General features: G+C 43.8%; 2 protein-coding genes across 2 annotated transcripts; both read left to right on the top strand.

The window, feature by feature from the left end:
* The first annotated feature begins 40471 nt into the window (after positions 1-40471).
* LOC125509889 (ribulose-phosphate 3-epimerase, cytoplasmic isoform) lies at positions 40472-44281 on the top strand. Its single transcript, XM_048674913.1, has 8 exons — positions 40472-40693; positions 41516-41520; positions 42597-42659; positions 42755-42861; positions 42937-43034; positions 43587-43679; positions 43780-43821; positions 43937-44281. Exons 1-8 carry the CDS (start codon positions 40577-40579, stop codon positions 44090-44092), a joined length of 681 nt encoding a protein of 226 aa, XP_048530870.1. The 5' UTR covers positions 40472-40576; the 3' UTR covers positions 44093-44281.
* Positions 44282-45453: 1172 nt separating this feature from the next.
* LOC125509888 (uridine/cytidine kinase UKL1, chloroplastic-like) lies at positions 45454-51234 on the top strand. The gene is made up of 14 exons (XM_048674912.1): positions 45454-45816; positions 45918-46009; positions 46348-46417; positions 46505-46623; positions 47365-47461; positions 47574-47653; positions 47784-47978; positions 48061-48144; positions 48263-48323; positions 49150-49210; positions 49674-49767; positions 49874-49946; positions 50528-50610; positions 50690-51234. The coding sequence occupies exons 1-14, from the start codon at positions 45600-45602 to the stop codon at positions 50834-50836; spliced, it is 1473 nt and encodes a 490-aa protein (XP_048530869.1). The 5' UTR covers positions 45454-45599; the 3' UTR covers positions 50837-51234.
* The last annotated feature ends 20855 nt before the right edge of the window (positions 51235-72089 follow it).

The raw sequence follows: 72089 nt of genomic DNA, 5'->3' as shown, positions 1-72089 counted from the left end.
CTATTTCTCCGTTCCGACCCAGCCATGTACACGAGCCCTAGCCGTACGTATGCGCGAGTAGGCGTTCGAGACCCCGCCCGTATGTACACATACGTGGCCGTATTTTCTTTCTTGCACCCTGGCCACTGTACGTACGTGTACATGCTACGTGCGTGCCTCTACTACGACACGTACGCGCCTCTACATCCACCAGTATATATGTACGTACACGTTCGCGACCAGAATGGCAACGCTACGTACGTTTCGACCAGGTGGGTCCTGACTGTCAGGCACTTCCTTGCCTGCGAAGATGTAGCTGGTGGGTCCCAGCAGTCAGGGGGTGAATTGTTTTTTTACCCGGACACACTTCCTTGCGTGCGAAGATGTAGATGGTGGGTCCCAGCAGTCAGGGGAAAACGTTTTTTCGCGAAATACGGTGGCCCGTCCGGTGGGTCCCCGCTGTCAGGTGGAGGAATAATTATTTTGCACGTAATAAGGAGGCACTTCCTTGCTGCGGCCGTGGACCCAGCTGTCAGCCTCTCCACGTATAGTCCACGTCCGATGGAAGCCGTTCCTTGACCACGTTGACCACGCCACGCTGAGAGCACCAGGGCGGTGGATGACGGCGAGGCCTAGGAAGGGGACGACGCGGAGCCGGGGAAGACGCGGCAGTGGATGCCCACGCATAGAGGAGTACCAGGGTTCACTGGTTCGCTGCGGTGTGAGGCTGCCGTCGCCGCAGAATAACAGGGGGTGTGGGTGAGTAGAGGGATGGCCTGGCCAGTGATGGGAGTAGGAGGAGGCTGTGAGGCCTCCGCCGCATCGCAGCCGGCCACGGGAGGCAGGAGCACGAGGCACGACCGGCGTTGGTTTGGGTGGCTAGAGCAAGAAGACCAGGGGTTGAAGAAGCACTACGGCCGTTGGATGGACATCGTACGGTCACTGGAGCTAGAATCGTGCATATATTGACTAAGTTGACAAAGCCCTCCGTCCCCGTCAACTTAGTAGGCCCACAAGTTAGCCTGCCACTATACTGGGTCCCAACTAACAGGGGGAGTATTCATTTTTTTGTGCGTAATAAGGAGGCACTTCCTTGCGTGCGAAGATATAGCTGGTGGGTCCGAGCTGTCAGCAGTGGTAACGTTTTTTTCACGAAATACAGAGGCCCTTTCGGTGGGTCCCTGATGTCAGGTGGAGGAATCATTATTTTGCGCGTAATAAGGAGGCATTTCCTTGCGTGCGGCCATGGACCCAGTTGTCGGCCTCTCCACGTACAGTCCACTTCAGATGCATGTCGGTCGTTGACCACGTTGACCAGGCCACGCCGAGAGCACCAGGGCGGTGGACGACGGCGAGGCCTAGGAAGGGAACGACACAGAGGCAGGGAAGACTCATCAGTTGTTTCCCACGCGGAGGGGAGTACGACTGTACGAGGGTTTACTGGTTCGTCTGCCATCGCCGGAGAATAACAGCAGGTGCAGGTGAGTAGAGGGATGGCTAGGCCAGCGATGGGAGTACGATGGGGCGGTGAAGCCTGCGCGGTAGCAGAGCTGGCCGCAGGGAGGAGGGAGCAGGCAGTCCCACCGGCGCTCGTTTGAGCGGCTGGAGCAGGAAGAGCAGAGATTGAAGAAGCACGACGGCCGTTGGATGGCCATCCAATAGTCACTGCTTGTGCGACAACCTTTTTTTTAGGAAAGCCTCAAATATATGGAAAATAGCATACAGCCCATCTGCCATTATTTCTAATAATTTACAGCCCATTTGCTAATTCTTAAGGTTTTTTTGGAGCCCATATTCTTTTTGTTAGCATTACAGCTCATATTGTGGCCACGGTTAAAAAATTATACGAAATTTTGCATATTTCGGTGCGGTCCGAACTGTTTTTAATCCCGAAATTTTGGCTCACGTTCAAACTGATTTTAGAAATAAATGTATATCAATGTAAAATCCAACAAATTCTCCATGCATAAAAATTAATGTAATTTAAAATCTCAAAATGAAAAAAAAGATATTTGAAACTAATTGCCGGTTTGATGTGTTTTAAAAATGTACAACCCATTTCTCATTACTGATGGGCCATTTTCTCGGCCAGCCGAATGAAAGCTCTCCTCATCTTGAAAGATTTGCAGCCCAACAGGCCTGACAAAGCGACTTACTTGGCAAATCACAAAAAAACTGGGCTGTGGCCGTGGACCCAGCTATCAGCCTCTCCACGTACAATACTCTTTCGATGGAATGTCATTGACAAAGTTGACCACGCCGCGCCGAGAGCACCTAGGCGGTGGACGACGGCGAGGCCTAGGAAGGGGACGACGCGGAGCCGGGGAAGACGCGGTAGTGGATGCCCACGCGGAGAGGAGTACGAGGGTTCACTGGTTCGGTTGCGGTGTGAGGCTGCCGTCGCCGCAGGGCCTGGCTAGCGGTGGGAGTAGTAGGGGGTGATGAGGCCTCAATGGCAGCACAGCCGGCCACTGGAGGTAGGAGCAGGCGGTCTCCCCGGCGCTGGTTTGGGCGGCTGGTGCAAGAAGAGCAGCGATTGAAGAAGCAGCAGGACCGTTCGATTCAAATCCAACGGTTACTGCTGCTAGAATCGTTTGTTGACTAAGTTGACAAGCCCTGCGTACGCGTCAACTTAGTAGGCCCACAGGTCAGCCTCCCAACCGGTGCGGCCCAGATGTCAGTGGGAGGAATCACTTTTTTCGCGTAATAAGGAGGTAGTTGATTGCGTGCGGCCAGGCCAGCAGAGGGAGTATGGTGGGCCGGGGAAGCCTGCGCCGCATCACAGCGGGCCACAAGAGAAGGGAGCAGGCAGTCCCGCCGGTGCTAGTTTAGGCAGTTGGAGTAGGAAGATCAGAGATTGAAGAAGCACGCTGGCCGTTGGATGGACATCCAACAGTCACTGTTGCTAGAATCGTGTGTTCACTGACAAAGCCTTACGTAAACAAGTCAGCCTCGAAATCTGTGGCGTGTACAACCCATGTGCTATTATTTTTATATTTTTTACTCATTTTCTAATTCATATGGAATTTATTGTAGGCCGTTTTCCATTTTTAGAATTGGCGGCCATTTTCTGGTCAGTACCGGAGTCAAAAATTAACTAAATATGTGAGAAATTTTGAAAATTCACAAATTTTTGCTAGGGGACGAAATATTCTTAATCCAAAAATTAATAGCCATACTAAAACAAATTTTAAAATAAATTAGTACTATGTCATGTTAAATCCAATGAAATACGTATAAGATATCAGTGAAGAACAAAAACAAAAAAAGAAACTTATATCCCATTTGCTATAATTTTTTTGGAATTTTCAACCCCTTTTGATATTATTTTTAACAGACATTGACCATACTCTTAAGCCAGGCCGGAATGCATCCCTCCTCGTCTTGAAAGATTTGCAGCCCAGTAATTCGGAGAAAACAAATAGGCCTAGCTTGGGTATTCTTCAAAAAGAAATATTGTGATACCTATTTTCCCAAAGAACTGGTGCATGAGCATTTAGCTTTATTTATTTATTTACTTATTTATGTTTAGGGGACCATGAGCATGTACATGAGCCGGATTCATGTGAGAGCCTCCCTTTCAGTTAATTATGGGCTTCTCTATTGGGCCTTCATCAGTGGGCTGCATGTTATCAACAAGTGGAAAATGTGTTCCGTACGGAAAATAGTATGCGCTACGTATGGTACGGGGCACTAAAGGATCGAACCGTGCAATGACTTCCAAAACATTGTGTTTGTCGTTCTAACAACACATTTATTCAACCAACAGACGAAATATACTACTGACTGTACATTGAAAACAACAGCAACAATCAGGGCTGGGGATGCAACAAAAGCAGTAAGCAGGCCAGAAGAGTGAAGATGCGGCTCTCTCTTCCAAACCAAACATCAGCCATCATTACAAAAGGGCTACCAAAAAAGAAAAAGTGTATGCATCAAACTAAATAAAGATCCTACTACACCAAGTGTATGCATCTAACTAACTGGCTCAGTTAGACGTTACTATTTATTAAGCTATGGAGATTGGCTGACGGCTTGAACCAGATGGGTGCCTGACGGGGGAAACTCCAGACAGCAGGTCGAAGTCTGATACTTGCGACCCTCTCTCCTACTTTGGGTTGCGGAGCGTGGCGGCACCTATCAGGGTATGATGCATGCAGAAACACATGGTACGCTGTGTACACACAGTTTTGCCTGATGAACGAAACCGCGCTGCCATCATGATCCTTGCATGGTACTGAGATTGTCCACACGTGAAACAATGAGCTTGATTCCCTCTGTGGGGAGCAAATTCCAGCCACTCTTTCGGCGGACGCAGCTCGGTTCTGCCATTGTTAGTGCTTGGGTTTCGGACGAGGGGGGGAGGCGCCTTAGCGGGGATGGAAGATTGGACGAGATTATGTGCGGACAAAGATGGAGAAGCGAATATGTGCTGCGGAAAGTGGACATGTGATGATGACTACAACACGCCGCTTGACTTACGAGACACATACCAGCAGCGTAGGGTCATGTCGATGCCAGACAACTTGCTTGAGTGATCACAGTACTGGTACTCCCTAGTCCCTACAGTGCTATGCCCTAACTTGCTTGAGTAGAGTAGTAGAGTAGGACTCTACTCTACTACTAGCACCGGAGGAGTAGTATATTCTAATCTAAAATAGTTACAAACTTCAATGCCCGAGCGTGGAACGACTACGAACCGTGCTCAAAGACTGTGGCCCTGTTTGGATATGGGTTAGAGTTAGTTTGGGTTAGTTTGGACTCAACTAACCCAAAAATATCCAAACAGGAGGGTTAGTTTGGGTTCGATCCATCTAACCCACCCCAAAAAACTAACCCACCCAAGAGGTGCTTATTTGAGTTAGTTCTTCTCGGGACCACTAAAAAAACACATTTTTCTCTCGCTCTTCCCATGGCAGATCCCACCCCACTTCCTCGAAGCTTCTCGTCCTCTTCCTCCCTCCCTCTCGCACCGCCCATGAAGGCGCCTCGCCGTATCTGCGCTCCATCTAACCCTGCCATCCAAACATCTTTTTGGTTAGAGTTAGTTCAGAGCTAGTTCAAGGTTAGAATCTAACTCTAACCTCTAACTGAGTTAGAGTATCCAAACAGGGCCCGTGTCTACGTGTTGTTTGGACATGGGCGACAACCTCAACGCCAACGGTGCTGCTCCCGTTGCAGCGTATGTGTTTCTGTTCTTCCTGTTCGAAATCGTGGTAGAATTCATGTTTCTACTCTGTATCCTACTACTATGCTAGTCCACATGATTAGTTTCATCTCTGTTATAGCCGTCATGATTTATTTTGTGCTTATTCAGATTAAATCTTGTAGTAACTTGCTCATATATTCAACTGGAGCAACGTCCCCTACAGCCACTCCTGTTTCATGGACGGCCTGGTCGATGCCTCCAAGGAGCCCTTCGTCCACTGCTATGAGTGCCTGATGCCGTTTTGTGGCTCCCCGGTGGACATGGTGCATCACCTCACGGATGCGTGCAACGGTCACTGCTGGCCCTTGGCGGAGAACATCAAGTACGAGACGTGCTACCCGTTCACCATGCTGGAGTCGCTGGAGGATCACCGCCGCCTGCTAGTCTCGGAGGAGGACGGCAGCGTCTTCCTCTTGATCGTGGGCACCGGCGAGGCCCACGCAGGCCACCGCCCCGTCTCTGTAATGTGCGTCAGGGGTGACGCCGCTGACGCTGACAATGACACGAGGCCGATGTACGGGTGCGTGGTCAGTGTTACTACCCCTCCGGGTCACGTGGGCGGCGACACTGGCCTCATCGAACGGACTTGGACTCTGGGGAGCTAGGACTATCCCGCCAATGTGGACTTGGAAAACCCATGGCATCCTTTCCCCGCCGATGCGGTGCACGGGGACTCCAAGGAGGTTCACCTGGACATACGCATTATCAAGTTAAATGTTGATCATTAGTCTTCGCCCAATGTAATCCGCTGTCTAAGCATGTGGAGACTTCCATGCAGGATCTTTCTCTATTGGAGTATCGCTCATGAATAAAAGTGTGTCCGTTTATGGTTTAGTCTAGAATCTTCCATGTATGAATTTTTACTACAGTACTAGTGAAAGATTTATGATGAACCATTTCTTACATCTCCTCTGCCCGCTTGCAAGTCATCCTGATTTAATCCCTCCGTCTAGGTGTATAAGGGCATGGTTAATATTACATAATAGTATAGCCAACTGTTGACTATAAGAAAGTGCCATCTGTAGCCAACATGTATAACAATCGATACTCAAAAACTAATTCTTACTAGTGTGTATGCACGTGCAATGCACGTCTTAATAGTATGGTGTGATTCCACCAAAAAATACTTTGAAAAATGAATTCCGAGCAAAAAAATATTGTTGATGCACACGAAATAGAGTTTAGAAATTTACTAATTGGTAGTACAAAATGCAACTACTGCCTGCGGTCATCCAGAAATTTTTGAAGAATATAAAAAAAGTACGTGGTGGAACCCACAAATTGTTTACTTCAACTTTAGTTTCTCCTCCAGACCATCTCACATCGGCTCACAACCAACTCTTTTTTTTACTCAGCACAACCTGACAATTGCAGCATAGTAGAGGAGGCATAGGTCTTCTTTTCAGGAAGGTATGACACGGTGCAGCGATGGTTCCAGAACCAAGTAGATTCAGCTACAGGCACTATTCACTGCGAATCCCTCCAATATCAGCCGTTAGATTTAGGAGATGAGTGGCTAGGATTGATGCTCTAGGTGCAATCTAGGACTCGTATATATACTATATAGTAGTATAGATAGTATAGAAAAGATCATTTCTTGCAAAGCACAATAAGTGTTATTTCTTCACAAGTTTTGGATGCAGGTTGAACAGTTGAACACTTTTGTTTGCAAAAGATACCTTTTTATCTATTTCACCCGGATGTTTGTGAGCTCTAGAGATGAAATAATATCCGAAGAAACCTATCGATACCCGTTACACATGAGATGACCCCCACATCCTTTGTCAAAATAAACAACTCCCCGATCAATGCATTTCACTCTTTGGTGCAACGCATGGGCACCTTACTACTATAGATTAGTACAACCAAAAATTGAACTAACATTATATATAGTATGATAAATGCTGATGCATGTCACCTAAAATTATATCATTCAAAACTATGTTCAAATACGAATCCAACGATATAGTTTTTGTTGACATGCACTAACATTTTGTCAGTTAAATCTTCAGTCAAATTCAATGGGGGACTAATAAACCACGACCGATGTAGTACAAGTGTAGAGGGCGGCGCTGCACGGGAGTCTCACCTCTCACCCTGCTCGTGGCGCGTCAGTAAAGTCGTCATATCACAAAACCCAACCACTCCCAGTAATAAGTGGCCTGGTAAAATAAACGGACAAGCAACCATCACATCCCTCCGTCTTTTTTGCATTTCATCTCTCTGTATTTACTTTCTCCGGTTCATCTCGCACACTCGATCCCTAGCTACTACTCCTAGGCCAGTTCTTTTGGCGGCTTCCCCAGCTTTTCCCACAAGACTAGTCACAGTGGAGAGTAACAATAAGGTGCCTCACTCATTTATTTGGGCTTCTAAACTACTACTCCGTCCTGCTTTATTCCTCACCATTGTAATTTGTGCTAAATTTTGACCAGAGATTTAACTGGTTTATTCCTCACCATTGTAATCCCTCCGTCTAGGTGTGTAAGTCATCTTACGAAAACCAAATAATCCCAAAACACTTATGCACAGTGCATTAACTTCTACCTCTTTTCTTGTTTCTTAACATATCAACCAATAAGAGATAAAGAGTGTGCATACTTTTAATGAATTGAGATATCAAACACGACATGCAGTGGTTAGTTCATTGCATGCAATACTATTAATTAGCAAATAAACATTAACGTTTCTCGTTTTCTCCTCCTCCTTGGTCATGGTGCACAGCCTAAGAGCAAGTACAATAGAGAATAGTCAGCAGGCTATAGCATCTTCCACATCAGCAAAATCATAGCTGGAGGAGAGAGAAGTGAGAAGAAAGGACCAAGCGGGCGCTTCGCGAGTCGCCGGGCAATAGCCCAGGCAACGAGGAAAAGGAGCCTGCATGCAGCCCATACGAGCGCTACGGCCAGCGTTCAGCTCCCCCCAGCCAATCCTGTCACTTTCCTTTGCCTAGCACAGCATGCATGCATTAAATGTATAGCCAACTCTACAGCCATTCTACTGTATGAACTTTTTCAAATACAAGCTACATGTGACATGGCTCTACTGTAGAGCCGGCAGCAGGCTTTACTATTAACCTTGCTCTAAGATGACTTACTCACCTAGACGGATGGAGTAGTGCATGTGACATGCACTAACATTTCATTAGTTAAATTTATGATCAAAATTTGACACAGATTACAATGGGGACCAATAAACCAGGACGGAGGTAGTAGTTATGGGATTACTAATCTAGAAGCCTAAAAGAACTAGCCCCTGGTACTCCTACTTGTAGTAGTACTCAAGTTGGAATTCCAATTGCACAGCACAACTTGTTAGGCAAAAAATTCAATACAGGGTGTAGGAAGCGGTTTGGGAATTTGCATGCCTTTCCAACCAGTGAGATACTCCGTACAAAGTACGACAGAGAAATAACCACAGAGAAGGAAGCTAAAAGTAAACAATCAAATGAGCATTTTTGCATTTGTTTTGCATTGAATCATTTCACAAGCTTGACTAGTGTTGTTTTTCTACTTTTACAAAAACCGCATCGTAATGTTAAAACGTGCATTTGCACATACATAAGTAATAGTAGTACTCCCTCCGTCTAGGTGTATAAGTCTTCCCTCTTTCTTGGTCACGGTGCACAACCAAAGATGACTTATTGACCTGGACAGAGGGAGTAGCACAGTCTGCAAGCATATATCGAGAGAGACGTGTAGTGCGATAGTATATAGTAAAGTTTGTGCTATATGAACGTACTTGCAAAATGCGTACGAATACACAAGGTTTCCAAACTTTCCCTTTTACATACTTAATTAAGGACGCTAAAAATTCCTGAATGTTCGGGATTTATCATTTGCGTCCCAAAACTAATGAGATCACCTTATGAAACAAAAATTATACTCCTCCTAAAAGCCACGGCGCTCACAGGAGCGCTTGCGGCGCGCCATGAGTGCCCTGGTGCGCGGCCGTTTCCCAGCACGCCGACACAACGCCTCTTCCTCAGCCTCGCAACTCACGAGGTGCTGATTGGCGGCTTGAAGGCGGGCGAGCGCGATCTCACCGGTGTGGTGATCCGACGCCAACAGGTACTCCTCCTCGCTAGAAGCGTGCACCCGGTCCATGTACCGCCAATCGTCACTACAAAAAAAGACACATACGTGACATTTTGGGCCGAATGAATTTTTTTTCTGTCATACATATGACACTTCTATGACGATAATTGTGACAAAACCCGGTATCATCATAGATGTGGTGGGCTCCTACTTCTATGACAAAAAATCATGACAGAAAATGGGCTTTTCATCCTGGTCGGGCCGGAGACGCAGCTGCATGACATTCTTTGGGCTGTCCATGACGGAAAAAACCGTGGTAGAAGCGAGGGGGAGGAAAATTTCGAGGAGTTCCCGGTTACGGTGGGAGGTCGGGGGGCCGAGCGATGCGCGCTTCTCTCGTACACGTACGCGCGTGTGTGCGAGGCGTTGGCTCTAACTGAACCCGAGCGAGGCGTTGGGCTCTAAGTGAACCCGAGTGATTGCACTGCAGGCTACGCATTACTGAACCTGAGCGATCGATCGATGGCTGTTAACTGAACCCGATCGAGCGATTCCTTCGCTACTGCTGCTAACTGAAGCCGATCGATGCTGCCTCTGGATGAACAGTGAGCATTGCAGGGGGGTTGGATGAACAGTTCCCGGTGGTGGTGGATGAACAGGCCCCCGCGGTGTTGCCTCTGGATGAACAGGACCCTGATCGATCGAGCCGGTTGGGGCTGGATGAACAGGACCCCGTGGAGGGCTGGATGAACAGGACCACCCCATGGAGGGCAGGATGAACAGTAGATGGTGGAGGGCAGGATGAACAGTAGCCCGTGGAGGGGTGGTTGAACAGGATCCCATGGAGAGGGCTGGTTGAACAGTAGCCGGTGGAGTAGCGCGCGGTGGAGGCTGGATGAACAGGAGCCCGTGGATGAACAGTCGCAGGTGGATGCTGGAGGAGGTCGACGGTGGATGAACAGTAGCTCGTGGAGGCTGGAGGGGTTCGACGGTGGAGATGAACAGTATCTCGTGGAGTCCCGTTTTGCGGTACGCCACACCCCTCCCGATGAACAGGACCACCTGTTTCGACCTTAGCGTTCCAGCACAAGTCTGTTTCGTCCGTTTTGCGGTACGCCACACCCATCTCGATCAATAGGACCCCCATTTCGATAGTAGGAGGTCCGTTTCCTCCGTTTTGCGGTACGCCAGACCCCTCCCGATGAACAGGATCCCGTTTCGAACGTGGCCGGTCGAACACAAGGCCGTTTCCTCCGTTTTGCGGTACGCCAGGCCTCGTTTCCATCGCCTGTTCTGTCCAAGCCCTCCCGATGAACACGACCATGCATTCCGTTGCCTCCCCATGAACACGACGCATTCCGTTGCCTCCCCATGAACACGACGGATTTCGTTGCCTCCCCATGAACACGACGACAACGTTGTTTCTCCGTTCTGACCCAGCCATGTACACGAGCCCTGGCCGTACGTATGCGCGAGTAGGCGTTCGAGACCCCGCCCGTATGTACACATACGTGGCCGTATTTTCTTTCTTGCCCCCTGGCCGCCTCTACTACGACACGTGCGCGCCTCTACATCCACCAGTATATATGTACGTACACGTTCGCGACCAGAATGACAACGCTACGTACGCTTCGACCAGGTGGGTCCCGACTGTCAGGCACTTCCTTGTGTGCGAAGATGTAGCTGGTGGGTCCCAGCAGTCAGGGGGGTGAAATACGGTGGCCCGTTCGGTGGGTCCCCACTGTCAGGTGGAGGAATAATTATTTTGCACGTAATAAGGAGGCACTTCCTTTCTACGGCCATGGACCCAGCTGTCAGCCTCTCCACGTACAGACCATGTCCGATGGAAGCCGTTCCTTGACCACGTTGACCACGCCGCGCAGAGAGCACCAGGGCGGTGGATGACTGCGAGGCCTAGGAAGGGGACGACGCGAAGCAGGGGAAGACGCGGCAGTGGATGCCCACGCGTAGAGGAGTACGACGGTTCACCGGTTCGCTGCGGTGTGAGGCTGTCATCGCCGCAGAATAGCAGGCGTGTGGGTGAGTAGAGGGATGGCCTGGCCAGCTTCGGGAGTAGTAGGGGGCGATGAGGCCTCCGCCGCATCGCAGCCGGCCACGGGAGGCAGGAGCACGAGGCACGACCGGCGCTGGTTTGGGCGGCTGGAGCAAGAAGACCAGAGGTTGAAGAAGCACTACGGCCGTTGGATGGACATCGTACAGTCATTGGAGCTAGAATCGTGCATATTGACTAAGTTGACAAAGCCCTCCACCCCCGTCAACTTAGTAGGCCCACAAGTCAGCCTGCCACTATACTGGGTCCCAGCTAACAGGGAGAGTATTCATTTTTTTGTGCGTAATAAGGAGACACTTCCTTGCGTGCGAAGATATAGCTGGTGGGTCTGAGCTGTCAGCGGCGGTAATGTTTTTTTTCGCGAAATACAGAGGCCCTTTCGGTGGGTCCCTGATGTCAGGTGGAGGAATCATTATTTTGCGCGTAATAAGGAGGCATTTCCTTGTGTGCGGCCATGGACCCAGCTGTCAGCCTCTCCATGTAAAGTCCACTTCAGATGCATGTCGGTCGTTGACCACGTTGACTAGGCCGCGCCGAGAGCGCCAGGGCGGTGGACGACGGCGAGGCCTAGGAAGGGAACGACACAGAGGCAGGGAAGACTCGACAGTTGTTTCCCACGCGGAGGGGAGTATGACTGTACGAGGGTTTACTGGTTCGTCTGCCGTCGCCGGAGAATAACAGCAGGTGTGGGTGAGTAGAGGGATGGCTAGACCAGCGATGCGAGTACGGTGGGGCGGTGAGGCCTGCGCGGCAGCAGAGCCGGCCGCGGGGAGGAGGGAGCAGGCAGTCCCGCTGGCGCCTGTTTGAGCGGTTGGAGCAGGAAGAGCAGAGATTGAAGAAGCACGACGGCCGTTGGATGGCCATCCAATAGTCACTGCTTGTGCGTCAACCTTTTTTTTAGGAAAGCCTCAAATCTATGGAAAACAACATACAGCCCATCTGCCATTATTTCTAATAATTTACAGCCCATTTGCTAATTATTAAGGTTTTTTTTGGAGCCCATATTATTTTTACAGCACATATTGTGGCCACGGTTAAAAAATTATACGAAATTTTGCATATTTCGGTGCGGTCCAAACTGTTTTTAATCCCGAAATTTCGACTCACATTCAAACCGATTTTAAAAATAAATGTATATCAATATAAAATCCAACAAATTCTCCACACATAAAAATTAATGTAATTTCAAATCTCGAAATGGAAAAAAGATATTTGAAACTAATTGCCGGTTTGATGTGTTTTAAAAATGTACAGCCCATTTCTCATTACTGATGGGCCATTTTCTCGGCCAGCCAAATGAAAGCTCTCCTTGTGTTGAAAGATTTGCAGCCCAACAGGCCTGACAAAGCGACTTACTTGGCAAATCACAAAAAACTGGGTTGTGGCCGTGGACCCAGCTGTCAGTCTCTCCACGTACAGTACTCTTCCGATGGAATGTCATTGACCACGTTGACCACGCCGTGCCGAGAGCACCAAGGCGGTGGATGATGGCGAGGCCTAGGAAGGGGATGATGCGGAGCCGGGGAAGACGCGGCAGTGGATGCCCACACGAAGAGGAGTACGAGGGTTCACTGGTTCGGCTGCGGTGTGAGGCTACCGTCACCGCAGGGCCTGGCTAGCGGTGAGAGTAGTAGGGGGCGATGAGGCCTCATCGGCAGCACAGCCGACCACTGGAGACAAGAGCGGTCGATCTCCCCGGCGCTGGTTTGGGTGACTGGTGCAAGAAGAGCAGCGATTGAAGAAGCAGCATGACCGTTCGATTCAAATCCAACGGTTACTGCTGCTAGAATCATTTGTTGACTAAGTTGACAAGCCCTGCGTACGCGTCAACTTAGTAGGCCCACAGGTCAGCCTCCCAACCGGTGCGCCTCAGATGTCAGTGGGAGGAATCATTTTTTTACGTAATAAGGAGGCAGTTGATTGCGTGCGGCCAGGCCAGCGGAGGGAGTAGGGTGGGCCGGGGAAGCCTGCGCGGCATCACAGCGGGCCACAAGAGGAGGGAGCAGGGAGTCCCGCCGGCGCTAGTTTAGGTGGATGGAGCAGGAAGATCAGAGATTGAAGAAGCACGTCGGCCGTTGGATGGACATCCAACACTAACTGCTGCTAGAATCGTGTGTTCACTGACAAACCCTTGCGTAAACAAGTCAGCCTCGAAATCTGTGACGTGTACACCCCATTTTCTATTATTTTTATAATTTTTACTCATTTTCTAATTCATATGGAATTTATTGCAGCCCGTTTTCCATTTTTAGAATTGCTGGCCATTTTCTGGTAAGTACCAGTGTAAAAAATTTAACTAGATATGTTGGAAATTTTGAAAATTCGCAAATTTTTGCTGGAGAACGAAATATTCTTAATCCAAAAATTAATAGCCATACTAAAACAAATTTACAAATAAATTAGTACTATGTCATGTTAAATCCAATAAATACGTATAGGATATCAGTGAAGAACAAAAACAAAAAAAGAAACTTATATCCCATTTGCTATAATTTTTTTGGAATTTTCAATCCCTTTTGATATTACTTTTAACAGACATTAACCATACTCTTAAGCCAGGCCGGAATGCATCTCTCCTCGTCTTGAAAGATTTGCAGCCTAGTAATTCGGAGAAAACAAATAGGCCTAGCTTGGGTATTCTTCAAAAAGAAATACTGGGCTACCTATTTTCCCAAAGAACTGGTGCATGAGCATTTAGCTTTATTTATTTATTTACTTATTTATGTTTAGGGGACCATGAGCATGTACCTGGGCCGGATTCATGTGAGAGCCTCCCTTCCAGTTAATTATTGGCTTCTCTATTGGGCCTTCATCAGTGGGCTGCATGTTATCAACAAGTGGAAAATGTGTTCCGAGTTTCAAAAAAATGTGTTCCGTACGATAAATAGTATGTGCTACGTACGGTACGGGGCACTAAAGGATCGAACCGTGCAACGACTTCCAAAACATTGTGTTTGTCGTTCTAACAACACATTTATTCAACCAACAGACGAAATATACTACTGATTGTACATTGAAAACAGCAGCAGCAGCAACCAGGGCTGGGGGTGCAACAGAAGTAGTAAGCAGGCCAGAAGAGTGAAGATGCAACTCTCTCTTCGAAACCAACCATCAGCCATCATTACAAAAGGGCTACCAAAAAGAACAAGTGTATGCATCAAACTAAATAAAGATCCTACTACACCAAGTGTACGCATCTAACTAACTGGCTCAGTTAGATGTTACTATTTTTTCGAAATGGAGGCAAAAGAATTATCTCGTCAATTAATTAAGAAGAAGAGAATTGCCCGGTTAATCTATGGAAAACTGGGCTAAAACCGAAGACGTTACTATTTATTAAGCTGCAGTGGAGTCGCAGATGGAGAGGAGTGGGAAACTTCACTGGTTCGGGTGCGCGGCAGCACAGCCACGGTGCCGCCCACGGGAGACAGGAGCAAGAATAGAGGTTGAAGAAGGAGCATGACTGTTGGATTAACATCCAATGGTCCAGCTGCTAGAATCACTTGTTGATTAAGTTGACAAAGCCATGCGTACATGTCCGCTTAGTAGGCCCACAAGTCAGTCACCAAATCTGATGGGTCCCAGCTGTCAACGGGATGAATAATTTTTTTCACAAAACAAGGAGGCACTTCCTTCCGTGCGAAGATACAACCGGTGGGTCCCAGCTGTCAGGTGGAGGAAACATTTTTTTCAGCTTAATAAGGAGGAACTTTCCTTGCGTGCGACCATGGACCTCGTGGGTCCCAGCCATCAGGCTCTCCACGTAAAGTCCTCTTCCGATGACTCTCGTTTGTTGACCACGCCGCACCGAACGCAGCAAGGCGGTGGACGACGGCGAGGCCCCGGACGGGAACGACTCGGAGATGGGAAAACACGGCAGTGGAGTCGTGAATTGAGAGGAGGAGAAGGATTATAACTGGTTCTGTTGTGGCATGGGGCTGTAGTCTGTGGAGAATAACAAGAGGTGTCGAGGGGTGGAGGGATAGCCTGGCCGGTGGTGGGGTAGCGCTTCGCAGCGATGCGTGCTAAGCAGAGCTGCTAGCCGCCGGAGGCCAGACCAGGAGGTCCCGGCGACGCTGGAGGAAGAAGACGAGAGATTGAAGGTGCATGCCGGCCATTGGATATAAATCCAATGGCTGTGGATGACACAATCATTTGTTGACCAAGTTGACAACGCCCTGCGTAGGCTTCGACCTATTGGCCCACATGTCAGCCTACAAAAATGTGGCATATATTTAACCCATGTTTTCTAGAATGTACAGTCCATTTGCTGGGCTGGGTGAACAAATAATTTCGCGTCAATCAAGCCCATTTATATTTTCTAAGAAATCCCAGCCCATTTGCACTTCCTTGAAATACATGTATTAGGTGGGCTCGTTATATATACTCCCTCCGTCTGGAAATACTTGTCATCAAAATGGATAAAAGGGATGTATCTAGATGTATTTTAGTTTTAGATACATCCCTTTTTGTCCATTTTGATGACAAGTATTTTCGGACGGAGGGAGTATAATGTTATGTTAGAAGGAGCAATTAATATCAAAGAATAAACCGGAGAGGCACATTTTTTATATATATAATTAAGAAATTAGCAAGTTATTGCTCAAAATAAAAATGAGTGCGTTATTATTAAATTGGTCCTTAAAATCTTCGCAAGCTTTTGTACGCAATCACCAGGATTTTCCTTGCCTGTGAGTAAAAAACAACCAGGATTTTCCTTGCCAACTTCCGTTAAACATTTACTTTTATAAGTTGGGATGTTTTTATAATGTATATATAAGTCTCTATAAAATATACAATAATAGTAATAATATAAATATATATAATGTGGTTAGAAGGGAAAATATAAATTGGACACAACATTACTTTTATAAGAGACCTGCGTTTTATACCCCACAGTAGGCATACTAACAAGTTCACACACAAATACAACAGAAAAGGTAAGCATTCATATCAAACTCAGGTTCACATGACACGTTCATATCCATAGCCAACATTCACAATCAACAACTCAAAAGATTCATATATACACAAGCTCAGCATATCTATGCATCCAAATGATTGATAGATCACACGACAATATTCATACATAATTTACAAAAAGATTCAGATATACACATGTTCAGTATGTTTATGCATCCAAATGATTGAGATCACAACCAATATGATCCATGGACGAACTTTAATTACCTAGGGTACAGACTGGTAAATGGTGTTCAATCAGAGGTACTTCTTGCTAAAATTAGTTCTTGTACGAGTAAACTTTCGAGTACATAAGAGGCAGCACAGACAATCTGAACTTTGCTTGTAGGTTTATCCTCAAATAGTGGCCTCGTGCCGAGGGAGGTTTGAGCAACTTGGCCACTACTTTAATCCACCAGTTTACTGGCTCATCTTGGTCCTGTATCTCGCCAAAATTCTACATTGAAGACAAGAAAGGAGGCGGTTGAGAAAATGAACCACCCAAATTTTTTGTGCAGTTCAACTAAAATGGAGCATCCTTGGCGTGCAGACTAATTAAGTGCCAGATGAATATACGCATCAACCAACTTATCTGGAATCTTTAGACTCCATGCCATATAGTTCGCTACCATATGTGCCGATAACCAAAAGGCACAAGTTGGTACCAAAGACTGGACTGCGTTTTTCTGGACTATGCAACAAGCAATATTTTTGGCGTTCACTCTCCTAACACTTGGAGTTTGACAATTGGTTGACGCCGGTTGATACTCGAATGAATATAGGCACTTCTTATCAACATCGATGCTTGTCTGAGTGAACTTTGGAGTACGTAGCAGCAGCATAAGTACCTGTCCATCTGATCATTTTGTGTAGTTCTACTGAAATCACCCGATGTAATGATTTGCCTGCGAGTTCAGGCTCCAAATTACTCCTTTATGAAATCGGCAAATAGTAGCATAATACCAAATTACCAATACATATGCCAGGCACAATAATCAAGATAAAGACTAGTACTAACCTGTGTGAGGTAGCATATCAATTACTATTTCCTTTGACTGGAAGCCGAGATAAGCCAAGCGACTAACAGCAAAGTAAGAAAGCATGCGGAGTTCAGCGACTGACAGGAAAGGACAGAAGCTGTCGAGGCAATGAAGCACCCAAAGTTTTTGTGCAGTTCCACCAAAATCGAGCATCCATGTTGGCACATATATTGAGAGAGTGAGATTACTATAATAGTGGGACTAGTTTATGAAACATACACTAACAAATAGAAGCACCCTCATTATCTTAATGGGTAAAGTTAGCAACATAGTAGTCTTGCTTAAAGAGAGGTATTAGTTTATTTAATCAGTGCCAATTAGCTCAATTCAACACTCAAATCATTGCCATTTATCATAGGTTGCAAAACTTTAACGTGCAAAGATAAAGGAGTTTCTCATGACAGTAGCACGATACAAATAGAGATGACATCAAACTAATATGGATGAAGGCCTTAGGCCCGTACCAACCTGAGAAAAAAAAGATTATTCATGTAGTCCCATAAGAGATGATAAAGCACTCACTGGAATCACACAATAGTATATATTTTTGTGCACTTCAAATGTATGGTTGAAATCACTCTTGTTTACTAGTGCTGAGATTATATCGAAAGATTATCAAGAACTTCCAGCAGAGTTAAAGCACTGGTTGGGATACAGTTCATTGTATTGTCTTGTGTAGTTCCATTTAATGTATGATTGGCACAACATGATCCCTATTTGCACAAGTAGGAACAAGGTGAAACCTTCATTAGCTTAGTGAGAAAGGGCAGGAAGACATTAGCATATTACTCAACCAGTAGCATCAAATTCATGATGGACAATACGCAAAACATTGCCTCATTGAACCAATGGCAATAAATTGACATGCAAAACAATAGCACTATTATGTCATGACACTAATAATATTCCCTCCCTGCTCCACCACATGATTCACCTCCATAGACAAACATACACACGTACATGATTCAGCATAGAGTCCTACTAAAGATTTGTTTAACTCCAACAGGAAAATTAGGCAGTAATAAATTAGTGGTACTTAAGTACTCCTAATTAATTAAGTGAGACGGTAGAAGTGGAAGGGCTCCCTGGAAGGTAGTCATTGCCGGAGCCCTTGAATGGCCTCGACTGAGGCCTCTGGCTTCAGCAAGATCGCCTTGGCACTGTTTATTCTTCTTCTTCTTCCTCTTCATGCTCTGTTTCTCTTTCTCCTCACCAGTTGGTGAAACCAAGTACATGATTGGCCTTCTAATTCAGAATTGGTTTTGTCAGTGAGGGAGTACAAGTGTACTAGTAAAAAACAGCATTATTTTCTCATGGTAGTCGGAAAATAGAGATGAACACATGCATTAAATATCATTCTTACCTAAAGGAAGGTTATGGCACCAATATGGATGATGAGGATTGGAACACAGATCTCCCTTTGTGCAGTTCCACCAAAATGAACCAACTGTTCCATTCTGACATTATAGTTAAACAACACAAAAGTCACTTCTTTTAAGAAGAGTTTTGTGCAGTGCACCAAAAGGTCACAACAACAACCAGGTGAATTGGATATCCCTGTTTGCACAAAAAGGCATAGAGGAAACAGTCAGAGTCTCAAACAATTACAGGCAAAAACATTGGGCTAAACTTGGCATGGCTTATAACAGTGGCATGGCTTCATTTTTACCAGGGACATTAGATTAAGTACAGCTAAGGCTGCGTTCGGTTCACAGGTTTGGTGCAGGATTTTCGTAGGAACACAATTCCTACGGTATTCTTTCCCTTCCAACCGTTCGGAACACGGGAAAGGTGAATAGTGTTTCACAGGAAAGCTGGTCTGGTAGTACTGATTCCATAGGATTAGAAACATCCACGCGCTGCTCATTTTTTGGGCGGAAGCCCGAGGCAGGCGCTCGCTGCCATGCGTTAGACATGTTGTTGTGCTGTGTTGCCGGAACAAAAAAATCAACCTATGTGTGGTACGTGAGGTGAGGACAAGAGTAGTAACTGTGCAGCTGAATAAACAAATAGCATCTCATACTGCCAAGCATGCTACTCTAAAAAAACAAATCTGTACATTTCATAGTCCATCCGAACACATTCTCTTGAGAGTTTCCTCCGGTTCCCTGTTCCATAGATTTATACCTACATTCCTTTCCAATTCCTCTATTTTCATCAAGACCTATGTTTTCTGCCCCTTTATTCCGAACGGAGCCTAAATATTTGGTATAAGGGCATGGGACAGTGGGTGCACCAGCAGTCCAGCACCATGTACGTAAACAGGGGCATAAAGTGGTGATTCATAGTTTGTTGCCCCGAGAAACAAACATCCAAGAAACATATCTGGGTTGGTCCCATTTTTGTTCACTCTAGCCACCTACTCCTATGTGTGGATAGCAAATCTAGTCCTGGTCATACCACTGTGTACAACGTTACCCCTATATTTCCCTTTTTGACCAAGAGACCGGTTGGATGACCAGTCTGTACTACTTTCACCCCCTTTCCTTCCTGTTTGTACCAAGTCCGATGTACATACTAAATTCCCCCACCCCCACTTTATTTCTTGTTTGAACCAAGTACTCCCTCCGTCCGGAATTACTTGTCATCAAAATGGATGTGTCTAGAACTAAAATACATCTAGATACATCCATTTCAATGACAAGTATTTTCGGACAGAGGGAGTACAAGATTCGACTCCATGAAGTAGCTTTACCTCTAACAATAGAAGAAAAAAATATGTGATGTTGGACCATCCGATCGAGAGGGGCTGAGAGGTAGAAAATGATGCACATATAGTGACGTAGCGAGCTGGGGAAGTAGAGCTAAGGCGGTTTCGAACGAAGATATACCTGAAGGTCGTCGGGATGTGGATAGGTGGGCGCCGGGAGGCCGGATCCGCCCACAGGCAATGACGAAGGGATCGAAGGACCTCCTGCGCTGGCGCTCGGCCAGAGATAACGGTGCGGCCGATAGTGGGTCTCCTCCCTCGCTGTCGACGACGGCCTAAACGCTGCCCCTCCTCCCCTTCACCGGCGGAGGGGGATACGTCCGGATATGTAACCAGCGGTGAGGATAGAAAGCCAGCGTTTTTTGAAGGGAGAAAGACAATGTTACTACCCCTATCTTGTTTAAATCTGGAGAGGATGAGAGTGTGTGAATAGAGAAACCCTAGCAAGCAAGCGCGGAGGCTCCGGCCTATATATACGTAGTGAGCAACCCTAGCAAGCAAGCAACCCCTATCTTCGTCAACTCGTACAAGACCGAGAAATTTGATTACTACAACGCCCTCTCCCTCACGGACTGAGCTCCGGTGCCTTAACTGCACTGCCTTTGGCTGCATGACAGGAGGGCCAACCACCTGTTGGGCCCACCTGTCATAGACGCAAAGGCAGGAGCAGTAAGTTGAAGCTTTCGCTATCCCTCCTGCATGAGGTGGACGGACATGCAGCAGTGGATTCGATACTGTAGAAGTAGGAGTAACATCATTATTGTTCGTCTTCTCGAAGAGGCGAAGAGCCAAGCGCAACCCGAACGTGGCAGTTGCGAACGCTCGCGTGGTGCGGTTCCTTGCAGTACTAGCCAGGCTCTTGCATGAGACGAAATTGCTATTTTTTAACAATTAAACTCCATTCCACTTGAGGGAAATTTGCTACTGTCCTACAAACCTCTGCACTTGGAGGCCCAACAACCTCTACAAGAAGAAGGTTGTGTAGTAGACATCAAGCTCTTTTCTGGCGCCGTTGCCGGGGAGGTTAGTGCTTGAAGGTATATCTTTAGATCTTGCAATCGAATCTTTTTGTTTCTTGTTTTATCACTAGTTTATTCTATAAAAGAAAACTACAAAAAAATGGAATTAAGGGTATCTCATATGCTTCATCTTTTTAATATCTTTCAAGAAAATAAGGATTCCGATAATTGTGCCAAAATGCTAGAAGAAGAATGTATTAAAATGTTTGGCACTAAATATTTGAATGATGAGCATGATTGCAATGTTGTTAGTATGAATTCCTTGAATATCCATGATGCTAATGATATGCAAAGCCACAAGCTTGGGGAAGCTGTGTTTGATGAAGATGATATTTTTTGTCCCCCAAGTTTTGATGAGCAAATTTATTATGATGAAAGCATGCCTTCTATTTATGATGATTATATTGATGAAAGTGGATTTGGAGAGGTCATGACTTTATTTAGTGATGAATCCACTATTTCGGAAGAGGTTCCAATTGATTATGAGAACAAAGTTGCTATCTATGATGATTATTGTGATGACTTGTATGCTATAAATAATAATGATATCCATGAAACTTTTCATCACGATTTTAATTTTCAATTGGATTATGCCTCACATGATAGTTATTTCGTTGAATTTGCTCCCACTACTATAGATGAGAATAGATTTGCTTATGTGGAGAGTAATAAAAATTCTATGCTTGTGGCTCATGAAAAGAATGATTTATGTGATAGTTATATTGTGAAATTCATTCATGATTCTACTGAAAATTATTATGAGGGAGGAATATATGCTTGTAGGAATTAGATTAATATCAAGTTTCCTCTCTATGTGCTTAAAGTTTTAAAGTTATGCTTGTTCTGCCTTCCTAAGCTAGTTGATTATTGCTCCCATAAGTTGTTTGCTCACAAAATCCCTATGCATAGGAAGTGGGTTAGACTTAAGTGTGATAGACATATTCTTCATGATTCTCTCTCTATGTTACAATTCTTATCTTTTAGGTAAGCATCATTGAAATCATCATGCCTAGCTAGGGGCGTTAAACGATAGCGCTTGTTGGGAGGCAACCCAATTCTATTTTTGTTCTTTACTTTTTGATCCTGTTTAGTAATAAATAATTTATATAGCCTCTGTTTAGATGTGGTTTTATGCTTTTAATTAGTGTTTGTGCCAAGTAGAACCTTTGGGAAGACTTAGGGAAGTCTTTTTGATCTTGCTGTAAAAACAGAAACTTTAGCGCTCACGAGAATTGCTGCCATTTTTATTTGGAAAGTGATATTTAGTTAATTCTTTTTGAAGATGAATAATAGATAAATTCCTCACGTCCAGCGATTTATTTTAGAATTTTGGGGGTTCCAGAAGTTTGCGTTAGCTACAGATTACTACAGACTGTTCTGTTTTTGACAGATTATGTTTTTCGTGTGCTGTTTGCCTATTTTGATGAATCTATGGCTAGTAAAAGAGTTTATAAACCATAGAGAAGTTGGAATACAGTAGGTTTAACACCAATATAAATCAAGAATTAGTTCATTGCAGTACCTTGAAGTGGTGTTTTGTTTTCTTTCGCTAACGGAACTCACGAGATTTTCTATTTTGAGTTTTGTGTTGTGAAGTTTTCAAGTTTTGGGTAAAGATTTGATGGATTATGAAACAAGGAGTGGCAAGAGCCTAAGATTGGGGATGACCATGGCACCCCAAGGTAAAATTCAAGGACACCAAAAAGCCTAAGCTTGGGGATGTCCCGGAAGGCATCCCCTCTTTCGTCATCGTCTATCGGTAACTTTACTTGGAGCTATATTTTTATTCACCACATGATATGTGTTTTGCTTGGAGCGTCTTGTATGATTTCAGTATTTGCTTTTTATTTTACCACAATCATCCTTGCTGTACATACCTTTTTAGAGAGACTCACATGATTTGAAATTTATTAGAATACTCTATGTGCTTCACTTATATCTTTTGAGCTATATAGTTTTTGCTCTAGTGCTTCACTTATATCTTTTAGAGCACGGTGGTGGTTTTATTTTATAGAAATAGTTGATCTCTCATGATTCACTTATATATTTTGAGAGTCCCTTAGAACAACATGGAAATTTGCTTTTAGGAATAATATAAAAACTTCCATAGAAGTGCATTGAATACTATGAGAGGTTTGATACTTGATAATTGTTTCGAGATATGGAGATGGTGATATTAGAGTCATGCTAGTTGAGTAATTGTGAATTTGAGAAATACTTGTGTTGAAGTTTGTGATTCCCGTAGCATGCACGTATGGTGAACCGTTATGTGATGAAGTCAGAGCATGATTTATTTATTGATTGTCTTCCTTATGAGTGGCGGTCGGGGACGAGCGATGGTCTTTTCCTACCAATCTATCCCCCTAGGAGCATGCGCGTAATACTTTGTTTTGATAACTAATAGATTTTTGCAATAAGTATGTGAGTTCTTTATGACTAATGTTGAGTCCATGGATTATACGCACTCTCACCCTTCCACCATTGCTAGCCTCTCTAGTATCGCGCAACTTTCGCCGGTACCATAAACCCACCATATACCTTCCTCAAAACAGCCACCATACCTACCAATTATGGCATTTCCATAGCCATTTCGAGATATATTGCCATGCAACTTTCCACTGTTCCGTTCTTATGACACGCTTCATCATTGTCATATTGCTTGCATGATCATGTAGTTGACATCGTATTTGTGGCAAAGCCACCATTCATAATTCTTCATACATGTCACTCGTGCATCATTGCACATCCCGGTACACCGCCGGAGGCATTCACATAGAGTCATGTTTTGTTCTAAGTATTGTTGTAATTCTTGAGTTGTAAGTAAATTAAAGTGTGATGATCATCATTATTAGAGCATTGTCCCAGTGAGGAAAGGATGATGGATACTATGATTCCCCCACAAGTCGGGATGAGACTCCGGATGAAAAATAAAAAAAGGAAAAAAAAGAAAAGAGGCCAAAAATAAAAAAAGACGAAAGAAGGCCCAAATAAGAAAAAATAATGAGAAAAAAAGAGAGAAGGGGCAATTCTACTATCCTTTTACCACACTTGTGCTTCAAAGTAGCACCATGATCTTCATGATAGAGAGTCTACTATGTTGTCACTTTCATATACTAGTGGGAATCTTTCATTATAGAACTTGGCTTGTATATTCCAATGACGGGCTTCCTCAAAATGCCCTAGGTCTTTGTGAGCAAGCGAGTTGGATGCACACCCACTTAGTTTCTTTTTGAGCTTTCATACACTTAGAGCTCTAGTGCATCCATTGCATGGAAATCCCTACTCACTCACATTGATATCTATTGATGGGCATCTCCATAGCCCGTTGATACGCCTAGTTGATGTGAGACTATCTTCTCCTTTTTTGTCTTCTCCACAACCACCATTCTATTCCATCTATAGTGCTATGTCCATGGCTCACGCTCATGTATTGCGTGAAGATTGAAAAAGTTTGAGAACATCAAAAGTATGAAACAATTGCTTGGCTTGTCATCGGGGTTGTGCATGATTTAAATATTTTGTGTGATGAAGATAGAGCATAGCCAGACTATATGATTTTGTAGGGATAGCTTTTCTTTGGCCATGTTATTTTGAGAAGACATGATTACTTTGTTAGTATGCTTGAAGTATTATTGTTTTTATGTCAATATTAAACTTTTGTCTTGAATCTTATGGATCTAAATATTCTTGACACAATAAAGAAAATTATATTGATAATTATGTTAGGTAGCATTCCACATCAAAAATTCTGTTTTTATCATTTACCTACTCGAGGACGGGCAGGAATTAAGCTGGGTGTTTTATATGCATTTATATGCTATTTTATATGATTTTTGGTACTAACCTATTAACCTAGAGCCCAGTGCCAGTTTCTGTTTTTTCCTTGTTTTAGAGTATCGCAGAAAAGGAAAATCAAATGGAGTCCAGTTGACCTGAAACTTCATGGAACTTATTTTTGGAACGGAAGCAATCCAGGAGACTTGGAGTAGACGTCAGGGAAGTTTCGAGTTGGCCACGAGGCAGGGAGGCGCGCCTGCCCCCCTGGCGCGCCCCCACCCTCGTGGGCCACTCGTGGCTCCCCTGACCGACTACTTTCGCCTATATATGTCCATATACCCTAAAAACATCGGGGAGCACAATACATCGGGTGTTCCGCCGCCAAAAGCCTCCGTAGCCACCAAAAACCAATATAGACCCGTTCTGGCACCCTGCTGGAGGGGGGGAATCCCTCTCCGATGGCCATCTTCATCATCCCGGCGCTCTCCATGACGAGGAGGGTGTAGTTCACCCTCGGGGCTGAGGGTATGTACCAGTAGCTATGTGTTTGATCTCTCTCTCTCTCTCTCTCTCGTGTTCTTGAGTCGGCACAATCTTGATGTATCGCGAGATTTGATATTATATTTGGATCTTATGATGTTTCTCCCCCTCTACTTTCTTGTGATGAATTGAGTTTTCCCTTTGAAGTTATCTTATCGGATTGAGTCTTTAAGGATTTGAGAACACTTGATGTATGTCTTGCATGTGCTTATCAGTGGTCACAATGGGATATCACGTGATCCACTTGATGTATGTTTTGGTGATCAACTTGCGAGTTCTGTGACCTCGTGAACTTATGCATAGGGGTTGGCACACGTTTTCGCCTTGACTCTCCGGTAGAAACTTTGGGGCACTCTTTGAAGTTGTTTGTGTTGGTTGAATAGATGAATCTGAGATTGTGTGATGCATATTGTATAATCATACCCACGGATACTTGAGGTGACATTGGAGTATCTAGGTGACATTAGGATTTTGGTCGATTTGTGTCTTAAGGTGTTATTCTAGTACGAACTCTAGGATAGATTGAACAGAAAGAATAGCTTCATGTTATTTTACTACGGACTCTTGAATAGATCGATCAGAAAGGATAACTTTGAGGTGGTTTCGTACCCTACCATAATCTCTTCATTTGTTCTCCACTATTAGTGACTTTGGAGTGACTCTTTGTTGCATGTTGAGGGATAGTTATATGATCCAATTATGTTATTATTATTGAGAGAACTTGCACTAGTGAAAGTATGAACCCTAGGCCTTGTTTCCTAGCATTGCAATACCGTTTATGCTCACTTTTACCACTTGTTACCTTGTTGTTTTTATATTTTCAGATCACAAAAACCTTTATCTACCATCTATATTGCACTTGTATCACCATCTATTCGTCGAACTAGTGCACCTATACAATTTACCATTGTATTAGGTGTGTTGGGGACACAAGAGACTCTTTTTTATTTGGTTGCAGGGTTGTTTGAGAGAGACCATCTTCATCCTACACCTCCCACGGATTGATAAACCTTAGGTCATCCACTTGAGGGAAATTTTCTACTGTCCTAAAAACCTCTGCACTTGGAGGCCCAACAATGTCTACAAGAAGAAGGTTGTGTAGTAGACATCACGTACACATGGGCTTTATAGAATAAAACCGATCGGGCCGGTCTAAACTAAACTGTAACTTAACATAAGTAAAAACCGTTCTAATGAAAAAATCTACTAAACCGATATATAATCTAACAACATGATTAGATCTAAAAAACAAACAGAGGAGGAGCGCTCGTGCTTACAGAGACGGTGGCGCTCGAAGAGAAGAAGAGCGCCGGCGAGGGCGACTACTCCGGCGACCGACAGTGGGGGCGGCGATGTCCAGCGGGTGGAGGACTCCGAGGGGGTCCGATTTTTAGTTGAAGGTGGAGCTCGGGGATGACCGAGGTGAGTGGGGCGACTCGAGAAGCTCCTGTGAACCGTGAGCTCCGGCGACAGCGGACGAGGTTCCGATGCTCCCGGCATCGGGATCTACGGTGAACCGTCTCGGCTCCGGTGAGATCCAAGAAGAACGTGTGAGGTGGAGGTAGTTTCTACGTGGGGTTTTTGGGGGGGGGTCGAAAGAGGAGGTTCGTGGCTATTTATAGGACATGAGGCTTGGACAAGGTGTTGACTCGGAATAGGGTTCCCACGAAGATCGGACGCGGCAACGGTGGCGTCGTGAGCATGTACGGGTATGATCCTGTTCTGTACGTACGTGGGGGAGAAGAAAGAGTGGGGTGGGGTCCAGCGATCAGAAAAAAACAAGAGGGAGAGAGAGTTATGTGAGGGAGAGAGGGATTTCGGGGAACGAGGGGAGTGGCCTCCCTGGTGGCTGCGGGCTGCTATGCTGGGCCAACTGGCGGCTGGGTTGTGGCCTCGCTGGCCTGCTGGGTGGGCCGGTTGGCCTGCGTGGCAGGCGCAATTTGTTTTTAAATAAAACAACGACAAAAAAATAAATAAACAAAACAAAAACATTTTATAAAGGCATACTATATACCAAAATTTATAGAATAAAATTTCCTAAAATATGAACATATTTTCAGATACAAATCAAATCCACAAAAATTTAGATAGAGCAAACAGTGCTACTGTTGCATTAAAAATGCAAATAAAATTACTTTAAAATACCAAAATGATTTAAAATTCAATTTTTTTTCTCCACTTATATACTGTAGGGAGTCATTTTACCCTATTTTCCATATATTTTACTTTGGAAAAAAAATAATTTGAATAAAACTCCCAAATGACTTTCAATTTGATTTCTTTTTACACTTCCAACTCATATTTCACATAATTTGAAGAAGTCATTTTATCCTCTCTCATGAAAATCATTGAGTTGCATAAAGTCTCTAGATTTGAAATATTTCCAAATGGAAAATTCAAATATTTTCAAAACCCTTTTCATTTATTTAAATGGAAGAAGTCATATTATCCTCACTCTAGGGTTTTGTGATGAAATGAATTTGAATTCATGAAGATCATAATGCAAAGATGAAAGTTTTGGGAAATTCCTTTTATTCCCTCTCATTCAACTTTCAAAAAGTTTCAACTTTCACTCACTTTCAGTCAATCAATCACACAACAATCAAACAAACAATCATAAATATTTATTTAATATAACATTCCAAAATTTCGAATTTTGGGATGTTACAATGTCAATCACTATCTTATCTGGAAGATTAACTCCCACTTGATTCAACCAATTGTAGTCCTCAGACATTCTGAGCACATGCTCACTAGCTGAGTTATTCTCCTCCATCTTGTAGGCAAAATACTTTGTCACAGGTCTCATACCTCTTAACACGGGCATGAGTCTGAAATACCAATTTCGGTTCTTGGAACATCTTATATGCTCCGTGGCATTCAAAACATTTTTGAAGTCCCGGTTCTAAGCCGTAAAGCATGGTGCACTAAACTATCAAGTAGTCATCATACCGAGCATTGTTCAAACGTTCATAACATCTACATCTGCTCCTGCAATAGGTCTGTCACCTAGCGGTGCATCAAGGACATAATTATTCTGTGCGGCAATGAGGATAATCCTCAGATCACAGACCAAGTCCGTATCATTGCTACTATCATCTTACAACTTATTTTCTCTAGGAACATATCAAAAATTAAACGGGGAGCTATACGCGAGCTATTGATCTACAACATAAATATGCAAATACTATCAGGACTAAGTACATGATAAATTAAAGTTCAATTAATCATATTACTTAAGAACTCCCACTTAGATAGACATCCCTCGAGTCATCTAAATGATCACGTGATCCAAATCAACTAAACCATGTTCGATCATCACGTGAGATGGAGTAGTTTTCAATGGTGACCATTTCTATGTTGATCATATCTACTATATGATTCACGCTCGACCTTTCGGTCTCCAGTGTTCTGAGGCCATATCTGCATATGCTAGGCGCGTCAAGTTTAACCCGAGTATTCTACGTGTGCAAAACTGGCTTGCACTCGTTGTATGTGAATGTAGAGCTTATCACACCCGATCATCACGTGGTGTCTCGGCACGACGAACTGTCGCAATGGTGCATACTCAGGGAGAACACTTGTACCTTGAAATTTAGTGAGAGATCATCTTATAATTCTACCGCCGTAGTAAGCAAAATAGGATGCATAAAGGATAGACATCACATGCAATCAATATAAGTGATATGATATGGCCATCATCACCTGGCTCGGATGCCACTGTTGGGAAACATAGTAATTTCAAAAAATTCCTACGCACAAGCAGGATCATGGTGATGCATAGAAATGAGAGGGGATAGTGTTATCCACGTACCCTCATAGACCGTAAGCGGAAGCGTTATGACAACGCGGTTGATGTAGTCGTACGTCTTCACGATCGACCGATCCTAGTACCGAACGTACTGCACCTCCGCGATCTGCACATGTTCAGCTCGGTGATGTCCCACGAACTCACGATCCAGCAGAGTGTCGAGGGAGAGTTTCGTCGGCACGACGACGTGATGACGGTGATGATGAAGCTACCGGCGCAGGGCTTCGCCTAAGTACTGCAACGATATGACCGAGGTGGAATATGGTGGAGGGGGGCACCGCACACGGCTTGGAACAATCAACTTGTGTGTTCTAGGGTGCCCCTACCCCCGTATATAAAGGAGCAAGGGGGAGGCTGGCCGGCCTTGGGGCGCGCCAAGGAGAGGGGGGAGTCCTCCTCCTAGTGGGAGTAGGACTCCCCTTTCCTAGTCCAACTAGGAAGGAGGAAGGGGGAAGGAAGGAGAGGGATAGAGGGAGGAAAGAGGTGGCGTCGTCCCCCTCCTTTTCTAATTCGGACTCCCAATGGGAGGGGGCGGCCAGCCCTAGGCCCCCTCCCCTCTCTCCCACAAGGCCCATGTTGGCCCATTAGATCCCCCGGGGGTTCCGATAACCCCCGGCACTCCGATAAATATCCGGTGACCCCTGGAACTCATCCGGTGTCCAAATAGAGTCGTCCAATATATCAATCTTTATGTCTCGACCATTTCGAGACTCCTCATCATGTCTGTGATCACATCCGGGAATCCGAACTATCTTCGGTACATCAAAACACATGAACTCATAATACCGATCGTCACCGAACGTTAAGCGTGCGGACCCTATAGGTTCGAGAACTATGTAGACATGACCAAGACACGTCTCTGATCAATAACCAATAGCAGAACCTGGATGTTCATATTGGTTCCCACATATTCTACGAAGATCTTTATCGGTCAAACCGCATAACAACATACGTTGTTCCCTTTGTCATCGGTATGTTACTTGCCCGAGATTCGATCGTTGGTATCTCAATACCTAGTTCAATCTCATTACCGGCAAGTCAATTTACTCGTTCCGTAATGCATCATCTCGTAACTAACTCATTAGCTACATTGCTTGCAAGGCTTATAGTGATGTGCATTACCGAGAGGGCCCAGAGATACCTCTCCGACAATCGGAGTGACAAATTCTAATCTTGATCCATGCCAACTCAACAAGTACCATCGGAGACACCTGTAGAGCAACTTTATAATCACCCAGTTATGTTGTGACGTTTGGTAGCACACAAAGTGTTCCTCCGGTATTAGGGAGTTGCATAATCTCATAGTCATAGGAACATGTATAAGTCATGAAGAAAGCAATAGCAATATACTAAAACGATCAAGTGCTAAAGCTAACGGAATGGGTCAAGTCAATCACATCATTCTCTAATGATGTGATGCCGTTAATCAAATGACAACTCATGTCTATGGCTAGGAAACATAACCATCTTTGATTCAACGAGCTAGTCAAGTAGAGGCATACTAGTGACACTCTGTTTGTCTATGTATTCACACATGTACTAAGTTTTCGGTTAATACAATTCTAGCATGAATAATAAACATTTATCATGATATAAGGAAATATAAATAACAACTTTATTATTGCCTCTAGGGCATATTTCCTTCAGTCTCCCACTTGCACTAGAGTCAATAATCTAGATTACACAGTAATGATTCTAACACCCATGGAGTCTTGGTGCTGATCATGTTTTGCTCGTGAGAGAGACTTAGTCAACGAGTCTGCAACATTCAGATCCGTATGTATCTTGCAAATCTCTATGTCTCCCTCCTTGACTTGATCGCGGATGGAATTGAAGCGTCTCTTGATGTGCTTGGTTCTCTTGTGAAATCTGGATTCCTTTGCCAAGGCAATTGCACCAGTATTGTCACAAATGATTTTCATTGGACCCGATGCACTAGGTATGACACCTAGATCGGATATGAACTCCTTCATCCAGACTCCTTCATTTGCTGCTTCCGAAGCAGCTATGTACTCCGCTTCACACGTAGATCCCGCCACGACGCTTTGTTTAGCACTGCACCAACTGATAGCTCCACCATTCAATATAAGTATGTATCCGGTTTGTGACTTAGAGTCATCCGGATCAGTGTCAAAGCTTGCATCGACGTAACCATTTACGACAAGCTCTTTGTCACCTCCATAAATAAGAAACATATCCTTAGTCCTTTTCAGGTATTTCAGGATGTTCTTGACCGTTGTCCAGTGATCCACTCCTGGATTACTTTGGTACCTCCCTGCTAAACTAATAGAAAGGCACACATCAGGTCTGGTACATAGCATTGCATACATGATAGAGCCTATGGCTGAAGCATAGGGAACACCTTTAATTTTCTCTCTATCTTCTGCAGTGGTCGGGCATTGAGTCTGACTCAACTTCACACCTTGTAACACAGGCAAGAACCGTTTCTTTGCTTGATCCATTTTGAACTTCTTCAAAACTTTATCAAGGTATGTGCTTTGTGAAAGTCCAATTAAGCGTCTTGATCTATCTCTATAGATCTTGATGCCCAATATATAAGCAGCTTCACCAAGGTCTTTCATTGAAAAACTCTTATTCAAGTATCCTTTTATGCTATCCAGAAATTCTATATCATTTCCAATCAACAATATATCATCCACATATAATATTAGAAATGCTACAGAGCTCCCACTCACTTTCTTGTAAATACAGGCTTCTCCAAAAGTCTGTAGAAAACCATATGCTTTGATCACACTATCAAAACATTTTATTCCAACTCCGAGATGCTTGCACCAGTCCATAAATGGATCACTGGAGCTTGCACACTTTGTTAGCATCCTTTGGATTGATAAAATCTTCAGGTTGCATCATATACAACTCTTCTTCCAGAAATCCATTCAGGAACGCAGTCTTTACATCCATTTGCCAAATTTCATAATCATAAAATGCGGCAATTGCTAACATGATTCGGACGGACTTAAGCATCACTACGGGTGAGAAGGTCTCATCGTAGTCAACTCCTTGAACTTGTTGAAAACCTTTTGCAACAAGTCGAGCTTTGTAGACAGTAACATTACCGTCAGCGTTTGTCTTCTTCTTGAAGATCCATTTATTCTCGATGGCTTGTTCTCATACATGGATCCCATCTCAGATTTCATGGCCTCAAGCCATTTTGCGAAATCTGGGCTCATCATCGCTTCCTCACAGTTTGTAGGTTCGTCATGGTCAAGTAACATGACTTCCAGAACAAGATTACCGTACCACTCTGGTGCGGATCTTACTCTGGTTGACCTACGAGGTTCAGTAGTAACTTGATCTGAAGTTACATGATCATCATCATTAGCTTCCTCACTAATTGGTGTAGGAGTCACAGGAACAGATTTCTGTGATGAACTATTTTCCAATAAGGGAGTAGGTATAGTTACCTCATCAAGTTCTACTTTCCTCCCACTCACTTCTTTCAAGAGAAACTCCTCTAGAAAGGATCCATTATTAGCAACGAATGTCTTGCCTTCGGATTTGTGATTGAAGGTGTACCCAACAGTCTCCTTTGGGTATCCTATGAAGACACATTTCTCCTATTTGGGTTCGAGCTTATCAGGTTGAAACTTTTTCACATAAGCATCGTAGCCCCAAACTTTAAGAAACGACAACTTTGGTTTCTTGCCAAACCATAGTTCATAAGGTGTCTACTCAACGGATTTAGATGGTGCCCTGTTTAATGTGAATGCAGCCGTCTATAAAGCATAACCCCAAAACGATAGCGGTAAATCAGTAAGAGACATCATAGATCGCACCATATCTAGTAAAGTACGATTACGATGTTCGGACACACCATTACGCTGTGGTGTTCCGGGTGGCGTGAGTTGCGAAACTATTCCACATTGTTTCAAATGAATACCAAACTCGTAACTCAAATATTCTCCTCCATGATCAGATCATAGAAACTTTATTTTCTTGTCACGATGATTTTCCACTTCACTCTGAAATTCTTTGAACTTTACAATTGTTTCAGACTTATATTTCATCAAGTAGATATACCCATATCTGCTCAAATCATCTGTGAAGGTGAGAAAATAACGATACCCGCCGCGAGCCTCAACATTCATCGGACCACATACATCAGTATGTATGATTTCCAACAAATCTGTTGCTCGCTCCATTGTTCCGGAGAACGTCATTTTAGTCATCTTGCCCATGAGGCATGGTTCGCAAGCACCAAGTGATTCATAATCAAGTGATTCCAAAAGTCCATCAGAATGGAGTTTCTTCATGCATGTGCTTTACACCAATATGACCTAAACGGCAGTGCCACAAATAACTTGCACTATCATTATCAACTCTGCATCTTTTGGCTTCAATATTATGAATATGTGTATCACTACTATCGAGATTCAATATAAATAGACCACATTTCAAGGGTGCATGACCATAAAAGATATTACTCATATAAATAGAACAACCATTATTCTCTGATTTAAATGAATAATCGTCTCGCATCAAACAAGATCCATATATAATGTTCATGCTCAACGCTGGCACCAAATAACAATTATTCAGGTCTAAAACTAATCCCGAAGGTAGATGTAGAGGTAGCGTGCTGACTACGATCACATCGACTTTGGAACCATTTCCCACGCGCATCGTCACCTCGTCCTTAGATAATCTTTGCTTAATCCGTAGTCCATGTTTTGAGTTGCAAATATTAGCAACAGAACCAGTATCAAATACCCAGACACTACTGCGAGCATTAGTAAGGTACACATCAATAACATGTATATCACATATACCTTTGTTCACCTTGCCATCCTTTTTATCCGCCAAATACTTGGGGCAGTTCCGCTTCCAGTGACCAGTCCCTTGGCAGTAGAAGCACTCAGTATCAGGCTTAGGTCCAGACTTGGGCTTCTTCACTTGATCAGCAACTTGCTTGCCGTTCTTCTTGAAGTTCCCCTTCTTCCCTTTACCCTTTTTCTTGAAACTGGTGGTCTTGTTGACCATCAACACTTGATGCTCCTTCTTGATTTCTACCTCCACAGCTTTTAGCATTGCGAAGAGCTCGGGAATTGCCTTATCCATCCCTTGCATGTTATAGTTCATCACGAAGCTCTTGTAGCATGGTGGTAGTGATTGAAAAATTCTGTCAATGACACTATCATCAGGAAGATTAACTCCCAGTTGAATCAAGTGATTGTTATACCCAGACATTTTGAGAATATATATGTTCACTGACAGGACTATTCTCCTTCATCTTGCAGCCGTAGAACTTATTGGAGACTTCATATCTCTCAATCCGGGCATTTGCTTGAAATATTAACTTCAACTCCTAGAACATCTCATATGCTCCATGACGTTCAAAACGTCGTTGAAGTCCCGGTTCTAAGCCGTAAAGCATGACACACTGAACTATCGAGTAGTCATCAGCTTTGCTCTGCCAGACGTTCATAATATCTGGCGTTGCTCCCGCAGTGGGTTTGGCACCTAGCGGTGCTTCCAGGACGTAATTCTTCTATGCAGCAATGAGGATAATCCTCAAGTTACGGACCCAGTCCGTGTAGTTGCTACCATCATCTTTCAACTTAGCTTTCTCTAGGAACGCATTAAAATTCAACGGAACAACAGCACGGGTCATCTATCTACAACAACATAGACATGCAAAATACTATCAGGTACTAAGTTCATGATAAATTAAAATTCAATTAATCAAATTACTAAAAAAACTCCCACTTAGATAGACATCCCTCTAATCATCTAAGTGATCACATGATCCATATCAACTAAACCATGTTCGATCATCACGTGAGATGGATTAGTTCTCAATGGTGAACATCACTATGTTGATCATATCTACTATATGATTCACGCTCGACCTTTCAGTCTCAGTGTTCCGAGGCCATATTTGCATATGCTAGGCTCGTCAAGTTTAACCCGAATATTCTGCATGTGCAAAACTGGCTTGCACCCGTTGTATGTGAACGTAGAGCTTATCACACCCGACCATCACGTGGTGTTTCGGCACGACGAACTTTCGCAACGGTGCATACTCAGGGAGAACACTTGTACCTTGAAATTTAGTGAGAGATCATCTTATAATGCTACCGCCGAACTAAGCAAAATCAGATGCATAAAGGATAAACATCACATGCAATCAGTATACGTGATATGATATGGCCATCATCATCTTGTGCCTTTGATCTCCATCTCCAAAGCACCGTCATGATCACCATCGTCACTGGCGCGACACCTTGATCTCCATCGTAGCATCGTTGTCGTCTCGCCAACTATTGCTTCTACGACTATCGCTACCGCTTAGTGATAAAGTAAATCAATTACATGGCGATTGCATTTCATACAATAAAGCGACAACCATATGGCTCCTGCCAGTTGCCGATAACTCCGTTACAAAACATGATCATCTCATACGATAAAATTTAGCATCATGTCTTGACCATATCACATCCCAACATGCCCTGCAAAAACAAGTTAGACGTCATCTACTTTGTTGTTGCAAGTTTTACGTGGCTGCTACGGGCTGAGCAAGAACCGTTCTTACCTGCGTATCAAAAACACAATGATATTTCGTCAAGTATGTGCTATTTTAACCTTCAACAAGGACCGGTCGTAGCCATACTTGATTCAACTAAAGTTGGAGAAACTGACACCCGTCAGCCACCTGTGTGCGAAGCACGTCGGTAGAACCAGTCTCGCGTAAGCGTATGCGTAATGTCGGTCCGGGCCACTTCATCCAACAATACCACTGAATCAAAGTATGACATGCTGGTAAGTAGTATGACTAGTATCGCCCACAACTCACTTGTGTTCTACTCGTGCATATAACATCTACGCATAAACCTGGCTCGGATGCCATTGTTGGGAAACGTAGTAATTTCAAAAAATTTCCTACGCACATGCAGGATCATGGTGATGCATAGCAACGAGAGGGGAGAGTGTTGTCCATGTACCCTCGTAGACCATAAGTGGAAGCGTTATGACAACACGATTGATGTAGTCGTACGTCTTCATGATCGACCAATCCTAGTACTGAACATACGACACCTTCGCGATCTGCACATGTTCAGCTCGGTGACGTCCCACGAACTCACGATCCAGCAGAGTGTCGAGGGCGAGTTTCTTCAACACGACGGCGTGATGACGGTGATGATGAAACTACTGGCGCAGGGCTTCGCCTAAGCACTGCAAGGATATGACCGAGGTGGAATATGGTGGAGGGGGGCACCACACACGGCTTGGAACAATCAACTTGTGTGTTCTAGGGTGCCCCATGTCCCCGTATATAAAGGAGCAAGGGGGGAGGCTGGCCGGCCTTGGGGCGCGCCAAGGAGAGGGGGGAGTCCTCCTCCTAGTGGGAGTAGGACTCCCCTTTCCTAGTCCAACTAGGAAGGAGGAAGGGGGAAGGAAGGAGAGGGAGAGAGGGAGGAAAGAGGGGGCGCCGCCCCCTCCTTGTCCAATTCGGACTCCCAATGGGGGGGGGGCCAGCCCTAGGCCCCCTCCTCTCTCTCCCACAAGGCCCATGTTGGCCCATTAGATCCCCTGGGGGTTCCGATAACCCCGTCACTCCGATAAATATCTGGTGACCCCTGGAACTCATCCGGTGTCCGAATATAGTCGTCCAATATATCAATCTTTATGTCTCGACCATTTCGAGACTCCTCGTCATGTCTGTGATCACATCCGGGACTCCGAACTATCTTAGGTACATCAAAACACATAAACTCATAATACCGATCGTCACTGAACGTTAAGCGTGCGGACCCTATGGGTCCGAGAACTATGTAGACGTGACCGAGACACGTCTCCGGTCAATAACCAATAGCGGAACCTGGATGTTCATATTGGTTCCCACATATTCTATGAAGATCTTTATCGGTCAAACCGCATAACAACATACGTTGTTCCCTTTGTCATCGGTATGTTACTTGTCCGAGATTCGATCGTCGGTATCTCAATACCTAGTTCAATCTCTTTACCGGCAAGTCAATTTACTCTTTCCGTAATGCATCATCTCGTAACTAACTCATTAGCTACATTGCCTGCAAGGTTTATAGTGATGTGCATTACCGAGAGGGCCCAGAGATACCTCTCCGATAATCGGAGTGAAAAATCCTAATCTTAACCTATGCCAACTCAACAAGTACCATTGGAGACACCTGTAGAGCACCTTTATAATCACCCAGTTACCTTGTGACGTTTGGTAGCACACAAAATGTTCCTCCGGTATTCGGGAGTTGCATAATCCCATAGTCATAGGAACATGTATAAGTCATGAAGAAAGCAATAGCAACATACTAAAACGATCAAGTGCTAAGCTAACAAAATGGGTCAAGTCAATCACATCATTCTCTAATGATGTGACCCCGTTAATCAAATGACAACTCATGTCTATGGCTAGGAAACATAACCATCTTTGATTCAACGAGCTAGTCAAGTAGAGGCATACTAGTGACACTCTGTTTGTCTATGTATTCACACATGTACTAAGTTTCCGGTTAATACAATTCTAGAATGAATAATAAACATTTATCATGATATAAGGAAATATAAATAACAACTCTATTATTACCTCTAGGGCATATTTCCTTTAGGCCCCCTCCCCAATTCGGATTGGGCCTGGGGGGGCACCCCAACGCTTGGACGCCTCCTCCTCTCTTCCACCATGGCCCACTAAGGCCCATTAACTCCCCGGGGGGGTCCGGTAACCCCCCGGGACTTCAAAAAATGCCCAAACTCATCCAAAACCTTTCCGGTGTCCAAACATAACCTTCTAATATATCAATCTTCATGTCTCGACCATTTCGAGACTCCTCGTCATGTCCGTGATCACATCCGGGACTCCGAACAACCTTCGGTGCATCAAGTCACAAAACTCATAATACATATCGTCATCAAACATTAAGCGTGCGGACCCTACGGGTTCAAGAACTATGTAGACATGACCGAGACTCATCTCCGGTCAATAACCAATAGCGGAACCTGGATGCTCATGTTGGTTCCTACATATTCTACGAAGATCTTTATCGGTCAAACCGCACGACAACATACGTTGTTCCCTTTGTCGTCGGTATGTTACTTGCCCGAGATTCGATCATCAGTATCATCATACCTAGTTCAATCTCGTTACCGACAATTCTCTTTACTCGTTCCGTAATGCATCATCCCGCAACTAACTCAAGCATTGCATTGCTTGCAAGGCTTATAGTGATGTGCATTATCGAGAGGGCCCAGAGATACCTCTCCGATACACAGAGTGAGAAATCCTAATCTCGATCTATGCCAACCCAACAAACACCTTCGGAGACACCTGTAGAGCATCTTTATAATCACCTAGTTACGTTGTGACTTTTGATAGCACACAAGGTGTTCCTCCGGTATTCGGGAGTTGCATAATCTCATAGTCAAAGGAATATGTATAAGTCATGAAGAAAGCAATAGCAATATAAAACTAAACAATCATTATGCTAAGCTAACTGATGGGTCTTGTCCATCACATCATTCTCCAATGATGTGATCCCGTTCATCAAATGACAACACATGTCTATGGTTAGGAAACTTAACCATCTTTGATTAACGAGCTAGTCAAGTAGAGGCATACTAGGGACATTCTGTTTTGTCTATGTATTCACACATGTGCTAAGTTTCCGGTTAATACAATTCTAGCATGAATAATAAACATTCATCATGATATAAGGAAATATAAGTAACAACTTTATTATTGCCTCTAGGGCATATTTCCTTCACTTCTATCCTCTTCCATAGCTCTGTCTCACAACCTCAACATTGCCACAAACCCATCCCCAGCCCTTCCCCTGGGGCATTGGATGGAGGGCTTTCTTCCATGGATGCTCGCTCGATGACCGCACCAAGTTCGTCAAGACCATGAAGGTGTGCTCTCAGTTCACTAGCATCAAGGAGATGCACAAAAAGAGGCATGCGCTATGGGGATGAAGGAGCAGTTGAAGACGATGATACTGACCTGGTGAAAGGCGCTATGTTACTGGACATACTATGTTGGGCAATGGATTAGGCCGAGTTCGGCGATCCTGTTCAGAGGGCCAGATGGGCAATGTACAGGCTTGTGAGGCCTCCTCATGCCCAACCGGCCATTGCGGTGGCGTCGGAGGATGACCACAAAGTGGTGGAGCTGCTGGTTAGGGCGGCGGCACCAAACGACCGCGCAAGGCCCATCGTTCTGGACGAAGACGATGCAGAGGAGATGATGGATGCTGCGGTGGAGCCGGTGGTGGACAACAACAAGGCTACAGGGCCCCGCTGCTCCAAGCGCCTCCAAGGTCGCCGGTTTAGAATGTTTAGGTGCTTGTAAGGTTGATGTACCCCCATTCTCCAACCCCCTTTACTCAAAATCACCGTATGAACCCTAAAATCCATTGGTAATGCCATTTCTGAACTACTACATAATCGAATGTGAAAATCCAATCCCTCCACCCCCTTGTTTTAGTCCGATCCCTAACGCTTGAATCAAATGTGGAAATGCTAAAGTGCGAGTTGAATGCAGGTAATCGAAAGAGAGGGCAAGGGCTTACAACCATTGCCAAAGTCCTACCATTGCCGCCGCCAGTATGAGAGCGGGGAGAGCGGAGAAAGGAGAGAGAGATCAGTAAATGAATGTGAGGGTGATTATGGCGCCGCTTCGAGAAACAACGTGATGTCTTGAGAACACCTCCTCGTGTGTAGCCTCCGCCACCCACGTGCCACAAGTTGCATTGGGGGGTGGAGCACGCGAGTGCTCATGTGTATTTCCCCTCATTTCACAACCTTTTACAAGTCTCGATATTTATTCATGAAATCCTATATACCTAAGAGATTGATCCCCACTAATCTATTTATCTTAACATGCAAGTATGCCACATCACCATATAATTATGGATGGGATAAGGCCCACCTTAGCATGCAACCATGCATTATAAAAACCCACCACCACATGTAACCATGCATGGGAAAATAATTATCATTCTATTGTTCAACTTATAGTCAATAAACATTTTATCAAATACAATAAGTCATATGAATTTTTAATTTTACTTCATGTGTTGTTAATCTAAAAAATTATATTTCATATAATCAAATGTCATTGAAATATATTGTAACCAATTCCCGCAGCAACGCGTGGGGCATCATCTAGTTCAACAAATAATTCGTCTGAGCCCACAACCAAGGGTTGATGAAAGAAAAAAAAAACAGTATTGTGTTGGCCCTGGCAGTAGCAGCCCCTTCTCCGGCCACTGACGAGTGGGCCATAGGCGGCTCACCTGCCCCAAACACAGGCGTGAAACAAACCAGCCTCCGTTCCGTCACGAGACCCGAACGAAACGTCGTCCGCTTCCCCACCTTCGACACTCAACTACCATCGAGCGACCACCGGTCCTCCAATCGGAAGCACCAACCATGGCGGCGGCGGCGAAGATAGCGCCGTCCATGCTCTCGTCGGACTTCGCCAACCTCGCCTCGGAGGCCGAGCGCATGGTCCACCTCGGCGCCGACTGGCTCCACATGGACGTCATGGTACGACCCCCCCTCCCGTCCCCTCTCCCCCCCCCATGTTTCCTAACCCTGCTTGATTGATCCACCCTCGAATCCTCGAGATTCGTTCAGGAGTAGGATTGGACCGCGCACTGTTATGGTCGCTTCAGTCGTTTGCCGCCGTGACGGAGTCGGTCATGCTAGGGAACTAGGGATAATAGGATTGAACCACTGAATGAATCAGAGGAGCTGCCATACTTCTTGTTTCTGCACACAACTAGGCCTTGCAGTGAGCATAGGCGATTCGGTAGAATCTGTTCGGAGTTGACAGTCTTCTCTGCTCCGCTTTCTGCTACTGAAAGGTTACTCTGAACATCGTTGTTCAGAGCATGAGCGTGAGCTGTCATGTTCGCAGTAGTTCTGGTCTGCGATGTGCTATGCTGCAACTGTACTGGTACTTACTAGTCTAAGGCAGTGACTTTTTTTTTGAACCGGGCTAATCCCCTTTCCATTAAAGATATAACGGAAATACAGCCAAATCCATGTCAAGGCTGTGACTTGCCTGTTACAGGCATGTGACAAGTTCAGTTAATTTTGTTCCTCTCAGGGAATGTGTTCTACTCCCTCCGTTCCGAATTACTCGTCGCAGAAATGGATGTATCTAGATGTATTTTAGTTCTAGATACATCCATTTTTGCGACGAGTAATTTGGAACGGAGGGAGTAGTAGTTAATTTTGTTCCTCCCAACGATTGTGTTCCATTTTATTTTTCTTTTAGACAGGGATCGTGTGCATTGATCATGGACATTCAAGCTTGGAATTCCATTTGCCTTATGCTCATTCTGTTCCTTTTCCACCTTGCAGGATGGGTGAGTTTGTCTCTACTTTCCACTGCGGACGCGGCAGATCGATTTTGATCTGTTACTGAATTGTGTCGGCACTTTCTGGTGCCAAAAAACTATTCTGACATACCAATGCCAAATTTTATTCCTTATCTCTTAGTATGTAGGCAGAACTCTGCCTTTCGTTCAAATAATGGAAGATATGTTTGCCCTTATTTATCTGCTAGCATAGCAGGCTGGCAGTGGGTGTTTAAGCTAAGCTAACTAGATAAGTATGCAGGTGGCTGTATACATGCCTACAAGCTACATCTACCTAGATGATTTTTGTTTTTAACCCACACATGTATTGTTCTCTTAGTTGCTGTTCGACCTATGGACCTTGCTATTTAATTTTTGGCTACTTTCGTTAGATACCTTACTTATTCGAACATCCTGCTCATGGATGCGAAATGTTAATAAAATCTCACATAAAGAGCATGATTTCCAAAATATGTATATAAGAAGGAAAGCAATAAGCCTGATAGCCATGTGACTAAACTTGAAAAAGAAGCAGCTTAAACTATGCTCTATTCTTTCACATTTTGCCTACTTAAAGGAATGTTGACCTTTCGTTCTGAAAATAAACAATAGGAAAATTCAAGTAGCTAATGATGAAACAAGAGGTATCTGCAGTCAGTATGGAGATGGTGTTCCCTCTGTTTTCTTAGACAGAGATCACACACCTTGAGCATAAGGGAGAGAAATTAGACACCTTCTTCAAGCTGGTGAAAAGTAGAATGCTTGCTTAAGATGCTTTTTTTTATGAACTGGACATCATCGAAGTAAGTATTGAACATGAATTGCTGTCTTCCTTCACGTGGGAATCTTTTTATTTTGTCAACAGGATCATACAGATCCTATGTCTGGATGTTCTCTTGAATATCTTTCTATAACTCCCAGATGAAAGATTGCATGCAAAAAGAATATCATTATTATGTTATATGTTGAATCAAGTTTGAAGGACAATGCATTCATCTTGTTCGGAAATTTGATGATAGACTATTTTGATGACGACCAAAACCAAAAGAACTATCAATTTTGAAGCTGGCTGTTTGCACACGCAGGCACTTCGTTCCTAATTTAACTATTGGAGCTCCAGTGATTGAGAGCTTGAGGAAGCACACAAAGTATGGTGACCTTCCTTGTCTTATCTAATATTCACTTTGATGGATTCTGTTCTTATAGGCTGTATGCACCTAATACTGCTATTCTCGATTTCTAGGGCATATTTGGACTGCCATCTCATGGTCACAAATCCTTCCGATTATGTAGAGGCATTTGGAAAAGCTGGTGCCTCAGGATTCACATTCCATATAGAAGTAGCGAGGGGTAAATAAACACGTGCTGACAAATCTGCGAATGGTTCTTCATGATTTTTGTTGCCTTATGGAAAGCTTGGTGTAGATAACTGGAAAGAGCTCACCCAAAGCATTAAAGCAAAGGGCATGCGGCCTGGTGTATCATTGAAGCCTGGTACTCCTGTGGAGGATGTTTTCCCCCTGGTAACTTCATTTGCCCCATACAATTATTCTTGTTATCATGTTGTACATTATAGAAAAACCACTGGAGTACATTTTCCAGAAACTTTTTCATATTAATAGCTAACATGAGAAGTGAGCTCGTATGCATTTATTTTCAACGTGCACAGTTAGCTTTATTTCTAATGCATAAAGTTCATTGCGTCCTCCTTTCGTGTCCAGAACTGAAACCCCATCCAGAGCTGATTTATGTAGGAAGTAGTTCTTTTTTAGGTGTGTACTAGTGTTGTTGTACACTCGTATACTGGACCATTGGTTCATTGATCTAATCAAGTAGCAATGTGTTATGTTTAACTTTTAGCATAATTTGTTGATCAAAATGATCGTGGCACAAGCACATCCAGTTTCCCTTGTTCAGGCGCATTTCACCTCCCCTTCTTACAACATTCACTGAATGTTACTGTACTCTAGTACATCTTCCATTGCAGATGAATGACCTTTGTTATGATGACCTGTCTAAACTTAATCATCTGATCTCCGATTAGCTAGCATTTCTACTAATAACTGTATTTACAGGTGGAAGCAGAAACCCCTGTAGAGTTGGTTCTCGTGATGACGGTCGAGCCTGGCTTTGGTGGCCAGAAGTTCATGCCGGAGATGATGGATAAGGTATCCACCCATTTTGTTTTCCGGGGTCGATACTCTTGCCGTTTCTTATCTAGGATAGTTCTGACCACTTCCTGTCTGTAACCTGGATTTGTTTCTCCAGGTACGTACGCTGAGGAAGAAGTACCCGTCCCTCGACATTGAGGTACAGTTACAATGCCGATCCATGTTCGGCTAGTATCACATCACAGCCACAGGCGCCCATAGGCGATCTTCCCACGGCGTCTCGTTTCCTGACGTTATATTGTTTGTGTGTGTAGGTGGACGGTGGCCTGGGTCCTTCCACCATCGACGCCGCGGCGTCGGCCGGCGCCAACTGCATCGTCGCCGGGAGCTCCGTGTTCGGCGCGGCCGACCCCGGAGAGGTCATCTCGGCGCTGCGCAAGAGCGTGGAGGCGTCGCAGATCAAGAGCTGATCATCTGTAGCTCTGCGCGCTCGGACGGACGAGTATGTTTCTGCTGTAAACTATAACCACAATGCAGTCTGCACGACGCTCGGTGAGCAGTTTTGCGATTCCGAATAAAATGTGCCGTTGGCTTTCACGCAGTCTGAGTCTTGTAGAGATGGTGGTAACAGTGACATGAATGGCATACTACTACTACTACTACTACCGTATGATATTTCTGGTTCACTGTGCGTCGCAGGTTGGAGCTTTGGATCTGATTCCTGGTTCCCCTGTCACGCTACCATATTACCAAACGGGAGGACACGGCGAGGCGGCACATGTTGTCGATAGGAACGGAATCAGATTGGTCCTGGTCTCTTTTTTTCTCAACACTGCCAAGACGTCTCGAGCCATGTGCATCGCACGTTGATCGATCAGTTGTCCATATCCATGCCCTAAACTGGGTCACGCATGCTCATGTTGGATTATAGATGGGCTTAGGCCCATATAAGACACTAACCCCTGGTTAATCTTGAAGCCCATGTATGAAATGGCAGGTGGTGGAAAGTTTAGTTTCATCTTGCTAGTTGAGGAGAGTTGAGACCCCTTTATAAGGGCTGCTCTACCACTTGCCATTAGAAGGTTGGGAAAAGGAATGGTACATGCACGCTCCTCCTTCTCTGCCCGCCTCGCCTCGTCACCTGTTCCTCTCTTTGTGCTGCTTCCGGCGATCCCATCCCGACGACCGCGTGCATGGTTGGTTGGAAGAGCAGGTGCCTCCGGTACCCTGTCGTTCGAGATCCTGCCCGGGAGAATGACAATAAGGTTTTTTGGGAGTGTCTTGACGTGATTGCTCCCGATCCGTCCCCAACTTCATCCGCTTCCACTACTTCCCCTGTATCGACACCATTACGTGCTAGTATGCTTAGGTATCGTTATGAGATGCATACCTTTTATGCCATGCTTATTGTTTACTCGTGAATAAGTCTAATCGGAAAAGTGCTAATATTTCCTAACAACTCATGCTACTGATGCATCCGTATTATATATATATACGCTACTACTTGCTGATAGACGACAGAGCAGTCGCAGCAAACTCAAACGGATCAACATGCTTCATGGCCTTCTTGTCGTTGAGATGAGAAGAAGGGAAAAACAGCGTGATCAGATCGTACACCGAGCTAGCCACCGGCCCCACCCCATCCAGCCATCCTGCTCCCTCCCTGCGCGAGGTGTTCCTGCGCCGTGACTCCCATCCCCGTCGGCGGGCCCACCCGCCACTCCCCCAGTCCACGGCGCACGCACCCATCCCATCCCCTCCACGAGCAAAACCGGCCCCACGCACCACGTTTCGCTCGGGGAAACTAATTATTTTCCCGTCGGTTCAAAAACCCGATCGCGACTCGCGAGCGGATCCGGGTCGGGGAGAGCAGTCAGCAGGACCCGCGAAAGCCGCCGTGCGAGCGAATCCCGAATCCCGATCGATCGCGGCGCGGCGCGGCGGCGGCGGGACCGACGACCGGAGTCCGCCGACACCATGCCGGACAAGGCGGTGGACGACGCCATGGAGTCCGCGGTGGGGGCCCACTTCAGCGGCCTCCGCCTCGAGGCGCTGCGCCTGCCCGCCCCCTCCGGGCCCTCCTCCCCTTCCTCCTCCACCTCCGCCGGCGCCGCCGCCGCCCTCGCCAACGGGCTCGCCCACGCCCACGCCGACGTCGCCTCCCCCTCCTCCCTCAGGCAGCCCTTCGTCATCGGTAACCTTTTTCTGCGGCCGTCCCTGCGCCCCCCATTCTGCTGATCAGTTTGCCCAGTGCGGTGGTTGTGAGTCCTGACTGACACTGCTAATTGTCTCAAGGGGTTTCGGGCGGGACGGCCTCGGGGAAGACCACCGTGTGCGACATGATCATCCAGCAGCTGCACGACCACCGCGTCGTGCTCGTCAACCAGGTCTGCTCCTCCCTGACTGCCTGCTTCTGCCATTGCAAATGCTTTGTGTTACGAGCCTGCTAGGGGTCCTCACTTCATACTGGCTCCTGCAGTAGAATCACGCCTTTTTGGTTTGTATGTCGTGTCCAAGTGATGCAGTCTATGAAATCCGAAGGCCTGTCGTGCTGCCATAGTCATTACTTAGCTGGGAAACTCAACAATTAATGATTGTACCTTCAGAACTGAACAATGAAGTTGCAATAAAGCTAGTCGCGCACAATCTTACATCAAATTTCAAAGGGAGACCAATTTCATTTCCGGGACATGCCTGATTTTCAGTATGGATTTTCACTTTGTAGGATTCATTCTACCGCGGCTTAACCGCTGAGGAATCTGCACGCGCTCAGGACTACAATTTCGATCATCCTGGTATTTCACTTATACCATGATGATTGGAAGTGTTCTACCTTTGTTAGTGATCAGAGAATGTGAAGCAGATGCTTTCTTTGTTTACAGATGCATTTGATACGGAGCAACTTCTTGAATGCATGGGGCAACTAAAACGTGCATTGCCTGTAAATGTTCCTATATATGACTTCAAAAATCACCGAAGGTGCTCAGAAAGGTTCCGAAAGGTTGGTAGTAATCAGTTATGCCTTATGAACTTGTTCACATGAAGAAGTTTCCCGTGTTTACAATGTTGAGTCCAGCTCATTTGACTTTTCAATAACTTGTTCCTGAAAATTACTATTCGATAACTTTGGGTGAAGCCTTTTTTCTACCTGTACAACCATATGACCATCAGGTATATTGTATGGTAGGGTGCAATGCTTTCTATGGGAATTATTGAAATTACAGAGGATGTTATTTGCTTTCTGCGTGAATTGGAAAATAATACTAGTTTGAGTATGAAGATTTATTGCATAGCGTGTACAACATTTTTGCAGCCTGATAATTTACAGCTTTGCAAGGAATTCTGTTAATATAGTCACTGAAGGTTTTGTTTTTGTTAAATTTTTTACCCTTTTGATCATGTCATAGACATTTGTATGAACGGGCAAATTATTTCCAAAACTATCCACTATTCTGACTTGTGAACTTATGCAGTCTGTATTCTTAATTTTGAAGTAAACTGTATTAATCTGGGATAAAGAATATAGTTCCTTCAATTAGCACTAGTGAATATCTTGATATATATTTATTTCAGTTTGTTAGTTTAGAATAATTATATTTCAGTATTATGTTTGCTGGCTTCTATCAGTACCAGGGATCGTCAACCGAGATGATTTTAGTTGAAGTACTGGATAAGTAGGAAAACTGGTCTAATCATGAACCTTTTTGCCAACTAAACGAATTGTCAAATTTCATTTTGTAAGGTCAATGCATCAGATGTCATTATTTTGGAGGGCATTTTAGTCTTCCATGATCAAAGGGTTCGCAATCTGATGGACATGAAAATTTTTGTGGACACAGGTCTGTGTTATGTGTACAGTGTACTTATAAGCATTTGACTTGTTCTCTATAATTTTCTCGCTGGTAGCTAAAATTTTGTTCACTTTCTTGCATCCATGGTGTATCCAAACAGATGCAGATATTAGGCTTGCCCGGCGAATAAGGCGTGATACAGTTGAAAGAGGTAGAGATGTTAGCTCGGTGCTTGATCAGGTAGGTTAACTATTGTAGATTTTCTGCTGTTGTTTAGATTTTTCATTGTGATTTGCAAGAAGATTCTGTCTATTTGTTTCTTGATATGTAAATGCCTGTGATGTAATATGCAATTCTTTTGGTGTCTCAGTATGGGAGGTTTGTGAAGCCAGCATTCGATGATTTTGTTCTGCCTTCAAAGAAATATGCTGATGTGATCATACCACGCGGAGGTGATAACCATGTTGCAATTGACCTGATCGTTCAACATATTCGTACAAAGCTTGGTATGCATGACTTGTGCAAAGTCTTCCGAAACGTCTTTGTAGTTCAATCAACTTTCCAGGTAAAGTTAATCATCTTCATTGATTAAGCATTATAGTGTTTTTCATTGTATCTTGAAGTTGCCTTTATGATGAATTTGCCAGATCCGAGGAATGCATACTCTGATTCGTGATAGGGATATCACTACACCTGACTTTGTCTTTTATTCAGATCGATTGATACGTTTGGTACCTCCCTTGTTTCCAAGCCTTTATCTTATTATTATCAACTTTATGTTGAGTTAATTGCATTGAGTTTAAAATTGATTTAACTGGTCTCCTGTTTGTTTGAATAATGTCATGTTAGGTAGTTGAGCATGGTTTGGGCCATTTGCCATTTACAGAAAAGCAGATTATTACTCCAACAGGTAGTTTGCAAATGGCATTGCGTATCTTTTTTCACTTAGTTGTCCACTTTTCGATTTTGCATTTCAAGTACTGTTTCATCGAGAAGTTTTTCACTTTGATTGATTTCCTAGAATAATTGTTGTTTGATCAACTAGAAGAATTTATACCTAGTTACCTACGAAATTTTATTGCTAAAATAGTTAACACCATAAGTTCTGAAATGTTGTGAAGACAAACATTTCCACTTCAACAATAATAGGAAGTAAAATAGAATCGATGCATTGACTAATGTTGGGCTAAATGCTAGTATCTTATTTCCCCTCGAATTACATTTTTGAATAATATCTTTGATATTACACAGTACTAGGTACGAATTGAAAATTGTTGATATGGAGAGTTTATGCCCCACTAGGATTATTTTTGATTTGTAGCTGTGATGTTATGCAGTAGTAGGTAGAAACTGAAGCTTGTTAATATGAAGAGTCTATTCCCTTTAGAATTATTTTTCTTTATAGCTTTGATGTTACACAGTATTAGATGGAAAATGAAGCTCGTTGACATGAGCTCATGCTTACTATTTCTACCATTACCGAGCCTTGGGGTTTGTCACCTAACTTTATATGCCGATAAATTAGTACTCCTTGAAAGCAGCAATTTGTTTTGTGCTGCGAACATTTGAATTTGGATGCTCTGATTTAATATGCATAAAAAATGTGGAAACCTGGAGCTCTGGCCATTTTCATATATTTATATGTTTTCAGTTGTTTTCTGTAATGCTAGGTGCACACATGCTTGTATTTATTTATCTGTGCCAAACATTATGTGATGCTCTACTTGTTTGTCCAGGATCTGTTTATACGGGAGTTGATTTCTGCAAGAAGCTCTGCGGAGTGTCTATTGTCCGAAGGTAAACACTGAAGATAGTTATTATCAACCGAACACAACAGCACACACCATTGACAGAAGTATTTTTTTGAACGTCGGGCATGCAGACTGCATTTAGTAATAACTATGTTTGAACAGAAGTTCTTCATTTTATTAGAGATGCTAGTTAATACTGCAAAAGATAATTTATTATGAGTATACATTCTGTTCTGTCCTGGCATGTGGAACCTTTTGTTTTCTCTGTGCCATTGTCTTGCAAGTTGTAAGATAGTTTTATAGTTCCAGAGTCCAGACTACAATTTTGAACTCATGTCCCATTTAATCCCGAATCTTAGTTCAACATCATGAAACGATGTCTATAAATACCAAATAGTTGCAGTTTACTCTTTGCACACCAGCCATGTTACATATGTTCTTTTCTCACCCATTCTGTTAATATATATTGAGACAACAGCACTACTGTAACAAATTCATTGTCACTGCAGTGGTGAAAGTATGGAGAATGCTTTGCGTGCTTGCTGTAAAGGAATAAAAATTGGCAAAATTTTGATACATCGTGTTGGAGATAATGGACAGCAAGTAAGCACTAAGATCTTGTGATTAATGACTTGCTAATAAATTTGTAAAATGGTTAAGTTTCTGTGGTGTCAAATCTCAATAACTACAATACACTTTCTTCATCTAGCTCATATACCACAAACTGCCAATGGACATAGATGAACGGCATGTTCTGCTTTTGGATCCGGTGCTTGGCACAGGTCAGTTTTGCTTGCCTCTATTCCTATTCATTTATTTGTTGGCGCTAAAGTTATTTAGGTTGTGTTAGTAAAAGTTTCCCTTGGCACACCCTATAATTGTACTCCGTATTTCTTATTGAAAGCAATGCTTTGTATGATAATAGATATGAGTGCTTTTTTTATTCGATGCAGTTTATACATATGGCATGCATTCACAGAAACATATCTGGATGTTATGAGATATCCTGATACCAAATCTCACCCAGTGATAATTTTTCCTTTACTAATGCATAAAATTAAAGATTTAATAAACTTTTTCATTGTTGGTTTATCTGTTGGGAGATGTCTTGGCTTTGGTAAATTTCATGTCAAATATATTTAACCGTGTTCTCAATAAATAGTGGAAGTTTGGTGCTACATCGTTTACTTTGGAAGATAAGCTGCTACTCATATATAGTACTCCATGACTCGTAGATGATTATTGTTCTTTAGATCCACAAATCTGTAATTCGTTCGTCCATCTGCAATTGAATTGATATTGCACCAGCTATCTTCCGATTTGCTCGTGACTGAAGTGTTTTACTTCTTCCTTTTTTATTCAGGGAACTCAGCAAATCAAGCTATAGATCTTCTTCGAAGGAAAGGCGTTGCTGAGGAGAGGATCATATTCCTCACTCTCATCTCGGTAAACCTCTTAGCATACTGAATCAGTTTACTCGTCTCTTTTTCATGTCACTCCAGCCTGTTTTTTCGACTCCTTGTAGGCACCCGAAGGGATTCAATGTGTGTGCACGCGATTTCCAAAGTTGAAGCTTGTAACGTCAGAGATAGATACCGGGCTGAGCGAGGAATTCAGAGTCATCCCAGGTTTGGGAGAGTATGGTGATCGCTACTTCGGCACAGACAACTGATGGCGGCTCGTACTGCTATCGATGCCTGTGCAAAAGCTGACTTCATTGCTGGAGACTGCAGAGGGATGATCGTACAATCGGCGGTAGCATCAATTGGACCGAGGAGACATGCCGGGGTAACAGAGGGTGAATCAGAAGAAAGATACAACATGAATTTTTTTAGACTCCAGACTTAGATGTCTGTCCTTAGCCATTGCTGGAGGTAGTCTGGCCTTAGCCCTGAATGGAGGACTGGAGGTACAATTCGGATCAGAGGGAGTAGTAGAAATGATTGCAAGCTCGTTTCGTTTGAATATCTCTGTTGCTGTGCTGCTTCAGCTAGTCCGTTTCGCTGCTACTGTGTAAAATTATATCAAACCTATTTGCACCTCTTGATATCAGATGTTACAGTTAACGTTTGGCGAATGTGTTCTCTAAGCAAGCCAAATATAAAAGTGGCTTTGAGAAAAACATTTCGCTGAACTGCACCCATCACGCTAGTATTCCATGCCTGGGAGGTAGCCAGTAAACCGTGCTTTCGGTTTATTCTAACCGTCGCACAAATTTAATCTCTGTAGCAATGCACAATCCGTATCAGGAAACAAGCTCTCGATCATAAACAGATTGAGATTTTTGATTAAAGCAGGGTGAACCGTATTTAGCCTTGGCAAACTGGAGAAGTCCACAACATGCAGGTGACTACATTCACAACAGGACACACATCCGATATAGTACTTAAGAGAGTCATCCCCACCAACATGTAAGCATAACACATCACCATACAATTATGGATGGGATAAGACCACACCTCAACATGCAACCATGTAGGAGAAAATATTTTTATTTTTATTTTATTATTCTACTTATATTCAATAAATATTTTATAGCCATACACAATCAAATAGAATAAGTCATATGTATTTTTAATTTTGGTTCATGTGTTATTAATTTAAATATCTATTATTCTATTATATTCAATAAATATTTTACAACTATACACAATCAAATATAATAATTTTTACGTATTTTTAATTTTGTTTCACGTCTTATTAATTTGAATATTTATATTTCACACAATTAGATATATATTAAGACCGATTCCCGCAGCAATGCGCGGGGTATCATCTAGTTTTTAATCAACAACCACATATTGTGGCGCACCAACTAGGGCCAGCTGCAAGGTAAACTGGCCAACGGTCTGCGCACCAACTAAGAAGGGAGGGCTCGGCATCCTGGACCTGCAAAGTTTCAGCCGAGCACTCCGGCTACGCTGGCTATGGATTGCTTGGAAAGATCCGGACAGATCATGGGTTGGCACACCACCGCCATGCGACGACGTGGACAGAGCTTTGTTTGCTGCAGCAACAACGGTGACAGTTGGAGATGGCAAAACGGCGCTTTTCTGGCAATCAACATGGCTGGGAGCCGGAACCCTTGCTCAGGGCTACCCAGCCCTGTTCAAACACTCCCGGCGCAAAAACAGGACAATTTTCGAAGCTCTACAAAACGTAACATGGATCAGCGACCTTGAACACGGTGAGATCAACCTGATACTACCGGACTTCCTGCGGCTGCACCGAAGAATTCGAGAGGCAAACATTCTGCTAAATGAAGAAGAAAGAGACCAAATTCGGTGGAACATGGAGGCAAAAGGAGGATACACAGCAAGCTCCGCTTACCAGATGCAGTTTCAGGGCCGGCATACCTCAGAGTTTGAAGGCATCATATGGAAAGCTTGGGCTCCAGGGAAGATCAAGGTGTTTTGCTGGCTGTTGCTGCAAAACCGAGTCTGGTCCAACGACAGACTCCAACGACGGGGTTGGCCAAATGGCTATTTCTGCCAGCTCTGTCACTGGAGCCTTGAAACAAGCAAGCACATTATCTGGAAATGTCCCAAGGCTTGGAGAGTGTGGCAACAGGTGGCATCCTGGCGCGGCTGCTCCACCTTCACGCCGACAGACGAGTGGCGCCATAAGAAACCATTGACGATTGTCAGAGGAATCATCAACAGGGCAACGCCAAGGGAGCGAAAAGGAGCAAAAACCATGCTCCTTGCAACATGCTGGGAGATCTGGCAGGAGAGGAATAGATGCACCTTTCAAAACAAGATAGCCTCCACCTCTGACATTGTGAGAGAACTGAGGAATTCGCTAGAGCTATGGAGACTCGCGGGAGCGAGCTGTATTGAGAGCCCCTTCGGGGAACCACCGTGAGATTGTAGGTTTTTCAGAGGCCTCCTTTTATTTTTCTCTCCATTTTCTCCTTGGTCCCTGACCCTCATGCACTTTTTGTTATCACCATGTTCTCCCTGCTATGAATCAATGAAATAGCCAGCAATTGCTGGACATTTTCAAAAAAAAAATTATTTGTGGCGCAAGCAAAACAAATAGCTAAAAAAATATTGGTGTCTAAGAAACTTAGAAAAGAAAATTGTTCGGAGCCGATTTTGTTTCTCTTGGCACGAGCTCTTCAGATGTCCAAACACCACGAAAATTTGCATGCACCTAGCGCATATGATCATCTTGGATGCCAGCTGTTCACCGGGTGCAGATGAGCCTCCGACACCTTTTTGTATCATCGAAAACACCCACACATCTCTGCCGGGGCATAAACAATAGCACTGAAGGGTGAAGACCCAACATGATATAATTGTGCGCGGATGTAATCCATGTTTTTTTATCAAACAGAAGAAATTAACTAGGTTCAACAAAGCATGCACCACACGTTTCCCCGTCCAGGAACACAATGGTAGTAATCAAACGTTATTACAAGTCTTCATAAAATTCTAGAGACCGAGTCTATCAGAGGAACTACCATCCTGGTTCCCTATCCGATCTCAGGAGGCGCTTGTACCCAGCCGCTGCTAGGGTTCCTTCTGCCTCCCACCGGCGCCAACGACGGTCTTCCTAGTCTCCTGTGGCCTTAGGGCCATGGAGGCGTGATCAGTGACGAATCTTGGGAAAAAAATGAAGGGCAGGCTCAAACTAGACGAACGAACAATTCTGGACAAGTATAGACAGGATTGTGACTGTGTGGGCTTGATGAGCTACCGCTGATTGCCTGGGCTGGGCCTAATACAAGTAGAAAAAAAATTGCATCCTTGGAGGGGGGCTCGAGCCTATTAAAGCCCCCCCCAGTAGATTTGCCCCTGGGCGTGATGGATCTTCGCCTTTGCCAATGGGAGGGCTTCATTTCTAAATGCTTTTCTGAGTTTTCTTAGGGTATGTGTCCTACATAGAGAGATAAGGCGGCGGCGGCTCTTTAAAAATGGAATAAGGTTCTCCGTGCTTAACCCCCATCACGGTGGTGCTTTTAGCGTTATCGAAGGGCGTGTGGAGATTTGTCTCCAACGGATATCACGGGATTCGGCCAGCGTTTGTTTTCGGTGGATCCACATGGATCCTGTCTTTGTTCGTGTTTGTTCGTCTATAGGTTGGATCCCTCCGATCTAAACTTCTCTTTAACGGCGGCAGTTGCTGTTCTGTGTGTTGGTCCTATAGGGTCTTAGTACGACGACTTCCCGACTGTCTACTATAACAAGTTTTGCCCGGTTTTAGGGTGGGAGGGGTAATGACAGTGACGCGCCTTCGACTCGCTTTAGTGTTTGTAGTTGTCGCTAGGTGGTCTACATATTTGGATGTAATTTTTATTATTTATAAAATCGTTGTACTATCATAATTGATGATGAATAGATTAAAAATTCTCTCGCAAAAAAAGAAAATAAAAGAGATTCTATTAGAGGAACGAAAAATAGAAGGAACATATTAGTTGAATAGAGACATCAATCCGAGAAATTTTCAGGGGTATGTAGATGTGGAGGCACGCATCTGCCCAGCCGGGCTTGGCCACACGATTGCTTCGTGATCCACAGAGTCGTTGGATTCCACACCTGGTCACATTAGGTTTAAAGTTTTGGTTTTTGAAACTTGATGATTTTGCCGTTGTTCTACGGCGACGACCCTTACGACGTGTGGAAGAACGCCAACGGCGGGGTCCTATATTCGAGGCCGAGCGCGAGGACGGTCGCCTTCTTCAAGGGGTGGTATGAGGCCAGGACGGCGCACCCAGGCCACCACGACCAGTACGTGTTCGACAAGGTGAAGCACGAGCTGTCGCTGCGGCACGGCGTGGCGCTGCACTTCATCGGCACGGCCTACTTCAACGGCTTCTGCCAGCACAAGAAGGACTTCCGACAGCTCTGCACCTTCCATGGCAACTGCCTCAAGGGGTTGCCCATGAAGCTGGGCCTGCTCCGGAGTCTCCTTGGATGAATGGAAGCAGTTTAAGATTGCCGGACGGCGGGGTGGGAGTACTAACATGGTAAAAAACACATATTTAATCTGTGGACGAAATTAATTCATGATCTGAACTGCTCTTGATTTTTTTTCATAAACTCGTCGTTTTGTGTGACGCCTAACAAACGGGCGCTGCACTGCACTATGCAGCGCCCTTGGCTTAGGCGCCGCATGCCCGACCAGCGTGTCAGCCCGGGTCATGCGCAACCCCACATCCAGCCGTGCAGCGTCCAAGGCATAGGCGTCACACTTGCAATGTGCAGCATCCGTGCCTTAGGCGCTGTGACAACCCACAAGTATAGGGGATCGTTTGTAGCCTTCTTCGATAAATAAGAGTGTTGAACCCAACGAGAAGCTAAAGGCAGAACAAATATTCCCTCAAGTTCTATCGACCACCGATACAACTCTACGCACACTTGATGTTCGCTTTACCGGAAACAAGTATGAAACTATTGTGTAGGAGTGATGCTAGAACTACTTTGCACGAATTAAACTAGAAGTATTTTGCAAGATAATAAAAATTAGGTGTTTAGTAAAAGGGTTTGTCTCAACAAGAAAGTTATTTGTCCCTAGGCAATCGATAACAAGTACCGGTAATCATTCTTGCAATTTTATATGAGGGAGAGGCATGAGCTAACATACTTTCTCTACTTGGATCATATGCACTTATGATTGGACCCCTAGCGAGCATCCGCAACTACTAAAGATCATTAAGGTCATGAAACCCAACCATAGCATTAAGTGTCAAGTCCTCTTTACTCCCATACGTTATACCCCAGTTACTCGGGTTTAAGTTGCTGTCACTCTCGCAACCCACTATAAGCGGGGCCCCTCACGTTTGTGCGAGAACGGAGGGCACTGTAGACAACACCATAAATAAAATATGCAATCATACCAACCAAGATCACGATTAACCCACAGGACAAAACAGATCTACTCAAACATTATAGGATAACCATATATCATTGGGAAATAATATATGGAGTTGAGCACCATGTTTAAGTAGAGATTACAGCGGGGAGAAGAGGTGTTACACCGCTGCATAGAGGGAGAGAAAGTTGGTGTTGACGGTAGCAAGATTGTTGATGTAGATCGCTGTCACGATCCTAGCCCCGGCGGCACTCCAGTGCCACCGGGAGAGAGGGGGAGAGAGACCCCCTCCTTCTTCCTTGGACTTCCCCATAGATGGGAGGGGAGTCCCCTCACTGGTCCATGGCCTCCATGGCTACAGAGGGGTGGGAGCCCCTCCAAGATTGGATCTCCTTCTCTGTTCTTTTCTGTTTCGCGTTCCCCAAATCTGGCCGAAAACCGTTTCTTATATTCTTGGAGACCCGTAACTCCGATTACGCTGAGATTTTAACACGATTTTTTTCCGGATATAAGCTTCCTTGCGCCCGAAGTAGAGCCCCAACCGACGTACGAGGTGAGCACAACCCACCAGGCCACGCCTGGCTCCGGGACCGCGCCCTCGTGGGTTGTGCCCACCTCGGGCCTCCGTTTGCGGTGATTCCAACTCCCAAAAATCACATATATTCCAAAATAATTCTTCGTGAAATTTTATTTCATTCGGACTTCATTTGATATGGATACTCTGCGATACAAAAAACATGTAGAAAACAGAAACTGACACTGCGCACTGGATCAATAATTTAGTCTAATAAATCATATAAAAGTTGCCAAAAGTATGTAAAAGTTATATAATATTAGCATGAAACAATCAAAAATCATAGATATGATGGAGACGTACCAGCATCCCCAAGCTTAATTCCTGCTCGTCCTTGAGCAGGTAAATGATAAAAAAGATATTTTTTGATGTGGAATGATACCTAGCAATAACTTGATCATATGTCTAATCATGGCATGAATATTAAGACATAAGTGATTCAAAGCAATAGTCTATAGTTTGACATAAAGACATCAATACTCAGGCATCCAAACAAACAATCATGTCTTTTAAAATATCAACACTAAATAAAGCTATCCCTACAAAATCATATAGTCTTGTCATGCTGTCTTCTTAACACAAAGTATTTATCATGCACAACCCTGATGACAAGCTGAGCAATTGGTTCATACTTTTTAACGCGCTTCAGCTTTTTCAACCCTCACGCAATACATGAGCGCAAGCCATGGATATAGCACTATAGGTGGAATATAGTATGATGATAGGGGTAAATATAGAAGAGACAAAAAAGTAAGAAAGTCTCACATCGACGCGGCTAACCAACGGGCTATGGAGATGCCCATCAATCGATATCAACGTGAGGAGTAGGGATTGCCATGCAACGAACGCACTAAGAGCTATAAGTGTATGAAAGTTCAATATGAAAACTAAGTGGGTGTGCATCTAATGCTATAATGAAAAATTCCCACTAATGTATGAAAGTGACAACATAGGAGACTCTCCATATGAAAAACATGGTGCTACTTTGAAGCACAAGTGTGGTAAAGGATACTAACAATGCCCCTTCTCTTTTTTTTCCTTTTTTTCTTCATGTTTTTCTCTCATTGTCCGGAGTCTCATCCCGACTTGTGGGGGAATCATAGTCTCCATCATCCTTTCCTCAATGTGGCACTGCTCTAAAAATGAATAATGATGATCATCACACTTCTATTTACTTATAACTCAAAAAAATTAAAAATTATAACTAGACACCTATGACAAAGTATGACTCTATATGAATGCCTCTGGCATGTACCAGGATGTGCAATGATCTAGCGTAACATGTATGAAAAATGATGAATGATGGCTGAGCCACAACTACTATGTCATCTATATGATCATGCAAAGCAATATAACAATAAATGCTCAAGTCATCAAACGGAAGTGGTGGAAATTGCATGGCAATATATCTCGGAATGGCCATGGAAAAGCCATAATAGATAGGTATGGTGACTATTTGGAGGAAGATATAATAAGGCTTATGTGTGATAGAGCGTATCATATCACGGAGTTTGGATGCACCTGCGAAGTTTGCACCACGTCTCAATGTGAGAAAGGGGAATGCACGGTACCGTAGAGGCTAGCAAATTGCGGAAAGGTAAGAATGTGTATAATCCATGGACTCACATTAGTCATAAAGAACTCATATACTTATTGAAAAAGTTTATTAGCCCTCGAAGCAAAGTACTACTACACATGCCCCTAGGGGGATTGACGGTGTCCTGGATTAGGGGGTACTCACCACGTCGTCTCCCGATCTATTAGATTGGGCCGAGGATCCCTGTGGCCATATACTCATGGGCCAGTTCGGATGGCTGCCGCATACAAGAAAGATTCCACAAGACTTGGCGATCAAGACAAGGACTTCTCCCCACCGGCGTATTCGGTTAGGACTCTTGTTATCCTAGGCCTCCGGTGCATTATATAAACCGAGGCCAGGCTAGTCGATAGATATACAATATATACAACAATCATACCATAGGCTAGCTTCTAGGGTTTAGCCTCCTTGATCTCGTGGTAGATCTACTCTTGTACTACCCATATCATCAATATTAATCGAGCAGGACGTAGGGTTATACCTCCATCAAGAGGGCCCGAACCTGGGTAAAACATTGTGTTCCTTGTCTCCTGTTACCATCCGCCTAGACGCACAGTTCGGGACCCCCTACCCGAGATCCGCCAGTTTTGACACCGACATTGGTGCTTTCATTGAGAGTTCCGTTGTGTGATCGACAAAAGGATCGATGGCTCGCCTGTAGATCAACTGCGACTTCGGCATCTTCGTCACCAGCTCGACTGGTCACCTTGGTTCGACCAAGAATTGCGCCCCGTGTTTGGATCATCATGTCCGGACGAGGGCGTTCATCAAACATCAACTCCGATCTCTATCAAGATCACGGAGGAATCATCTATGGAGCTCGGGGGCTCAACGTCAACATTGCCCTCAAGCGACCGTGCTGTTTTTCTGGACAGCGAACTCGTATCTGCCACCACCACCCCCTCGAGTATTGCTTTGACGATCGCTTTGGTGAAATTGTGCGGAATTGAGTATACAACAACTCTGGAAAATTTCGTCGAGTTCCGATGGAGGAATCTCTGGCAATCCATGATATACCGGAGCCCTGTCAAATCTGGACGAGAATTTGGATGAGTTTAGGGCGTGGTGTCCAGCCTCTAGATCGGACGTCTTTTGGAAGATCCAACCGTTGATCGGCTGCGGAATTCCTATATCTACCACCTATCAAAATTTCAGCTCGATCCGACCGTCCAAACTCCGGGAACCTTCCGATTAGTGCATCACTTTTCAGATCTGTTTTCTGCGCGAAAACGAATCTGACCCGAGTTCATCTTTTTTATGAACAGGATTTCGGACATCCCTTTTGAAGGAAGTTTTGTATGGGGTATTGTGTTTTGTTCCCGAACACATCCCACTAACTGTAAAATCTTTTGAACATGATCTTCAATATCATGCTGGTGTCAAACCAGTCCGGCAATATTACTCCATGGTTGCCGACCTGCGCTAGACATGGCGTCACTTTGTTGAGCCGAGCTCAAATTCTTCGGATCATCATCTCGGCAAGCCGAACAAGAGCCCGGCATCGCGAAGGATAAATCATCACCAACATCACCGCCCCACGAATTACACGGAGTGGGCATACCGGCATCGCTGCACGGTCGCTTCATCAAGCCGGCGTCGACCACGTCACGACCTGCATCGACAGGGCCGCACTATTGCTTCTTCAAGCTGGTGTCCATCACGCCGACCTACTTCGACTCATCGGCTGACATCGAGGCTTCGACATCTCGGCTGAACCGGGGGCTTCGCCATCTCTTCATCAACCTACTCCGGACACTTCGGCGTCACTAGCCGACCAGCTCCGTCACGTTAGCTGGGCCGAGGGCTTTGCCTCGACGAGTCAACCTTTACCAGCATTGCCATGCCGTTGTTTTATCGTCCATCAGGCAATGGGTGTGTGGAGCGGGTCCCGATTTTAGGAATCACCTTCCTTCGGATTGCTACAACAAATAAACCAGGTGCTATTAATCCCAGTATTTTTTGCTTGTTTGGGTTCATTTTTCCCAAGGAATTATTACTTTGGTTTGTCCGTCATATGTACACAGGTCTATCAAATGGTGGCCGCATTAACGACAGTCGCATGGTGGTTCGGTCAGTTTCCGTACATAGTCCGGCAAACGCCGCACTCGGAGCTCGGACCGACCTGCGAATTCAGGCTTTGCCACGCCTTTACCGCATCACGCCGACGCCCTGCATCGACATTGACTTCGGCGCCAGGCCATATTTCTTTTATTACTCACTTTGCATAAATTATTTATTATGCAACGATTTTTTTAATTATCATTATTACTATTATCTCCGGTTTGCACTATTTTTTGTGCATAGGAAAATGATCCGGGGACTTCGGCGTCACTCTGTCGGTCTGCATTGATCGTTCTATGTCACCACTTCGGCGTGTCAAGCTCTCCGCTCCGCCACCTCGGGACCGGCTTGAGGGATGGAACCTTGCCCCGCATCAAGCTCGGACCGCGTCATCAATACCGAACACATTAACCAGCTAAGTCGCTTTCATGCTCAAAGCTTTAATTTCTAACTTGCGTTCGGTTCGACCAAGCATTATACTTTTTTGGAAAAAAGTTGCTTCTAAAAAATTTCCTTGTCCAAACTTTGTTTGTGACGCATAAATTCAAATACCCCGTTTACTTGGGGGCTTCCTTTATGAAGCTTTTCCTGTTGCATATGATTATACTTGTACGGCTTCGTTCCTTGTTCGTGTATTACGCCACAATATGCACCATATTGACTTAAGCGATTTGCAAGCTGGGTTGCCTCGCTCCTGTGTTTACCCCTATGTTCCCGATTGTTCGGCTAGGGAGTAAAGGGAGCACCTCTGCGATTGTCACGATCGGGTCACCCGAGCCGGACCTCAGACTAGGTGAAGCCGAAAGCTAGCGCTCTTATAGTTATTCAATGATGGTCGGCACACAATGGAACTCATGAGTACAAAAAATATATTGCACAAGTCTCATAATAACAATGAGCACCGAAGAAAGGTATTGGTGGGGGTACTATTTTCTTCGAAGATGCTTCTTACTCTTCGCAGTAATATAGCATAAGTTCCCTGAGCGCGCTTTGTCTGTTACAGCCTTATGGCCTGATTGCCTGGTTATTGGAAACACCGTCGATATTCTCGACCGATGGAGTACATAACACTTTTCGGTCCTTAACCGAAGAGGGAGAAGCCGACGGTCGGTTAAGACGCGTTTAAAGTTCGGTTGAACATAGATATGATATAAGTACTTCGGTACATGCAATCATTCTTCTACCCAAGTCACTTGGGGGCTCTTAAGTTTATTTGAGCCGTTTTATAATAAGTGTTCTTCTTCTCAGTCGTTGCAAAGTTCTATTATTATTATTTATCACTCCTTTTTTCGACGCGAGTGTGCGGTCACTAGCCGGGGAGCCTAATTTCTCTCTCAAAGCCGCTAGAGTTTAGTTTGCTAAACTGGCCTAATGAGAAGTACTCCGCCCTCGGGATAGGAGGTTGAAGCCGTAGGCTGACCCGCTCGAAGTCTTGAGATAGGATGTGTCATGTTAAAGGACGACAGAAGCACTGCTTTTTTCTAAGACCAATTTTCGGATTGGCACCGAACACTTGATCTTGTTCGGACGTCATGTTTTTACCAACGTTTCTTGGTTTTCCAAGCTTTTTGGCACTTTTAAACTATTTGTGCTTTTCCAGCATTAGTCTCGCAGTGCAACGCCGGACACCTTTAGGGATTCGGCAAAAACATTCTCAGGTATTGCTATATATGCATCGGTTTCGAATTGTGTCTTCGGTCAATAGTTGGGTTGCCCGGCTCCTACACTTGCTTCCTACGTTCCGTTTTGTTCGGCTAGGCGTGCAAAGGGAGAACCACTACGATTGTGCTTCCAGCTCACATGGTTAAGCACCTTAGTGGAGAAAGCCGAAAACTGACTGTCACAATAAGCATAAACTGGTCAGCGATCCGATGACTATGACGGGCCATTCATAACATTGGCCGAAGTGTTTATGGCTTGACCTCGACTGTCGCCGAACACTACCGGGGGCTATTAACTGGCCTCCCAAACTAAATCCTCGATATTTTGCTCTTACATTCGAGCTGAGGTTCATGATCATGCTTAGCATGACAACCCAAAGAAAGGAACCGATATTGGGACTATTTTCTTTGGAATACATTTCTTCTGTTAAACAGTAATATAACACATCTCTCTGCGTACCTTTGTTTATAAAACCGTGTGGCCAGATTGCCTTGTTTGTCGTAAATCTTTGCCCTCATAAAGGCTTTATAAAGTAGGACAAACACTCCTCGGCTACTGGCCAAGGAGGTGGAAGCCGATGGTCGGTCAACAAAGTTTTGTACAATGTGGATCCGAGCATTAATGACGTAAAGTACTTGGATACATAGAGTCATTACACATAATTTGTGATTTTACTATGGATATTGATCCTTAATTTGGCCACCCGTGCCCGCATTAAGGCTCGGGGGCTACTGGGCTTCGGGCTTATTATTTACAAATATTAAAGGGGCACATCAATCCCCTGATCTGGTGTTGCCACCCGACCAGTGTCTCGGGGGCTACTGCATTGCTTGTCTAATGCAGAAAATTTTATGTGCAATATAGTTTTCGAGGAGATTTTGATCCTTAGGTTGGTCGGCCGCACCCAACCTGAGTCTTGAGGACTGAGCACGCCGCTTTTGTGTCCCGAAGTATTCTGCCGAGCTAGGACTTGATCCTCAGGCCAATTTTGCAAATCAACCTGAGTCTCAGCGGCTACTGGGATCAGCGGTCTTATGTCATCCTTCATGTGCATCTCGGGTTTTAGACCGATACACACCTTCAGGGCTACTGGCTATATATCTCGGCAGAGAATAAATTGCACCAATAAAAAATATTGACAAAAAATCGGCCCATAGTCGGGGTGGTGCACCACCTCGGAAGCAGTCCGGCATAAAGCTCGGGCGCTAGTGGCTGGCTCCATAGAGGGCATTTCCGGCATTAAGCTCGGCTAAACTCCTTCAACTTTTTTGAACCAAGGTGATATGACACCTCGGATATAGTCCGGCATTGGAGCCTGGACACAGTCTGGCGTTGGAGCTCGGATATATTTCGGCGTTGGAGCTCGGATATACAGTCCGGAGTTGGAGCTCGGATACATAGTCCGGCGTTGGAGCTCGGATACATTCCGGCGCTAGAGCTGGGAAGCGGTCCGACGTTGGTGCTCGGCTGCAAAAGATACCTCGAATGCAGTCCGACGTTGGAGCTCGGACGCAAGAGGACCCTGCCTCGCGGGAACAACTTCAAACCCGAGGTGTGGCATAAAAATAAACAAGGCATTGATAAAGGCTGGAAACTTAAAGGGTCTCCTCGGATACCCGACGTGTAAACTCGTCGAATGCATTTCGGCGATCCTCAAGATCGAAGATAAAGAAGATTTGTTGAACCAGTTTTCAAGACCGGCAACCGAAGATGAAGAACAGTTCGGAAGAATCGAGGAGCGCCCCTAACTTGAAGACCGGTTCAGGGGGCTACTGACGGTGTCCTGGACTAGGGGGTACTCACCACGTCGTCTCCCGATCTATTAGATTGGGCCGAGGACCCCCGTGGCCATATACTCATGGGCCAGTTCGGACGGCTGCCGCATACAAGGAAGATTTCACAAGACTTGGCGATCAAGACAAGGACTTCTCCCCACCGGCGTATTCGGCTAGGACTCTTGTTATCCTAGGCCTCCGGTGCATTATATAAACCGAGGCCAAGCTAGTCGATAGATATACAATATATACAACAATCATACCATAGTCTAGCTTCTAGGGTTTAGCCTCCTTGATCTCGTGGTAGATCTACTCTTGTACTACCCATATCATCAATATTAATCGAGCAGGACGTAGGGTTTTACCTCCATCAAGAGGGCCCAAACCTGGGTAAAACATTGTGTCCCTTGTCTCCTGTTACCATCCGCCTAGACACACAGTTCGGGACCCCCTACCCGAGATCCGCCAGTTTTGACACCGACAGGGATAGATTGGTAGGAAAAGACCATCGCTTGTCCCCGACCGCCACTCACAAGGAAGACAATCAATAATAAATCATGCTCCAACATCATAGCATAACGAGAGACTATGCGTGCATGCTTCGGGAATCACAAACCTTAACACCAATATTCCTACTAAACACAACCATTTACTAGTACCTCCCACATATTCCATCTCTATATCGCAAAACTATTGCAAGGAGTCAAACATATCATATTCAGTGATCCATAAGTTTTATGTAGGATTTTATGACTAACCATGCAATTGACCAATTCATGTTGACTCTCTAAGTAGATATAAATGAAGCATGAGAGTATAATTCTTTCTACAAAATATCATGCTCTAACAAATATAAGTGAAGCAAAAGAGCATTCTACAAACAACGATTTTCTATGTGAAGAGAAATAGACAATCCAAACTTCAAATGATATAAGTGAAGCACATGAAGCATTCTATAAAGCCATACTCAAAAGATATAAGTGAAGTGCAATGAGCATTCTATAAATCAGCCGTGGACTATCTCATACCAGCATGGTGCATAAAATAAAAATGAAAACTAAAAACAAAAGACGCTCCAAGATTTGCACATGTCACGTGAACGAAACGAAACCGAAAACAAACCGATACTTGTTGAAGAAAGATGGGATGCCTTCCGGGCATCCTCAAGCTTAGATGCTTGAGTCTCCTTGAATATTTACTTGGGGTGCCTTGGGCATCCCCAAGCTTGAGCTCTTGCCTCTCCTCCTTCTCCTCATATCAAGACCTCCTCGATCTTTAATCACTTCATCCACACAAAACTCAACAGAAAACTCGGCAATATCCGTTAGTATAATAAAGCAAATCACTACTCTAAGTACTGTTGCAAACCAATTCATATTTTGTTTTGCATTGTAGCTACTGTAATATAACTTTTCCCATAGCTTATACTACCGATAAAAATCGATAGTTTCATCAAAGCGAGCAAAACAATGCATCAAAAACAGAATCTGTCTTAACAGGACAGTCTATAGTAATCTGAACATTCACCATACCTCTGGTACTGCAAAAATTCTGAAACAATTAGGAAATTTTTTTTGTATAGAAAGACTGTGCAAAAAGTTTTAGAAGCTTTCAACATTCCAGTAAAAAATGTAAAATCGCGCACTACAGCCAAAGTTTCTGTTTCTGCACCGCACATACCAACAAGCAATCTAAACATCCTAAAGGAAAATCTTGACACATTATTTTTATAATACAATGGAATTGTATAAAGGGATAATTATTTTTGTGAGAATCTTCATGAAAAATTCTACATTGTTTCCATGAGCATGAACACAAGTGTTCAAGGTCGACCCTCACTTCTCCAATGCATAACTTCCAATCGCTTCTCTTTTGTGAAAAGGTTTTTAAGTTCCCCTCTATAATTTTTTGTTTTAAAACTTTATAAAAGCACTCAATAGAAAGAAATGACACTCTAAAACTTCCGGGTTGTCTCCCTGGCAGCGCTTTCTTTAAAGCCATTAAGCTAGTCATAAAGTGCTCAAGAATGGATCCACCTGGATCCCAAGGTATATCAAAGCCAATTTTAATTAACAATGATTTGGCATTTAGTAATGATCACAAAGCAACATATATCATGCAATGAAGAAGTCTAACTCTCTTCCTACGCATCAACATGTCATACAAGAACAATTCATGCACATCAAGTAAAGGCCAATGCATAGTATAAACTGTTTCTTGCAATTTTATCGTGTGGGAAACATAAAGAGGTGGAGATGTAGTTCCTCTCTCATAATAATTGCAAGTAGTAGCAGCAAGCACATGCATATTATACTCATCAAAATTATCATGTGCAACGGTAAAAGACAACCCATCAATGTAATCCTTAATAAGTGCAAACTTCTCCGATATAGTGTAGTTGGGAGAATTCAAAAAGATAATAGGACTATCATGTGTGGGTGCAATAGCAAAAATTTCATGTTTAACATAAGGAACAATAGCAAGTTCATCTCCATAAGCATCATTCATATTGGCATCTTGGCCACAAGCATAGCAAGCATCATCAAAAAGGGATATTTCAAATGAATCAACGGGATCATAACAATTAACATAGCATTCATCCTTCGGTAAGAACGAAGGGAAATTAAACAATGTGTGAGTTGAAGAGTTACTCTCATTAGAAGGTGGGCACAGGTGATCAATCCGTTCTTCCTCCGCTTGTTCTTCGCTCTCCTCATCATCTTTTTCATCCAATGAGCTCACAGTTTCATCAATTCCTTCGTCCATAGACTCCTGCAAAATATTAGTCTCCCTTGGACAGCGGAGACTTTCTCAATAAACACATCAATACCGTAATTGCATTTATAATTATCATATCAATATTAAAGGATAGCAAAATTTTCAGGTCTATAAACTGAATCATCAAAATCTTCAAACTTTTCAAACAAAGATGAAATTTCATAAGCACCCTTAAAAGCAACAAATTCTTCTATTCGTTCCACATCATGGTAATCATATATACCATTAGCATAAGAAGCCAATGTTTCATTATCATTAAATTCACATGAAAAGGGAATATGTGAAGCGTTCATCCTAGAGCAACAAGTATAATCATATCTGAAGCATAGCTCCCGAGCATACCAATGCAACATATGAATTTGATCCCATAATAATTTCCATTTATGAGTCAAGCGATAATCCCTAAAGTATTCAAGTTGATCCAACGCTAGTTCCATTATTTAGTTGAATGGGGTTTTCTCAGGATTATCAAAGTAGTGCATAATATCTTTCACATAATGAGCATCGAGGGTTTTAGGAGGTTCCCCATCTCCATGAGTAGCAAGTACCACTAATTTTTTTGGTGTTTCATGTTCCATATCCATAACCAAAGATAGATAACAACTTAGAACAGGAAATAAAAACTACTTAGTGATAAAGCAAACAAGCACACACGAGAATATTCACCCCACGCTATTGCTCCCCAGCAACGGTGCCAGAAAAAGGTCTTGATAACCCACAAGTATAGGGGATCACTTGTAGCCTTCTTCGATAAATAAGAGTGTCGAAGCCAACGAGGGGCTAAAGGTAGAACAAATATTCCCTCAAGTTCTATCGACCACAGATACAACTCTATGCACACTTGACGTTCACTTTACCGGAAACAAGTATGAAACTATTTTGTAGGAGTGATGCTAGAACTACTTTGCAAGAATAAAACTAGAAGTACTTTGCAACATAATAAAAGTTAGCTGTTTAGTAAAAGGGTTTGTGTCAACAAGAAAGTTATTTGTCCCTAGGCAATCGATAACAAGTACCGGTAATCATTCCTGCAATTTTATATGAGGGAGAGGCATGAGCTAACATACTTTCTCTACTTGGATCATATGCACTTATGATTGGACCCCTAGCAAGCATCCGTAACTACTAAAGATCATTAAGGTCGTGAAACCCAACCATAGCATTAAGTGTCAAGTCCTCTTTACTCCCATACGTCATACCCCAGTTACTCGGGTTTAAGTTTCTGTCACTCTCACAACCCACCATAAGCGAACCATGAACATATTGCAACACCCTACAGCGGGGGCCCCTCACGTTTGCGCGAGAACGGAGGGCACCGTAGGATAGCACCATAAATAAAATATGCAATCATACCAACCAAGACCATGATTAACCCACAGGACAAAACGGATCTACTCAAACATCAGAGGATAACCATAGATCATTGGGAAATAATATATGGAGTTGAGTGATACATCTCCAACGTATCTATAATTTTTGATTGTTCCATGCTATTATATTATCTGTTTTGGATGTTTAATGGGCTTTAATATGCACTTTTATATTATTTTTGGGACTAACCTATTAACCGGAGGCCTAGTGCCAGTTGCTATTTTTTTGCCTATTTTAGTGTTTCGCAGAAAAGGAATATCAAGCGGATTCCAAACAAAATGAAACCTCCGCGAGGATCTTTTTTGGAACAAACACGATCCAGGAGACTTGGAGTGGAGGTCAAGGAAGCAACGAGGCGACCATGATATAGGGCGGCGCGCCTAGGGGGGCCCCGACGCACCCCCACCCTCGTGGGCCCCTCGTAGCTCCACCGACCTACTTCCTTCGCCTATATATGCTCTTATACCCTGAAAACATCTGGGGGATCCACGAAACCACTTTTCCACCGCCGCAACCTTCTGTACCCGTGAGATCCCATCTGGGGACCTTTTCCGACGATCTGCCGGAGGGGGATTCGATCACGGAGGGCTTCTACATCAACACCATAGCCTCTCCGATGATGTGTGAGTAGTTTACCACAGACCTTCGGGTCCATAGTTATTAGCTAGATGGCTTCTCTCTCTTTGGTTCTCAATACAAAGTTCTCCTCGATGTTCTTGGAGATCTATTCGATGTAATTCTTTTTGCAGTGTGTTTGCCGAGATCCGATGAATTCTGGGTTTATCATTAAGATTATCTATGTACAATATTTAATTCTTCTCTGAATTCTTATATGCATGATTTGATATCTTTGCAAGTCTCTTCGAATTATCAGTTTGGTTTGGCCTACTAGATTGATCTTTCTTGCAATGGGAGAAGTGCTTAGCTTTGGGTTCAATCTTGCGGTGTCCTTTCCCAGTGACAGTAGGGGCAGCAAGGCACGTATTGTATTGTTGCCATCGAGGATAAAAATATGGGGTTTATATCATATTGCTTGATTTTATCCCTCTACATCATGTCATCTTGCCTAATGCGTTACTCTGTTCTTATGAACTTAATACTCTAGATGCATGCTGGATAGCGGTCGATGTGTGGAGTAATAGTAGTATATGCAGAATCGTTTCGGTCTACTTGACATGGACGTGATGCCTATGTTCCTGATCATGCCTAGATATCATCATAACTATGCACTTTTCTATCAATTGCTCGGCAGTAATTTGTTCACCCACCGTAATATATATATGCTATCTTGAGAGAAGCCACTACCTATGGCCCCCAGGTCTACTTTATATCATATAAGTTTCCGATCTACAATTATAGTTTACTATTTATTTTGCAGTCTTTACTTTTCAATCTATACAACAAAAATACTAAAAATATTTATCTTATTATCTTTATCAGATCTGACTTTCGTAAGTGACCATGAAGGGATTGACAACCCCTTTATTGCGTTGCTTGCAAGGTTCTTGTTTGTTTGTGCAGGTTCTAGGCGACTTGCGTGTAGTCTCCTACTGGATTGATACCTTGGTTCTCAAAAACTGAGGGAAATACTTACACTACTTTGCTGCATCACCCTTTCCTCTTCAAGGGAAAACCAACGCATGCTCAAGAGGTAGCAAGAAGGATTTCCTAATTTGGTAGGATTTTTGGAGTTACAGAAGTATTCGAAACCTACAGATTACTACAAACCGTTCTGTTTTTGACAGATTTTGTTTTTCGTGTGTTGTTTGCTTATTTTGATGAATCTATAGCTAGTATCGGGGGTATGAACCATAGAGAAGTTGGAATACTGTAGGTTTAACACCAATATAAATAAAGAATGAGTTCATTACAGTACCTTGAAGTGGTGGTTCGTTTTCTTATACTAACGGAGCTCATGAGATTTTCTGTTGAGTTTTGTGTTGTGAAGTTTTGAAGTTTTTGGGTAAAGATTTGATGGATTTTGGAATAAGGAGTGGAAAGAGCCTAAGCTTGGGGATGCCCCGGAAGGCATCCCCTCTTTCGTCTTCGTCTATCGGTAACTTTACTTGAGGCTATATTTTTATTCACCACATGATATATGTTTTGCTTGGAGCGGCTTGTATGATTTTAGTCTTTGATTTTTTGTTTTCCACAATCATCCTTGCTGTACACACCCTTTTGGAGAGACACACATGAATCAGAATTTATTAGAATACTCTATGTGCTTCACTTATATCTTTTGAGCTAGATAATTTTGCTCTAGTGCTTCACTTATATCTTTCTAGAGCACGGTGGTGGTTTTATTTTATAGAAATTATTGATCTCTCATGCTTCACTTACATTATTTTGAGAGTCTTTTAGAACATCATGGTAATTTGCTTTGGTTATGAAATTAGTCCTAATTTGATAGGCATCCAAGATGGGTATAATAAAAACTTTCATATAAAGTGCATTGAATACTATGAGAAGTTTGATACTTGATGATTGTTTTGAGATATGAACATGGCAATATTAGAGTCATGCTAGTTGAGTAGTTGTGAATTTGAGAGATACTTGTGTTAAAGTTTGTGATTCCCGTAGCATGCACGTATGGTGAACCGTTACGTGATGAAGTCGGAGCATGATTTATTTATTGATTGTATTCCTTATGAGTGGAGGTCGGGGACGAGCGATGGTCTTTTCCTACCAATCTATCCCCCTAGGAGCATGCGTGTAGTACTTTGTTTTGATAACTATTAGATTTTTGCAATAAGTATGTGAGTTCTTTATGACTAATGTTGAGTCCATGGATTATACGCACTCTCACCCTTCTACCATTGCTAGCCTCTCTAGTACCACGCAACTTTCGCCGGTACCATAAACCCACCATATACCTTCCTCAAAACAGCCACCATACCTACCTATTATGGCATTTCCATAGCCATTCCGAGATATATTGCCATGTAACTTTCCACCGTTCCATTATTTATGACACGCTTCATCATTGTCATATTGCTTTGCATGATCATGTAATTGACATCGTATTTGTGGCAAAGCCACTGTTCATAATTTTTTATACATGTCACTCTTGATTCATTGCACATCCCGGTACACCGCCGGAGGCATTCACATAGAGTCATATTTTGTTCTAAGTATTGTTGTAATTCTTGAGTTGTAAGTAAATTAAAGTGTGATGATCATCATTATTAGAGCATTGTCCCAGTGAGGAAAGGATGATGGAGACTATGATTCCCCCATAAGTCGGGATGAGATTCTGGACGAAAAAAGAGGCCATAAAAAGGAGAAAAAAGGCCCAAATAAAAAAATGAGAGAAAAAGAGAGAAGGGGCAATACTACTATCCTTTTTCCACACTTCTGCTTCAAAGTAGCACCATGATCTTGATGATAGAGAGTCTCCTATTTTGTCACTTTCATATACTAGTGAGAATTTTTCATTATAGAACTTGGCTTGTATATTCCAATGATGGGCTTCCTCAAAATGCCCTAGGTCTTCGTGACCAAGCGAGTTGGATACACACCCTCTTAGTTTCTTTTGTTGAGCTTTCATACACTTATAGCTCTAGTGCATCCGTTGCAAGGAAATCCCTACTCACTCACATTGATATCTATTGATGGGCATCTCCATAGCCCGTTGATACACCTAGTTGATGTGAGACTATCTTCTCCTTTTTGTCTTCTCCATAACCACCATTCTATTCCACCTATAGTGCTATATCCATGGTTCACGCTCATGTATTGCATGAAGATTGAAAAAGTTTGAGAACAATTGCTTGGCTTGTCATCGCGGTTGTGCATGATTTAAATATTTTGTGTGATGAAGATAGAGCATAGCCAGACTATATGATTTTGTAGGGATAACTTTCTTTCGCCATGTTATTTTGAGAAGACATAATTGCTTTGTTAGTCTGCTTGAAGTATTATTTTTTTTATGTCAATATTAAACTTTTGTCTTGAATCTTTCGGATCTGAATATTCACACCACAATAAAGAAAATTACATTGAAAATTATGCTAGGTAGCATTCCACATCAAAATCCTGTTTTTATCATTTACCTACTCGAGGACGAGCAGGAATTAAGCTTGGGGATGCTGATACGCTGATACGTCTCCAATGTATCTATAATTTTTGATTGTTCCATGCTATTATATTATCTGTTTTGGATGTTTAATGGACTTTAATATGCACATTTATATTATTTTTGGGACTAACCTATTAACCGGAGGCCCAGTGCCAATTGCTGTTTTTTGCCTATTTTAGTGTTTCGCAGAAAAGGAATATCGAACGGAATGAA

The sequence above is a fragment of the Triticum urartu genome, chromosome 5 (assembly GCF_003073215.2).
Source record: "Triticum urartu cultivar G1812 chromosome 5, Tu2.1, whole genome shotgun sequence".
Lineage (NCBI taxonomy): Eukaryota > Viridiplantae > Streptophyta > Magnoliopsida > Poales > Poaceae > Triticum > Triticum urartu.
This window is presented reverse-complemented; position numbering and strand designations above follow the sequence as displayed.

Excerpts from the sequence above, each read along its gene's own strand:
- LOC125509889 (XM_048674913.1), top strand. The coding sequence starts at position 40,577 with ATGGCGGCGGCGGCGAAGATAGCGCCGTCCATGCTCTCGTCGGACTTC. Across the intron at positions 42,660-42,754 it reads AGCTTGAGGAAGCACACAAA|GGCATATTTGGACTGCCATC; the intron begins GTATGGTGACCT and ends CTCGATTTCTAG. Across the intron at positions 43,035-43,586 it reads TGGAGGATGTTTTCCCCCTG|GTGGAAGCAGAAACCCCTGT; the intron begins GTAACTTCATTT and ends CTGTATTTACAG.
- LOC125509888 (XM_048674912.1), top strand. The coding sequence starts at position 45,600 with ATGCCGGACAAGGCGGTGGACGACGCCATGGAGTCCGCGGTGGGGGCC. Across the intron at positions 46,624-47,364 it reads GCTCAGAAAGGTTCCGAAAG|GTCAATGCATCAGATGTCAT; the intron begins GTTGGTAGTAAT and ends TCATTTTGTAAG. Across the intron at positions 48,145-48,262 it reads CAGATCGATTGATACGTTTG|GTAGTTGAGCATGGTTTGGG; the intron begins GTACCTCCCTTG and ends ATGTCATGTTAG.